General features: G+C 35.7%; 1 protein-coding gene across 4 annotated transcripts; it reads right to left on the bottom strand.

Annotated features, from left to right (window-relative positions):
- Nucleotides 1-19,171: 19,171 nt before the first annotated feature.
- LOC131048632 (uncharacterized) lies at nt 19,172-45,780 on the bottom strand. 4 transcript variants are annotated; one of them, XM_059207530.1, is made up of 2 exons: nt 44,036-45,780; nt 19,172-19,727 (listed from the first exon to the last, which is right to left on the bottom strand). In XM_059207530.1, exon 1 carries the CDS (start codon nt 45,465-45,467, stop codon nt 44,241-44,243), a length of 1,227 nt encoding a protein of 408 aa, XP_059063513.1. In that variant the 5' UTR covers nt 45,468-45,780; the 3' UTR covers nt 19,172-19,727; nt 44,036-44,240. The 4 variants fall into 4 exon arrangements, with proteins under 4 accessions (XP_059063513.1, XP_057838654.2, XP_057838651.2 ...); XM_057982671.2 differs by lacking the exon at nt 19,172-19,727 and adding an exon at nt 28,714-28,940; XM_057982668.2 differs by lacking the exon at nt 19,172-19,727 and adding an exon at nt 41,035-41,470 and having other exon boundaries at nt 41,828-45,780.
- Between the last annotated feature and the right edge of the window lie 26,309 nt (nt 45,781-72,089).

The raw sequence follows: 72,089 nt of genomic DNA, 5'->3' as shown, positions 1-72,089 counted from the left end.
AGGTTGATCATGACTAAATGATATAGATTTGATGATTGACAAAGAACTGATATTGATTGACTGATAAAGATCAATGACAAATTGATCAAAATTGATAAAAGGAATCAAATTGACAGATGAAAAATGATAAAGGATCAACGAATAATCGATCCAAAATTGAGAAGAAATGATGATTGATTGAGATCGATAACAAATCGATCAAAGATTGATAAAAAGTTGACATGATACTGAGATTGACAAAGACCGATGATAAATCGATCACAATTGACAAGGTTGACTGATAATTGACAATTGAAAGAGGATCCAAAAGTGATCTAAATTGATTGACAATTGATCAAAGATGATTGAAGCTTGATTGAAAATAATTGAGATCAAGGACAAAACCCTAATTCAACACAAAATAGGATTGATGATGTTCGATTGATATGACAAGATAATCACGACCAAAGATTGCAATTTGAAAAAGATATTCACAAGACCTAATTACAAATGCGAAAAACGCAATCAAAGGGGAAAGAATTGCAGAAGAATGACAAGATGTTGAAAAATTATAAAGATCAAGTCTGTGACATACAAGAAATGTTAATAAGATGTGAAAATCCTAAAATAAGGTCACACGGACATGTTAAAGTATGACACCACAAGCGATGACCATTTTTAAATGCCTACATTTTTCCCCTCTTTGAGACAATGAGATTATGAGCGTGGTTTCAAAGAACAATCAATAGATATGCCCCAGACAACAATTAGGATATATGTGTGCCCCCTCGAGGAATTGGCCAAAAAAAATCTAGAAAAGAGGCTAATTAATTAACAATGACGACAAGAAACCAACGGTTCGAACAGACTAAAAATCAAAGATCAGATGCACAAGATACAAGTGTTACAAGGCACAAAAGACCGTAACCAAGGCATTATGAGAAAAGTGCACGTCCATATAGAATCTTGAAAAGGCTATAAAAGGAGATGAAAGAGGTGTAAATGGGTCATTTTCACTCTACACTAGGAAAATTTGAACTCTAGACAAAGGAGATTATAGAAGGATACAAGCATGATAGAACCAAGGACAAAAAGAGTTGTAGCCTCAAGACATGAAAGAGATCAGGAGGATAGAGGGATCTCATTGTGACAGGAAGGCACACACTCATTATGTTTGAGACATATTTTTCTATTATGTACTTAGCCTGCGGGCCATACTTGGGACAAACAGTCTGATTTTGTACTCAGACACTTTTGATATATAAATGATATGATATGCAGCTATGCCATGATATACACTTTTTCTGTTGATATGATGCCATGTATGGATGTTTTATGTACACGTCATGTAATGCAATGAATGAAATATGTGTTGATGATTTTGGATACCTCTTTATGAGATGCAATGGATAATGATGTCATGCAAATACTTTTTTTTTTCATGCAAATTAATGAATGATAATGATGTACACATGATGTGTTTGTTTTTGTAATGCAATAAATGATTATGATGTACAAATGTACTAACCAACAAATGCAGGATGCAAATTGTTTTTTGGCGTATCGGAGTACTAGACCGAACTGACTGCAAGGATACACAGAAGAAATGTTAATAAGAGAAAATTAGATGAAGAAGATATAGTTGTGAAGAAAAACTTGCTTTCTCAAATGCACAATAGTAGGTGAAAACCTTTATTTGATATGGCAAAATGGATGTTGCACACCATGGCAATGAAGGCCAGGGCGATAATGCAATCCCTTTGCGTAAAGCTGATATTTCATAGACAAGGAATGAATCAAGACATTCTAAGACATTAAGTGTGTCAAAGGTCGAGGTATGTGTGGTATTCACAAAGTGAACGTACTTATCACAGACACCCAAGACATACTTGCCCCAGAATGCTACGAAACACTCCACAAACAGAAGACAAAATAAAAAATGACCATGAACTATCCCAACTACTCTAAATCACTGAGTGACATCATCGAGCGACATAGGAACATGATTGAAGATAAATCAATGAAAGATAAGACTCACAAATTCAAACAAGTCAAACAAACATTTTGATCTTCGCTATCAAAAGTGATAATGTTGTGATGATAGGACGATCATGCAGTTTGGTTTCAAGGAATGCACTACCCCGTCTAAGACAAGACACAGTCTGATTTGAGTATACCACACCCTGTATAAGACCCATGATAGTGTTGACAAGGACCAATAATGTTTGTGTTGCTTGGTTGATAAGACAAGTTGACCAGTTTGAATGCTTGATTGGTTGAACATTTCATCTATTAATGCATGGTTTCGTTAAGCGCAATGTTTTACCATGTGTCTTGTTTGATGTCTGCTAAAATGTTTGTCTATGTACAAAGGGCGACAATTTATTAGTGAAATGAAACAAAAGCATTTGTTTTTGTATTTTTTATGTTTTCTAATTTTTAGATTTTTTGAAATTTTTGATTTTTTTTTTGTGCTTTTTTCATGACATTTTACGATTTTTTGAATTATTTCAGGACAATTTTAAAAATAAAAATTATTTTATTTCAGGTCATTTTTTATTTTTTGAATTATTTCAGGACTTTATTTGATTTTTAGTTGTTTTTTCAAGGTCATATTCAATTTTTAGTGATTTTTTTAGGACTTTATGTGATTTTTTGCCCCAAGTGTCTAGCAAGGCAAGGAATATGACAAATGGATAAATAAGCTTGCTGAAATGTTGATGGATATTGGGAAGACAAAGGCCATTTATTATGGAGACAAAGGATTCAATTCCCAAGGGTGATCGCATGATGGGATGAGAGATTAGATATGACAATGTAAAGCAATGGCATGAGGGACATGTCAAGAGGCTTTTGAAACCATGTTTTTCATTTTACGGCCTTATATCATATAAAGATGAAGGTACTGCAAAGAGTGTATGGACGATGATAGGATATGGATAGGACAAGCAAGACCAAGAGTGGATAAGGGGCATGAATAGGATAAGGTATAGTGAAGAAAGGTTGCAATGAGCCAAAGAATATGGATGAAAGGTTGTAATAAGCCAATGGATAAAAACCAAAAGGTACGATAGACTGAAAGTTGTGAACATGATACATGACGCTCATGAAGATCCTTAGTCTTGTCAAGAGCAAAGGTGGGAAAGGGAATATGGATATAAGGGATGATAGGATAATGAAACGTGCCCCCAAGTATGGTATGCAAGAAGTTCATGGATTACACATGACACCTATTTGCCAGGTTTTCACCATAGGATGAATGATTTTTCTTCACTTTTTTGTTTCTTTTTTCTTTTTTTTTTTCAATTTTTTTTTTGTATTTTTCAATTTTCGCCAAAAATGGACACATGATAGGGGATGGAAGGAGGACTCAAGAATCTTGTTGTTTGGATAGTAGCCTTGAAAAATGGACCATGACTATTAAAAGTATGCTCAAAGACATTGGCAGGATAATGACATGGAAATGAAATGGGACTAAGACCATAATTTATGCAAAAGATGGGATTAGAGGGACGAAAGGATGAAAAATATGCATTGGATAATGGGTAGGATATTGGAAGAATTGGGCTTGAGCAGATGAAAATTTTAGCAAGATTAGCATTGGCACACACCTTGAGGGGTGGTGGATTGATGGAGGAAAAGTGGATTTTGGATATTGAAATTTTGATGGAGGAAAGGATAGGGACTTTGGGACATAAGGACCCAAAATGAATGAAGGAGGTGATGGAGGAATACCAATTTTGGATGCCAATTTTGATGTTTCTTTTGACTGTTGTGCTTCAAGGAGCTGCTTGGGAATCGACATTGTTTTTTATTTTTCATGCTTTTGTGGTTCCTTGGAATGCATTGCTTGCATAAGGGATTTAGGAACCCATATAGATTTTGACTTTTGTTTTTGAGCAATGGGCCTTTGTGGCCTTTTGAATTTTTCTTTCTCTTTTTCGATTATATTTTTCTTTGCTTTGACATGTCAATTAGACTGGACATGTTTATCCTTAAATACATATGGATTTTTAGACTTATGACTTTTGTGCTTGGCATCCAAATTGCTTGGAGAAGGAAAGGAATGCATGGATGGATAGGAATTAAATGGAGGTCATTTGGATGGATGGAAGGTGCTCAAAGATGTGTGCCTTTGTGGTAGAGAACAGGGAAAGGGTTTGAATGTGGTAGAAGAGTATTTTGGAGGTTTGCATAATATTTCATGGTCAGTGGTGGTCATCCATTAAGAGAACCAAACCAGTTTGTGAAAGGAATTAAGTCAAAGAGGTCTAAAAGCCCTATGAAGGCATGAGCCAGGAGCAAGATGCTTTTCTATTAGTTAGAAGCAATGTCAATTTGTCATATTGTCAATTTGTTGTCATGACAATTTTTTGCACTTTTTGTAAATCGGGATTCTCCAACGGTTAGTTAGTTTGAAAAAAAATAGTTGGAGGAGGTTGTGATCATTTGGGAAACACCTTTAAAGGCCCCAAATATCGAATAATGTATGTTGGTTGAGTTTTGGTTGATTTGGGAAGAAATTGAAACATCAAGAACTGTTGGAAACTCGAAGAAACCATCTAATTTCTATTGATTGAACACTAAAGGTGGATTGGTAAGAATACTCATGGCTTAGACCTAGTAACTAGATTGTTTTACCCTTTTTTTTATTTCAGTGTGAAGTCTTGAAGTGACTGTTGCCCCATTCTACAAGCAAACCCTTATCGGGTAGCCTAAACCCTTAAACCTCTAGGGTTTGACTGCAATAATGGGTTTTGGCCTATCAATCCTTAAATGAACACTTTGTCGTTACAAGAGATGATAGGCCATTGTATCATATGTCAATACCAAAATCCATTAAGAGGATACAATAGGGTGAAGAGGTTGGAGAACAAATCCTAGGTCCGACATCTCTATGTGACATAGCGGTTTGTTGAGTGCAGTGCATGAGAATTGAGAGGTAGACAACTGGGAAAGGGTTTGAATGTGGTAGAAGAGTATTTTGGAGGTTTGCATAATATTTCATGGTCAGTGGTGGTCATCCATTAAGGGAACCAAACCAGTTTGTGAAAGGCATTAAGTCAAATAGGTCTAAAAGCCCTATGAAGGCATGAGCCAGGAGCAAGATGATTTTCTATTAGTTAGAAGCAATGTAATAAGACCTTATGGGTCATTTTTGTAATTCAGTGTCCTAGGAGTGTGACAAGTTTGTCCATGTTTGGGTCAAATTGTCATCTAGGGTTTGGTAGAGCAAATTGAGTCAATAAGGGTCACAATGGTCTAAATTGAGGGATCAAGTGATAACAAGTCTATTTGAGTCATTTTTTATTTTTTAAATCAAATGTAATCATTTTGGGGGACTAGGACAGTCTAGAGTCTAAGTTGGTCGAATTATGCAAAAGTTGTCATATTGTCAATTTGTTGCTATGACAATTTTTTGCACTTTTTGTAAATCAGGATTCTCCAACAGTCAGTCAATTTGAAAAAAAATAATTGGAGGAGGTTGTGGTCATTTTGGAAACACCTTTAAAGGCCCCAAATACCAAAGAATTTATGTTGGTTGAGTTTTGGGTGATTTGGGAAGAAATTGAAATGTCGCGAACTTTTGGAAACTCGAAGAAACCGTCTAATTTCTGTTGACTGCACACTGAAGGTGGATTGGTAAGAATACTCATGGATTAGATATAGTAAATAGATTGGTTTATCCTTTTTTTTTATTTCAATGTGAAGTCTTGAAGTGACTGTTGCCCCATTCTACAAGCAAACCCTTACCGGGTAGCCGAAATCCTTAAACCTCTGGGGTTTGATTGCAATAATGGGTTTTGGCCTATCAATCCTTAGTTGAACACTCTATCGTTACAAGAGATGATAGGCCACTATATCATATGTCAATATCAAAAGCCATTAAGAGGATACAATTGGGTGAAGAGGTTGGAGAACTAACCCTAGATCTGGCATCTCTATGTGACATAGCAGTTTGTTGAGTGCAGTGCATGAGAATTGAGAGGTAGAGAACTGGGAAAGGGTTTGAATGTAGTAGAAGAGTATTTTGGAGGTTTGCATAATATTTCATGGTTAGTGGTGGTCATTCATTAAGAGAACCAAACCAGTTTGTGAAAGGCGTTAAGTCAAATAGGTCTAAAAGCCCTATTAGGTCTGTCAGTGTAGTACTGGTTGGGATATCTGCAAGTTGATCCAGTACTAGAAAATGAGATATTGTTTATAACTCCCAAAAGGGTATCTAAATACATAATTTTTTTGTCTAGATCCTCAGGGTGTCAAAAGTTATCACCCGCTTCCTTCGAATGGAGGCCTAATAGCAACCGGTTCAAGTTTGTGGGCGAATGAGTCAAGATTGATGTTCTGGTAGACCTAAACCATGAAATATTGTTTCATTTGTGTTCAAGTGTTGTGAGAACACCCCTCCAAGGATTGTTGTATTGAATTGGTCAAGTGGGCCATTCAAACCCTTAAGCCTAGTAGTAGCCCACTCATTGTTTGCTAGGGTGTGTGTGTAGCCACACAAGAACTTGGGAAGTGTTAGTTGTCTATAAGTGGACATAGTGGAGCCTTGGGGTTTTCCAAGGTGTTGTTTGGTGTCATTGAACCATTGCGTGACCTGGTGTTGTGTAAGGATCTTTGAAATTAGAGATTACTGGTTGAGTCTGTGAGCCTTAGAAGTTGAATGGTTAAGGTTAACCCCCTTCCGGTCTATTCCCTCCTCATCACTTTGTTGATCCCACATAGGGGACGAAGGGATATAGGGACCTAAAATGGATGGAAGAGATGAAGGGCTAGGTGCATGTTTGCATGTAGGCTTCGCAGGGATACCAACGTCTTGAGGAATGTCATCAAGGCTGTAACCATTAAGATCTTCTTTGATATGGAGGGGTTATTTCTTGTGAAGGTCTATCTCTTTGCCTTTATGAATATTTTGACCCATAGGATACTCTATGCTTTGGGAAGAAGATACGAGTCTATTATGAGGTGGATACGATATTGAAGAAATGATAGGATCATGAAGTGAATCAGATTGGACCAAAGTGGAGGAACCCATTGTGCATGTTGGGGGTTCATGAACATCTTTCACCAACATGTTATGATCATGAGGTGGATCAAGATCATGAGAGGGATCAAGATCAATGGCAGGCTCTTCATGAAATGGAGTAGGAGTAATAATAGGATCATCAAAAGAAATAATATCTTGGAGTGTATATGGAGGGTTAGGACATGAAGATGGAGGAACAAGGGGATCTTGTGGAGGATTTAAAGGGATGATGGGGTCTTACGGTGGACATGCATATGAAAGGATACTTTGATCTTGACAAGGAGGAGTATCATTGGATTCCTCTTTAAAGGTGTTATGCTCGTGAATTTCAATGGGATCATCTGAAAGGATGGAGGGGATATCTTGACCTTGCTCAGGATGTGGAATTTTAATGGAATTTGAAAGGGTGTTGTGTTCTTGGATATAATGGACGAGAATAGGGGAATAATTGTGAGTGTCTAGGGAGATGGGATCCTAGTCAACAATTGGATGGGATGATAAGGTTTCAAGATCTTGATCTTGATTTGTTTCAGAACTCATTTGTTCGTGCTCTAAATCATCCTCTTGACATGGGGTTGAACTTTGGATATGCATGGGGGATTAAGGAAAGGAATCAATGATTTGACATGAAGGAGATGGACTTTGAATGGGATCCTCTGAAATGGGCATTGGGTTTGGCGTTTCTGAAACATGACAAATACTTGCATCATGGATTGGATTATCTTGGCGGTCAATTGTGGATAGCCCTTGGGGAATTTCATCCTTGGGTGTATCATTTGATGTGGATGATATGGATGGATCTTGCAAAGGGATTACACTATGAATTGGATTATCATAGAGATCTATTATGGACAACCCTTGGGGGATTTCATCCTTGGGTATATTGTTTGATGAGGATGATATGGAAGGTTCTTGCAAAGCTTCAGAAGGTGTAGGGATGGATGCCACTAGAGATTCAATTTGTTTATGAGGGGATGAGCCATTGCTAGACATAGGTGCACTTTTTTTTATCTTTCTTGGAAGAATCACCCTGGACAACCTTTAGGAAACCTTATAGAGAGCTATCTTTCTTTGGAGAATATTTTGAATCCTTGCAAAGTTTTGACATGATTGGGTTTTGATTTTGAACTTGTTTGAAGGTGATTTGGTTTTGATTTGGTGCTACATTTTGATTTTGGATTGGGTTTAATTGGTCTGACATGTTTGAAATTTGTCCTGGTGTGAGTTGCAACTTTTGTTTTAGAATATTTGGTTGTAGTTGTTGATATTGATTTGTTGACTGAGTTTGTTGTTGATACTTGACAATTGGTTGAACCAATTGTTGACATTGTATGGCTGGTTGGACATATTCTTGAAATTGCACCATTGATTGTGTTGGTTGGACATGTTGGACCATTGGTGTATGTTGAATCATTGGTTGTATATGTTGGATAATTGGTTGTTGTTGAATCATTGGTTTTTGTTGAATCATTGGTTGTTGTTGTATCATTGATTGTTGTTGAATCATTGGTTGTTGTTGAATGATTGGTTGTTGTTGGATCATTGGTTGTTGACTCAAAATTTGATCGAACGAGGTTTGAATTGGGATTTGATTGAATGAAGTTTGATTTGGAACTTGATTAAAATTTGTGCCCTTTGCTTGAAATTGTTTCATCATGTCTATTTGTGCAATGAGAGCTAGTATGTCTGATCGTTCAATGAGAGCTTTTACATCAATTGGCTCAAGTTTTGGATTTTGACCTTGAAATTTTTGAAACATTTTCATCATTTGGGATCTAGACTTTTCCATGTTTTTAAATTTTTGTTCAAAGATCTTTGTCTCTTGAGCTAGTTTGTTTTTAAATTTTTGTTCAAAGATCTCTGTCTCTTGAGCTAGTTTGTCTTCTAGTTTTCGTATTTGGATGCTTGTTTCATCATAAATTTTTTTATCAATATCGCCTTGTTGTTGAGTTGGATAGAATTGTGATTGCCTTGGATTAAAACTTGATTACATTGTGTTATTCATTGGACCAATCATCGGTTGATATGTCAAACTTTGTTGCATCATAGGAGCTTGAAATCTTGTTTCAATAAACATGTCACTATGCAATGCAATATTTTGGGGATTTTTGAATTTAAGGATGATGTATGAACTAATCCGACTTATATTGATTGACAATGCAACTAATGTTTTTGGTCTTTTTTTATTTTTGAAATGACGAGGGTATGCAACTAAATGCAACCTTAGCGGATGATAATGCAATCTAGGGTAAGAATGCAACCTATGGTTTTGGACTTTTCAAAGGTTTGGACAAACTCTTGGAATGCAAACCTAAAGATGCAACCTTGGGAAATTGAAATAAAGCCAATACCTTAAAAGGACAAGAGGACAAAGGAAAAAATGATGATAGGACAAATAACAATTTCGCACCTATATGCTTGGATACTAAGCTAGGTTTGACAAAATGATGTTGATAAGAGGATAAATTTTGGATAGGGTCAAGACTTCCTAACAACAACTTAGGGTTTAATCTAAAGATTTGAATTTTGAAGTTTGGAAAAATCAAAATTTGAGACTAAATGAAACAAGGCAATGATTATGACAAGGACCTAAGGATATGATATGAATATGATATGGTCTCAAGATATGATATGATCTAAGGATATGATATAAACTTAAGGGATGAATTGAAATGTTGACAAAAATTGGAATATGATATGTCCTAATAGTATGATATGAATGAAAGTTCTTGGAAATGTTAACCTAAGAGAAGACCCAAGGTTTTGGACTATGCAATGATATGATCTAATGCAAGAAAGGCATATGCAAGGCAATAATATGACCTAAGTGAAAACCTAGTTTTAGTATGATAATGACCTAGGGAAAATGACCTTAAACCTAAGTTCCAAATGAGGATGCTTGCAATGAAATGGACTAAATTGAAGGATAATCACAATATGTCGTAAGACCTAAATTTAAACCTTACAAAACCTAGCCCTAAGTGACATGAATTTTGAAACAAGGTTGTCCAATGTTTTGAAGAGCCATGTTTGTAAAATCTTTGCAAATTGTTGGATGAATATTTTGAAACTCTTTGGACCAATTTTGACTTTGTTTGGACAATTGTTTGGGTTTAATGACCAAAGTTGATTATGACTGGTTTTGAAAAATTGGTTTTTTGCCAATGTTTGTAAGGTTGATTATGTCCTTTGTTTATAATTCACTTTTAACAAGCACGAAAGACAAGATGTTTGTTTGACTTTGACAAAAGACACTCATGGACATTCAACGACAAAATCCTAAGGTCGGCAAGGACAATACTTGTTGAATCATACCTCATTCAACTGGATAGTTAGAAGCTTGGTAGCACTGGCTCCCCTCCACGACACTCACTTGTAAACACATACCGAGCTTCGAATTATTAGGTCATCACTTCCCAATAATTTACCATCTTGAATTGAGGGTACATGAGGGGTTTCTTTGGCATGTGCATATCACAACACTCGAGTCAACAAATAGAAGGTTTTTGGTCTCTAAGCACAATGGGTTTTAGTCAAGGCATCCATTCGGGTGGTCATAATCAACAACGTTTTCCACTTCGTTAAAGGAGGCCTCCTAACATGCAGAGGTTACGCTCTATAGGTTTTCACGTGCCATGCAGACACCGAGAGAGACATAACATCATTATGACATCATGTAACACCTGTCGATTGCAACTTTTGTCACAAACACATTTGTTTATAGTGGTTTGGAAGGGCTCGGCTTCAGCCTGCTACCACTTGGGTCGTTCCCTCTCACCTGGCCTTATAGGCTACTCGGGAGGAAGACCCTCTAAAGATTAAAGCATGCAAAACATCTAAGAAAACAATGCAAACACTTTTCATTAACCTTAAGAAATCGAAGTTTTCTATAAGCTACAAAATGCAAACAATTGTTTCAAGTATAAAGCTTTGACCGCATCCTGCACCAAATCAATTAGTAGTTTCAATAAAATCTTTTGCCCACGGATGTCAATATGCTGCACAAATCATCAATATACTATCCAATTTGTACCCCTACTTAAAAAACTAGATGAAGATTGTGGGGTTCATTTTAACACCTTATGAAATGAAATGAGAATTTGTTGTTCATTCAATCCCCTAATTAGACTATGTGATGATTCAATTTTGAAACCCTTAGTAGATTGTAATGAGAGATTGTTGTTGATTGACCTCCTAATTAAGCTATGTGAGGAATTTTTGTTGGTTCAAACCTCCTAATTAGGCTATGTAAAGAATTGTTGTTCATTAAAACCTCCTAATTAGGCTATGTGAAAAATTGTTGTTCATTAAAACCTCCTAATTAGGCTATGTGAAGAATTGGCATTCATTTGCATGTTAATAAATCCTACATAAATCATTATTTAGACTCCATAAATCCCACATGCAACAATAGATCCTCACATAAAACCTGCATGCAACAACAAATTAGTTCAAAAAACCTGCATGCAACAATGGATCAACACATAAAACCTGCATGCAAACATATATCAACATCTAAAACCTCCATGCAAATAGATTCATAAAATTGTTATATTTTTTCATGTTCACATTGTGTTCACCAAAAAATGTACGTAGGAAATTGAGTATAAGATTCATAACCCATGAGTTAGCCAACCACAAAAACTAACAAGTTATGAAAATAAATCCCAATACATTCAATAAAGGAAGAAAAGACAAGATTTCAAAATGAAATCGTAAACCACATGTAGAAACCTCCTTCCTTGGCCTCCATTGTTATTCTTTCTCCTCCAAATTATGTGGGTGTCACCTACAAATGCAAAATATTAGCAAGCAAGATGATTGCAAGTGGTGGATTTGAAAGCAATTACATGAGGGTACTCGAATTGTGGTTAGAAATTGATCGAAAAGAGAGGTCAATTAATTGGACAAAAACCTCCAAAATTCACAAGTATTCAAAAAGGGCAAGAAATTCAAAATTTAGCATGATTGAATCACATGATTATGAAAAATCGATTGAAAAGTTTCTATGCCAAAAGGATGACAAATTGAGAACAAATTATGCTCATCAGTTACAACATAATTATGCACAAATTTTTCTTCATGACTTATGACATGATTGAGGAAAAATAGCTTCCAAATTATTTGACAAATTAGCCACAAAAATAGCTTCACAAATCATGACAAAGGGAAGCTTAAAAAGAGGAGAAATTAGTGGGAAAAGTTTTTGACTAAAGCAAAAATAGGTTTTGAAGGGACCCAAACCCTTTACAGAAAAAGATCAGTTTGGACTTAACAATACATTAAGCCAAAACAAATCACTACAACTAAACAGCCCCATAGAAAACATATTCAATATTACATCAATGGGGTAGAGACAAAACTAATCGTCAAACAAATAGTTGTCATAAAGAAGGAACATGAAATAACTAGACAACCATGGATTTGAAACTCTCAAAACCAAAAACATGGGTTTTTTTAAAAGTAGGCTCCCACAACCTAAAACAACACCAAAGAAAGACCATAAAAACTCCAGCCAAGGCTCTCCCTACCTAAAACCATCAATATTTACACTTAGCACTACTCTTGTGGGAACAAAGAATCATTTCAAAAGAGGGTAAAGAAAGCTTAGCTTTCTTACCCTTAACAGTAATCTAGCCCTCTTCCACCTACGTTGCCTTACTGTGCCAAGCTAGTGAAAATCCACCTTCATTATGAGAATGAGTGCTAGCAGAAAGAGCATCCACAATTTCATCATCAGTATTCCTCCTTACAGACATAACAATGTCAGAAGAGTCACCAGATTTGATAGCCAACACGTTATCACAAGAGTTTGTAGCTTGAGGCCCATTCCCACTCTCATTAGGGGAATCAACATGAACAACTAGCACAACATTAGCGTTCCCTCCATTTTTGACATCCAGAGAGGATGCCACATCAATGTTCCCACTATTTGTGGCATCCGGAGGGGAAGCTGCAAAACCCTATGATTCCATCGCAACCACCTGAGAAAAACTCCTCTGTAGCTCAGATTTTTTCTCAACCGTATAAGGTTGTTCAAAAGCCCCTTTCCACCAGGAAGATGACCTTCTCTTTTTCTCTAATCCACATTGTGTAGCTACATGATTCATTTTAAAACATCTTCTGCATCGAAAAGGTATAGTGGGATTTTGAAATTAGAAAATTAGAAAATTAGGTGGAAAATAGGAATTAGAAAATTAGGAAAATAAAAATGAGGAAAAAGGTGAAATTAATTAATAAATTCTCATTTACTAATTAATTCACAAAGGGGACACAATTAGTCAATTAAATGAAACATTTAATTGTGACAAGGGGGACTTAGGATAAATAAATAAATTTATTTAACCTAGAGGGAAAGGTTAATAGGATTAAATGATTAAATCATAAAACCCTAGAAGAAAAATTAGAAGTGAAAGGATGTCAATTAGGTCATGACAAGATTGAAATTGATATAAGGTTGATCATGACTAAATGGTATAGATTTGATGATTGACAAAGAACCAATATTGATTGACAGATGAAGATTTAATAACAAATTGATCAAAATTGACAAAAAGAATCAAATTGACAGATGACAAATGATAAAGGATCAATGACTAATCGATCCAAAATTTACAAGAAATGATGATTGATTGAGATCGATGACAAATTGATCAAAGATTGATAAATGGTAGACTTGATGAAGGTTAACATGATACTGAGATTGACAAAGACTGATGACAAATCGATCGCAATTGACAAGGTTGACAGATAATTGACAATTGAAAGAGGATCCAAAAGTGATCTAAATTGATTGACAATTGATCAAACAAAGATGATTGAAGCTAATTGAGATCAAGGACAAAACCCTAATTCAACACAAAATAGGATTTGACGATGTCCGATTGATATGACAAGATGATCACGACCAAAGATTCCAATTCAAAAATGATATTGACAAGAACTAATTGCAAATGCGGAAAACACAATCGAATGGGAAAGAATTGCAGTAGAATGACAAGATATCAACAAATGATAAAGATCAAGTGCACAACATAGAAGAAATGTTAATAAGGTGCGAAAACCCTAAAATAAGTTCACACAGACATATTAAAGTATGACGCTGCAAGCATTGACCATTTTTAGATGCCTACATTCATAATCAAGACCCCTGCAAGAGGCACTACCCTTGACCCCAAACCTCCACCCACCATTCTTATTGTTTATGAAATCATATCCATGTTTTTAACTTTTTTAATTATTAGTTTAAAACTTTAAACTTCACTTAGTATGCCAAAGTTTCATTTGCAATTCTTAATTCTTATTCTTGGTTTTCACTTTGCTCCCAAAGTTCCAAAACTCTGCCCACCATAGTTAATGACCAATTTTCAATGTAATCATTAAATCATGTTTTTCTGTTTATTAATGTAAACTTTACATAGTGTGGCAAAGTTTCATTTATAATTATTTTTCAAGTATTGTATGTATTTGTGCCACACGCCCCTTGTTGACCCTTGCCACCATCCCCTTGTAGTCCCCAAACTTATGCCCTTGGTCCCCCTGTACCTCGTCAGAAAACTCCATGAAACATTGGTTATTTCTCATAGGTACATTCTTCACAAGCATTCGGTTTACTATTAATGATGGCAATGCTTCAATAAGCAAAATCAAGCCACCAAATTTAAGATGCTTGTACCATTGGTGCCATAAGTGACTATCACGAATTTTAGTAGTGCATGGTGTCTTATTGTTGAGAGGAAAAAAAAAGAAGAAACATTCTATCACTTGCCATTTGGGCTTGTGCAACGAATGCATACCTTTTGACATGTCTTTAATTATTCATTCATTCTTATAAAAAATGACTTGGTAATTATGTTGTAACATTTGGCCAACTGATAATAAATTTGTTTTTAGATCAAGAACCAATAAAGTGTCAAAGATATGATTTTATTTACCATGTTCATTGGTGACTGATATAGTGCCTTTTCCTTTAGTCCCATGTGACTGATTATCCCCCAATATAATAGTGTTGCTCATTTTGAAATCTAGATCAACAAACAAATCCTCATTGGAGGTCATGCGTGATGAACGTCCAAATTCAATATACCATAAATAATTTTCATTGGCATTTGTATTAGAACAAGACATGAATATATTTTGTTTATCTACTACAATACTATATGCATATTGTTTATGCCAACATTCTAATTCGTAATGGTCAAAATTATTACAATGAAAACATGGAATCTTTTTTTTCTCTACTTATCCTTGATTCTGCCTTGGTCTCTACCTTTGAAGTTGTTACTTTCACCTAAAAATATTAACCTTTTCCTCAATAGGTATGAGCAAACTCCTCTCTATGGTCATTTTTAGGATGAGTCATTTCCTTATCAATTTATAAATTTCCACTTTCTACACTATTTTTCATTCTTTCTTTAGCATTTAATAAAATACCACTTAATTTATCAATTTCCATGGTTGTGAGATCCTTTGTGATTTCAATGAACAAAATAAAATTATCAAAATTGAAAATGAAATTCCTTAATATTTTTTCGATAACACATTGATTATTCATATTAACCTCTAAAAAAATTATTTGACTAACCAAATCTTCCACCTTTATCAAATATTCATTTAGTTTGTAGTTTTGTTGTGTGAGCGCCTAGATGTAATTTACAAGTATATTCCATGCAGGTCTAGAATTTGACAGGCTAAATGGCCGTTTTTTACTTTTGAATCGTATTTGATAGCTTAAAAAATTAGTAGAACGTATGCATTGACATACTATTTTTTCTAAAACTGTATAGATGACACTTCAAATTATAAATAAACCGTAAAAAAATATAGTAGGTAATATATATCATAGAATATTATAATTTATAATATTGATATATATTAGTTTAGAATGTTTATTATAAAAATACAAATTTATTTAGAATATTTTGAAATGGAAGGATGTAGTTGTTTCTAATTTTATAATATTTTAATATAATTTTTAGAATAGTACTATTTTTTCATATGAATTTAGAAACTTGTCATAATTGAAATGATAGAATATAATTGATAAAATATTTTAATATGAGTTTTTACAATATATTCTATTTTTTAATATATGAATTTAGAAACTTAGTCAATTTAAATTTTTAAATATATTTAATAAGATTGTTATAGAAACTTGTCATAATATATATAATTTTAAAATTTTAATGTTTATTATTACTAAATTAGTAATTATTAATTGATTATCATTTAATGTTAATATATAATATATATTAGTGTATTAATTTAGAAACTTATTTAGTAAATTTAAGATTTTTGCATATATTACTAATTTATCATTATTTTCTCATTAAGACAATGATTTTCATTTCTTCCCAAGAAAAATGTACATTGGATTTTGGTGCACTTGACAGTTAATATTTTTCTTAAAACGTCAAATGAAAGGCATTAAAATGACTAAACCGTCATAAAAAAATCATATGACAGGTAAGGGTAACCATCAAATTTCAGGCCTGATTCCATGCTTGTTTCGAATGTATAACACCACTAATCGTGGGGAAAATTGTTTTGACTAATGGCACCTTGAATAAAAAATAATGTTTCATTATTTTTGGTTCATTCACCTTACGTTCCCTTTTTGTGGGGGGGAATAATCTTTGGCTATTGGAGTACATGAATGCAAACATTGTTAAAATCAAAGGATTTATGGGATGTTGTTTATAGAGGGTATGAAAAAACGACCAGCAAAGTTTTTTTCCTTACTTCAACAGATGTTCATTCCTCTTGAAACTTCCTCTATGATTTAACAGATTTATGACTAAATTCTTCTATATGCTATGATGTCTCTCCCAATTGCCCAATTGCATCCTCAACAAATAAATGTCATTTCATTCAACATAACCTTATTTTCACTTGCCTTGGAAAAAATTGATGAAATAAGTGGAATGGATGAAGGTTTATGCCCACACAGTTTGAATCTGGGCCATGAAGGTCTCTGCTTAACAACTTTGTTATGGACAAAACTAATACGAAGGCAACCAGTCAATTGATGGTATTTATAAATAAACAAATAAAATAATGATGGATTTGCATATTAGCCAACTATGATAATGCAAAATAAATGTTATGGAAGGCTCTCCAAATCTCTGTCTTTTCATTTGAGGTAGGGAATGCACATTTATACAACAAAATCACTACTGAATCAAATCTAATTTCCTATCAACTGTCTTCTAACACTTAACCATTTGTAAACTAACAATGTTCACTACTCTAATTTCTTTTAATACGGTTAAGAACACGGTATATGTTTATCGTATGTAATTACTAACAATGTTTACTACTCTAATTTCTTTCAATACTGTTAAGAACACGGTTGATGTTTATCGTATGGAATTTTTTTGAATGGCTTAAATCTCACACACTGAACTTAATTTGACTTCTAATTGTCTAGCATCTTATAGAGGGATGGTTGTCTCACTAGCCTCAGATATAGCTGTCTAGGATGCTTTTCTAAGAAATGAGAAGGTTCAAGAATTTGGCCAATCACTCGTAAAAGGTTACTACCATCTTGATTTTGAGACATTCTTGACAACTTTATATATTCATTCTTGACTAAAAGGAATGATTCTGCATAGCTCTTCTTAGGCTCTGATACCAATTGATGGTATTTATAAATAACCAAATAAAATAATGATCGATTTACAGATCATTGCAAAATAAATGTTATGGAAGGTTCTCCAAATCTCTGTCTTTTCATTTGAGGTAGGGAATGTACATTTATACAACAAAATCACAACTAAATCAAATCTAATTTTCTATCAACTGTCTTCTAACACTTGACGACTTGTAAACTGACAATGTTCACTACTATAGTATCTTCAATACTGTTAGGAGTGATTGATGTTTTTCGTATGGAATTTTTTCGGATTACTGAAATCACATACATTAAGCTTTGATTTTTAAGCTTAAAAGTGTTAAACATTCAGAGTTGACTGAAATTCTCTAGACTTAATATGTTGTTGTGTGTGAGATTTAAAACTGACCAAATTTTCTTATGCAGAAGATGGTTGTCTCACTAACCTTAGATAAAATTGTTTGGGATGCTTGGGCAATCACTCCATCTTGATTGTGTGACATTTTTAACGTCTTTATACATTCATTCATTACAAGAATCTCCACTAAAAGGAATGATTCTGCATAGCAGGCGATTCTCCATATATTGAAGCTATGGAGAATATGAAGTTGAAGGTGATTCAGTACATGGAGAAAACAAAAGAACTCTGTAACCAGCTTTTTAGATTAATTGACAAAAAGTTTTTGGAGGAGGAGGCAGATTTTGTGGAAAAGGCTTTAGAGGCCTCCTTGATGCTTTGCTTTACTATTCTCTTGATGGTCCTAGTCAAACAGGCCTAAGTTGTGTAAATATTGCCATGTAGATTAATTTGATAACATAAAGACAATAATAGACAATGCAATAATTGTAAAATCGTAAAGCCTTTTATTCTGAACAAGTTTCCTTTTATGTAGAAGATTAGTATATCATGACTATTAGAACAGTGCCCCATATAAGCATACATGTACTTCAGTTGTTCCTCTGTATATAATTATCAATATAAGTAAGTCTGGATTACAATGTATAAAATTCTGTTTGAACCATTATGAATTCAATTCTTTTGAATTGTTCAAACCCAATGCATTATGGAATCATACTTTACCAAAATGGAAGTAATGTGTATATAGCTTGCATGGGACTATCTCTGATCATTTTTAGTTTAATTAACCTTAGAGCTTACATATGAAATAGCATGGTGGCGAGGCTTGTATGCCTGGACATGTGAACAACTTTTTTCCTTATGGATGAGTACATCTTGGTTTGATTGGGCTTGCAAGACATATTTCTTATTATGTTATCAACAACAATCAAGAATGAAACTGTTGGAAACCAATAACACTGAGAGGGGGATGAGTCAATGTTATACTGGAATAGTAAATTTTAGCCAAATTAAAACATTCATACACCAACCGGTAAAACGGTACAAACAAAATTGAAAGAAGTAAAGCAACCAATAAGCCAAACACATAAATGAGAATCATAACACACAGATTTATACGTGGAAAACCTCAAAGAGAAAAAACCATGGTGGAATTTGTGACCCACAATATCAATCCACTGGCCATATGAAGAGATATTACAAAATATGAGGGGCTTGCACTTGCAGGAAGACTTACAACCTAGAGCACACTGCTCAATCACAATAGGAGTCTCATTGACTACATAAAATTTCAGACTACAATCTGGAGAAATGTGAACTGCTAAAATAGCATAATCTATGTCAGAATACAGTTCTAATTTAAGCTTTGTCTGTTTCGGTTTGAAACCCTAAACCCCTTACCGGAATAACCCTTACAATAATTTCCTCACATACATAATCTCTTTGAATAATTTCGTATCATATTACATTCACATATCCATCACCATATCTATTGACCTATATACTTTGCACAATTTGTATGCTTTATGTCGGCTTACAAAGATATATACAATATCAAATTACATGTTGGCCAGATAACATAAATGTATGAACATTAAAACAAATTGTTGATGTTGGATCCAAGATATGTCGGCCTCAAATACTGATAACCTTTACTATACCATGTCGACATGCATTGTTGGTGACCAAAGAAATCTTTCTGACCTACCAGTGGTAGTGTCGGTGCCGGTGTAGAATCTGTGAAGTGCCTGTCAATACACCATAGAATCAAAACATGAAGCCGGAACACAAAATCATGTTGCCATCAATGACAACATAGTGAAACCAACCAATAGAGTATCAATTGCCAACAAAAACACCAAGGGCACACAAAAGTCAGGATATGCCCTCAAAAAGAATGAATGGAGTTGAACTACGACACAATTCTTCTTCTCATTGCATAAGTTTAAGAAACCTCGTAATCTCCATAGATCGTGCATAAGGTTTCAAGCTGCATTACATCAACTTATTCAATGTAATTTATTTTGTAGATAAATTTCTTGTTATAATTACACAAAGGCCTTCTTTTGTGACTAGGAATTTCTATGCTTTTCTTAATTAAAATGGCATGATTTTGTAGGTTAGAAGATTTTACAATTGCCTCCATTCACAGTAATGATGTGCATTATTGATGTTTAAATTTGATTTTTAACTAATGTATTTATCTAATTAGATTCATATTGTCTTTCACGTTTAGTTGGTAAATTCATTTTGTGGGAAGACCTTCAACTTAGATGTCATGATTGAGGGGTATCTCAAATTCACCTTGGACTACCATCTAATGTCATTTGTTGGGTATGTACCATTAGAATTGGACGTTGTAATTAACATGATCAACATAATAAATAAAATTAACTTATTCAGCTTGGATGTTATTTTACAAATTAAAATATTAGTCCCCACAATGAAATCACAAAGTTTTAATCAATTGAACTCAATCCCTTTGACTAGTCTTTTTAATTACAAAATGCTTGTGATGTAACCATCCAAAGACATTTTGATAGGGACTTCTACCTATTTAAGTGCCATATTTATGTGTCAGAAGGAATGTTATGATTAAATCGCCAAATATTTATGAAAAGGTGGATATTGCAAATGGTGGCATGCGACAGAAAGATCATATTTAAATGCTCGTGGGAGGAGTAAAATAAAAATATGCGACTAACTTTTTTTTATAGATTTAAAGGATATAATTTAATGATTGAACTATAAATTAATTTACTTGAGTTGAGGTTGAGTATTATAAATTAAGATAGGTTAAATAAGTTAAGATAAAAATATGTGTAAAATGATTGATATGGATCGGGGTTTATTTAAGAATTGGTATGATATTGACTTTTGATTTTTGGATGGCAAAGATGTGGTGGAGATCTAGAAAATAAAATTTGGTATTGAATTAGTGAATTGGGAATTTTGACAAATGAATCTAGTGCTTTCTAGATGTTAAGACATTATCACACTTATAATCAGATTTAATTAGTATAATTACAACCAATACACATAATTCTAGACCTTGAACACTAGTGTATCTCTAAAATTAGTTAAACACATCATACTTGTAATTTCCTAAAAATGGATATTCATACTTGGTAGTTCTATAGTAATTCAACAAGAGTTGCAAAGCAACGAAGTTCCTGCCAAAGAATGCAGGGACGAAGTTTGCAAAAAATATGTCTAAATCTTAGTGAATTGCAAAAGAATTGAAGGTTGAGCGTAGACAAAGATTTCATGGGACAAACGAATATGGTGCATATAAAGGTGAAAGTATAATGAAAGAAACTCAGTGATAAAAGAAAGAGTGAATAAGCAATGAAATTCAATGCAAAGGGAGGATAAAGTTATGATGCAAATGTGCCAAGCTTGGAGATAATAGGCAAGAAAATTGTAACATACATTGCATTTTGTATAAAATATTGGGCTTTGATCATTCAAACTAAACTGAGTATGAATATAACGTCTTGCTAATCTAAAATATAAACAACACCTTCCAATTGGCTAAAATAGAAATTAGTTATTCAAAGCAAACAAAATTTTGAAATGAATAACAACTACAACAACACATGATTTCAAAGAGTAAATAGGTAGTTTACACAAAGATACAACCTAGATGAAAAAGATTACATCAAAAGCTTGACAGATAGTATGTACATTCAGTCTAATCCATGAAATTCCAAACACAAGTTCCATAATAGCTTTGGCAACATAAACATTGCATCAACCCTTATTGAGAGTTTACTCGATGCATATATTTATACGTTACAAATGCCCAATCTTTGAGATTTTAGAATAATCTTATTTTGATCCCCAAAAAGGAGCTCTAAAGCGAACTCTTAAAGTGAACTCTTAAAGGCTATTAGAAAGTTGGAAAGAAAGAAACTTAAAGCAAATCTAATCTAAAAAGCTCATAAGATAAAAATTAATTGAAAGGGATCTAAACATAGCTCTCATCCTTGGGCAAAAATATAACATTGAAAATAACAATCGACAAAAATAGCTACTGCTAAAATTAGCAATTGCCATGTGAGTGGCCTCCATGATCATGAAATACTTTGCTCACTAAAACTTGATGAACCTTTTGGTAAACACCAAAACCTTAACTATTTGTGTCGATCCCGATTTTGAGTGTTTTATGAGCTGAAAATGGTTTGATAATTATAGCGAGATTTGTATTGCAGTTTTTATTTATTCAAGTGTTGTGGCTTTGTGTATAATTCTTTATATTGAATTCATAAAAACTTGTTTGTTTTAAGTCATTTCAATCAAGTCATTTCAATCTTTGTGTTGTACTCACGTTTTTTGATCTTGTTTTTAGCTAGAAAAAGAAAGAATTTGTTAGCTCCCATAGGTTGTTCGATTCAAGTCAATAGACTATAATAAAATCTCTTATATTGCACAGAAATACTGATTTGCATTGTGTGCATAGACAAAAACAAAAAGATAGGTGTTTACCATAAGTTTTTTTTGTATTGTAAACTAAAGCTAAAGATTGTTCCCAAAAGTTATAAGGTATTTTATTTACAAGGGAGTTTCCCCTTCCAATTTCAAAAAAAATTAATCCTCACAATTGTGTTGTCCTAAAAGAGAGAAAATTAAAACACTAACACACAACTACATGTACAAGTAAATCCATTGTAGGAAAGTTGGCACTCAATGGCATTGATCTATCATTAACTATAGGTTTTTATTGTTGAAAAAGAGATTGGTTACATTGTTGTTTATATTGTATGTTGATTTGTCAAGCATTTTTGCTAGACACATTGGATTTGTTAAGAAGGGTTTAGAAACTTCTAAGCAAATGCAATTGGCAGGTGTCAATGTAGACTGCACAACCTATGTCAGTATACTTTCTACTTTTGCAAAATGGGAGCTTTGGAATAGGAGATTGACATCAACTAAAGAAAGTCTTAAATAAATTTAAATTTTGGTGGTAGTGTGTCCGAGTAAGAATCTTTGTAGATGCGCATTAATAATTTTTGCAACAAACCAAGATGAGAAGATGCTTGAACAGATCTTTTCTTGCAGACTCGTCTACTCAAGCTACCCTTCCAAAATATTTCAAGAGTTAGAGCCAAATCAAGAGATTTTGTCGAAAAGAAAAGTCTCGTTGAAAATAAACTTATCGAGGAGACATGTTTTTAGTCTTCCGAAGTATCAATTTCAATGACAACAAAAAACTACCATGGCCAAAGGGAGTCTTGTCGAAGGATTATGTCTTGCCAAAAGCAATGAATGTCGAACAAAAGAAAGAAGGGCCCCACTTAATAGGTTACTTCCCGGGTGGATCAATGAATGGTCGCCTCGTGGGCACTTGCGAACACATGGGCGAAGTGGGCCCGGTATGCTAGTAATGTTCACCGCTCTAAACCAAGAGCCATTTTTATCAATTTAACAACTTGGATTAATGTGTGACTGCGCGACTAGTTGAACCTGCTTGCAGAGGCTAACTCTACAATGAATGTGGCATATGTGTCTCACAGGAGATGACGATAGACACATGAACTAATAAGAGCATGAACACATAGATGGTTGAGCCACGTAACAAGGATGTGGGTCCGATGCCACGTCTCCTAAATGAGATAAACAAAGATGTCTTGGCGAAAGATCAACGGTTATGATTCTGACGTGACTATGCAATTAAACAAGGATGCACGACCAAGTTGATTCTGAAGCACCGTAGTGTCGATGAGACATTTCTAAGTCTTGGCAAAGACCTGTTTCAGAGTGACTTCGGGTTCCGATGAGACTTTCCAAGTAAATAACCAAAGTCACATTCCCAACCGATGAGCCATTTTCGGTGTAGCTTTTTATCGTCTTGGCGATGAGCAAGGGAGTTCGATGTAACATCAAAGTTCGACAAGATGATTCTAGGGGAGTGTCGAAGGCCTAGCTCTTGCCGACAAGCCATGACAAGAAGTGGGGACCATGGCTAAACCATGTTGACCTACTAAGTTGAAGGTTGGTGATTGGTCCATGTTGGAGGTTGCATGGCACATGGGCCCCAAAGTTTAAATATGAAATACAATGGCTATCTCCTGTCATCCCGCATGCTCTTCGATGCACACCATAAATAGTCGCGGGGTAAGTTAGAACAAAGGGATGTTAGTATTTCCTGCCACCCCACAGGCCATAAAGGAGCATAGTCGCAAGTCTGAGAAAGAAAATGAATGTGCGAGGAAATCAAATCTAGGGCATAGAAAGTGTAGAAAAGACAAAGTCAGTTGTTGCAAGCATAAAGAGAAAAATCGTAACAGTAGGATAATAAAATATTGAAATTGGATATTTTGCAGATAAGATCAAACATAAGAAAAGGGACAACTATCAACTGCAGAAGGAACATATATTGAGAATTAGAATTTCAGCAGGTTGAAGGAGCCAAGTGTCAACAGAGTACCAAAATTAGGACTTCTATATCTATCTTTTTTCTTTCTATTCTAGAGGTTTGCAAGATTAACACACTTTTCAATCTAACAAGGGAGCTCGAGCAAGCAAAAGGAGGATCAAATCATCTCCAATATCTACCACCTACAGAGCAACGAAGAGGAATGTCTATCTGTGTCAAGAAGCCCATAAAGTTGTTTGTCTTTTCCTGTCAGACGGTTACCTAAATTTTGATATTGTAAAAAGGCTGAAGCTTGTTGTATCCTCATTTTCTATAAGAGGATAATCAAGGCCTTATTATGAAGCTTCTTCCTCCTCGAGACAAAAATAGATAATACATTTAGTTCTCAGAGAAGCCTTTATGGTTATCTTTCACCAAGGGTGAGTAGTATGCAATAGTGTTCAGAAGTTTTGCAATGCAGTGTTGTGATTCAATTATATGTCCTACTTGCAGTAAATTTTGCAAAGGATAATGTGCCCATATTTTGCAAATATAAAACATCTTGAAATCCAATCTAATGATTTCTAAGTTGTTTCTCTTTACTTGTTATCCAGAATCTTATATGAATCAATAAAATCAAGGATTTTTTGGTTCATATGTCTTCACTGTGTTGTTGAGTATGAATAAATTTCAGCTTCTTGTAAAGTAGAGGATCAAATCTGCAAATCTTTATTTAGAGGGGTTCTATGTAGAGAGCAAGTACTGAGTTGCAGTTATGAAATTCATTTTATGTTGTGACTGATATAAGGTATCAATTATACTAGGCAAAGGATGGTGCAGAATATGCATATTTTATATTGTAATAATGGTTTGTCTAGCATCTAGCCTAATGGACAAGACACTGATCATAATATTGTGTTGCTAACTATGGCAAGGAGAAAGTTTTATCAAATACTACAATGACCATTTTATTTTTTTCATTTGATATTTTCAAGTACATAGGATAGTTAGTTCTCATTGTGCTTAGAATTGCATAAGGATGAAGGCCGCATCCTATGAGATTTAAAGTTCACTGACTCACATAATAATCTAAGAACACATTTGTTGTAGCATCACATAAGCCTGAAAATATTCAAAGATGTTGTAAGGGATACCCACCTTGGTTTTAACAGAGCCTAAAGTGTAGAAAGTGTGACTAGTTCCTTATCCCTAGTCATTACTATGTCAGTTGGACCATTGATCCAAGGCCTTGAAGATTGAGATTGGCCTCTCATAGAGGAACTATGGAGTAATCAGTTGGAAGCACCAACAAATCCAATTACTATGTGTCATATAAGAATGATTGATCATCTAGTCTTCCAAACCTAAGTTGTCTAATTTCTATCATTCTTCAATACATTTCAAGCATGTCTAAATATATAAATTATGTTGGATGAGTCTTGTCTAAGATTGGTTCCTCCATATATTCACTACTACAGACTTAATGATTGATGAAGATTGCATCAATAGGTGGATTAAGTAATATGATATGGAAGGAATAAGCACAACAACCAAAAAGCTAAATGCATTAAAACTTTTACAAGCATTAATGAAAGGGGAGAAATATTTTCTCTTATACCAAATCCACACTAGAATGTAAACATTTTGGTGCACTAATGAACAGCTATAGATCTTTATGCTACCATCATGTTCTAAAACCGAAGAATTTGTCAAGCAATAGCAATATTCATCACTGCCACTTATATGGTGTTTTACTTCTTGGTCAGATAAGTATTAAGAAAGTAATAACATGGAAAGCATTAACTTTAAAAGTATTTTTGAAACATATGGCACCATTGAAATATTCTTAAAAAACAATACCATTAACATATGAAAGAAAAGGGATCACAAGGATAGAATTGACGGCAAGCAAGGGCAGAACAGAGGAGGGCGAAACAACAGAGGTGAAGGTAGAAGAGCAGATGATCAGTATTTTGTTCAGCCAAGTAAGCCAACTATCCTTCAATGGAGCTTTAATAACTCATCGAAGTCTAAGACTTGGGTTTGAAACAAATATTTGCATTTGTTGCTGGAAGAGGGTGTTGTCATGTAGATTTACTGAGCGTGCAAAAAAACCTCTTTAACACTTTTCCTCCTATTCTAATGGAGATGCTTCTTTCTATGGATAAGTTCCATAAAACCCAGTAGGTACCAACATTGGTGAGGTTAGTGTGAAGGCTATTGTGAGAGGGAATCAAAAGTAGAGGAGACATGAAGAAGTGATGTCTAGGAGTCTACTACTGAGGCACCGGGGAATTTGTTACTCTCTAGAGATTAGAAATAGTTGGAATCAATTTTCCTCTCCTTATGAGACATATCGATAAATCTAGCTGATGATATACTGGATCTGATCCTTTCTGATGTTTGTGTTGACTAGCTTTCAAAGAATCTGTAAGTAGATCTCTAGTCAGCAGGTTTATGGGTATAAGATCAAAGTTTGCAAAGATTATTATTTGGATGGAGATCTGGAGCAACATCAGGTGGTCCTCTCCATTTTTTTTGTGTAGAAGCTTATTCCATGTATTTTTTAAGTTTGCAAAGCATCAAGATTTTGTCTGGAAAAATGGCTCATGATTTTGTGCAACGGTTGGTGTGCTGGTATGCCTAAAGGTCGGTGAAGCCCTTTTGTTGATCTAAAGGTTGAAACTATCAGTAGGTTAAAACTTTGGATTTGTTGTATTGATTCGCTATGGTCATGTGAAATTGAGAAATGACCAACTTGTTGGCAAAGAAGGTTGGAAATTTTGTGTGAAGATTGATATGGAGTAGGAGGGTTTTAAAAACAATTTTGCAAGGTTTTGTAACTGTGTTATTGTAGACATTTCAAAACCTATTTTACATTCCATTCACATTGTATTTGTGCATGGAATGTACATTCAAGTTTTGAATTGGTAGTCCACTACCAATTAGATGCTTCTGGTGCAATGAGTTGGGTAGAAGATTTTTTAATTCCATGCTCCTAAGTTTCTAGGGTCCAGTTTAGTTCATTGAGAAAAGGGGATCTCCAAAGGTGGAAAGCTAGATGAGGATTTTGAGAAAAGGGGATCTCCTAAGGTGGAAAGCTAGACGAGGATTTTGTGGTGCAGAACTACAGTTGTTTCCACATAGGTTCAATCTAAAAGGACTCTAACTATTTCAAATCCATTGGTAGAGGGGTTAGGAATCTTGCTTCTAAGGTTCTGCAGGAGTAGGGTCGAGAGATGGAAGTTGACTTAGAGCTTGTTTGATGAAGTTGATCATGACTTTCGAAGCACAATAATTTGGTAGTGATGAAACTTCTACCTACCTCAAGGATTTCAGATTGTTTGTAGGTTTTTGTTAATGTGTTGTTTTGAGTGGATAAACCTAAGAAGCACAAAGGGCTGAAATTTGAAGTGGAGAGACTGGAAAGAAGCATCACAATGAACTATGAAAGATCTCTTAACCTGCAAGCGAAGGAGCCAAATTACAAATAAAGATTTTGTTTTTGAGGGAAAATGCAAAATATTCACCCAAAACAGAGGAGATCTGATATATACTACATTTTGTATCATGGAAGAGAAATTACACGAGCTGAAACAACAAAGTGGGGCTTCGAGCACTTTTATTTCATCCACGAATCTAAAATTTTATGGTTTGTTTAAGCTAAAACAAATCAACAGTGAATGGCAGTAAAAGATTTTTTTCGGAACTTTCGTATTTTTGTTCTGTTAGAAGTTGTTTTGTATCATCAGCTAAAACACTGCTGCAACTTATTGAAGACAACACAAAACAAAAATAAACATAAAAATGAAATATGTACAAGAGAGGAGGAAAAGTTGCAACACTAAACATCACCATTGATGGGGTTAACAAAATATGAGCCCTTTTTAGATAATTGGGGGTTATATGAGGGCAAATTTTGTCAGGTCATGAGCAATAATGATATGATTTTGATTGCTTCAACACTAAAGATTCATGGTATATGTGGGAAAATGAGTATGGATTCGCACAATTTTTCATGAATAACTGTAACATCAACAACGTTTGTATCCAGCAAAGGGTTTGGTAAAAATATTATGGGTCTGGTAAATAAATTATTTCTCACAAATATGGTTGGAATGTCAACAACTTTGGTCATACCTTCGGTATTTATCTTGGTTCTATGAGGACTTCACATAAAACAAAATTCACAAGTATTTATATTTTTGATGTGAGACATGCAGTCACCTCATTTTTAAAATTGTGTTACTGAGAACTTGCATGGACAAAGTCAGTCATAGCTGCACAGAAAACTCTAACCTTCCCAGCTAAATTACACTTGTGACTAGATGCCAAGTCATTATAATAAGTAGTGAAAATGTAGGTCATTTTCTGGTCAAACAAGTTCCAGAGATGTATCAAAAAGTGTTGTTACAGAGTCTGCAACTTATAACTGAAATTCAAACAATGTATGATTTGTACTTTAGGAAGAATAGACAAACTTACCAAAACAAATAAATTTATTCTTTGTAGGTTAGAGCTTAATATACAGAGCATACATTTATTCTGTGTCCAAAACTTTAATGAGAAAATGGATTGGTGTATAGAACCCTGCTGCCCAATCCTGCAAGAGGGAGATGAGAGTAGAGGCACTAGGTAGTCAAAAGATTAGAGCTTGATAAAACAGAATTAAGAAATAAATATATGTTGGCGTCACATTAGGAATACTTTCTATCCCTAATTTCTGCACCCTTGAGTATTAGAAGGTTAGACAAGGCACATAATGTATTTTATAGAATGCCACATTGCACAACATTCCACGAGCCAGACTAGAAAATTTGTAACGAATTTTAACAGAAATAACATGCTGTTTTTCACATTATTAAAGATTTCAAGCAGCTGTAAAATATTTACCATCATGGAAGCATGAATGAGTCTCTTGGAGTAGGAAGGGTCTGTTTTATGAAACACTAGGAATGTAGCTGCAAGTGTTGCATCTATTTCGGCAACAACATCTGAGCCCGGGTTTTGGCTATCAATTTTACAAGTAGTTATGGTGCTGTCATATCTTCTGGCCTCTTCCATAGGACAACTTGCATAATTTTAATCAAGCCTCAATAATGTATAAACCCAAGAGACAGATACATCATCATGACACAAAGCATTCACATTTTATACTTGAACATATATGGTGAGCACTAGCCTGGAGAAGATAATCTGTGGCCCAACATGTGGCAGACTTTGCATTGGAGAGCTTACTACCCATGAGTCTACCAAACTCTAAAACACTTCAAGACAACATTGTGATTGTGAAGGCTTTGTTGTGCTGATTTATATGGTCTTTGGAGAAGGCTTGAAAATTTATTGTGCCCAATCATAACCCTAACACGCAATTGCCAATATCTCAAGTAAATCTTCAGCATACTTTTGATGTGCATAGCTAAAATTTCTGTGATTTCAATTTTTTTCCTTCTAGCGTTCTTGGACTTTTAACCCAATGAATAGGCATTTGTCCTACGAGTTATGATCTACCATACACTTCATGACAACATTATAACAAGGGAAAAGATCTTCAACAATCCATGAAAATTATCATCCTAGAGAGTCATTTCATACACACCAACATCCTTCTATCATGTAATGATGTGCTTATCAACTTAATAAAGATTATAGTAGTAGGTTGGTCTTTGACCTAGTCACAACTTTTGGGGTTAGACATGCATCAGGTTCTACTGCACAATTTATATATTGTCTAAATTCAAAGTACCACAAAGTAAACCAAAGCCTTTGGGTCTAGCTAAGCTTGAAAGTGAAGGTCTTAACCATCTTAGTAAAGAGGTCTATAATTGTCCTACATGATCACGAGTTAGAGGCTTGTTACTCTAGTTTGACACCCCTGGTGCTTAGAGAAAAACCTAGCTTTAGGAATTTAGGACCTACAACTCTTTGGATTCCAACCCTAAGCTTCAACCTAGGGTTTGATTGTTGAGGTTACTGTTAATGGTTTGTTTTTTGGGGTTTACCGTTGCAACAACATATCCTTTCAAGAAGAGGAGGCATCCAAATTTGTTGTCACTATTGCATATGTGGACTCGAATACAAAGTGGACGTGTGAAAATGAATGCATTCAACGTGTTTGATCTAGACAAGGATGATTCTATTAAAATAGATGAGTTGTACCAAGCTTTATGGGTTATAGAAGAGCCTTCCACTAGTGAGGAGCTTAGGAACATTATTTAGAGTATTGATAGGAATGACAAAGTGCTTATTAAATTTCTTGTGTTTAAGACCATGATGTTAGTTGTCTCCTATGCAATGGGAGCCATACTAAGAATTCCTCGAAATGTCTGCCATGTAATCTTTTGAAGTAATTGAATGCGGGTGCGTCTTTAGAAGCAATGAGGTTTGGTTCTTGGGCGAATTCTAGAATTGTTACGGAACATGTCTGTTCCATCTGGGGATAATTACTTTGGGCTAAAATTACTGAAAAATCTTAAGGAAACTACCATAAATTACATGCTTAAAAAGCCATTTTTAATTTTTGCATCGTTTCCCAGTAAATTTGATCTAATTTTGACATTAGTGTTTTTATTTTTAGTAGTGAATATGATTTTTTTTAAATTAGCTTGTTCTATTTATTCTGGAGAGAAATGCTTGTTTTGTGTTTGGGAACAATGTTTTAACAAAGTTTGTTGTGAATGGTTGCATTGGATTTAACAATAATATCACTGTATTTGGTTTTAAAACATTACCTTGAGCAGACGTCAACATAAATTCTTGTAAGATTTATTAAGAAAAGTAATTTAAATCTTTCATAAACTTGTTGAAATGGTTTTTGGAGATTTCTTCCATCTTTGCAATCCTTGGGATTGTTTTGCATGAGAAATATCAGGTAGCTTAATATACAGTTACCTACCACTTTCTTTCATTTTTTGCCATTTCCTACTTCCCTATGGATGTTATTGTTTAATGATTGATATGTCTGAAAATTAAATTAGGTATGTTATCCAAAGTTAGCACTGCTACATTGAGTTTCCTGTTGAACTTTTATTTATTCTTCCATCTTATGATTTATATTTGAGACACTATTATTAATCCTAAAGAACTCATAAAATTATCACAATTTGTGTTTGAAGTTTTTACAGCAACACTAGAATAGCTGAGTCATTGAAAGTTTGTTTTTTGCGTGTGACGGACAAACCTGAAGCTTATTTGGCAGGCTCTTCTCATAAAAGCATCCTGACCGTTAGATGTTCTAGGCAGGTCAAACATACAACTGGACGGAAGCACCATAATTTTAAACAGCAGAAGACATTTCAATAAAATTGTATGATAGTAGGAACTTCTACAGTGAAGACTATCAAGAACAGGAAAACGTTAGGATTTTTGTAGGGCTTCTTTCGGTATTAATGCAATTATCAGATCGCCCACTATATCAGCCAAAAGAGAAAATTGAAGCACATCAATCAGATGTACTTGTGATGAAACAAATGCCTCTTATATGTGTCAATGAGTGCCAAATATTCAGACGATGAAGATGAATGAAATTATAAAACACATAAATTGCTACAGAAATAAACACAACATTTTCTTCTATTAATTCAATGGGTTACAGGATTTGATCATCTGATCAGAGATCAGAGACCAAGAATGAATTACATATTACCTCTCTATATAGAGGCTTTGCAACACAAAACTTAATCTAGAAACTTATCATACATACTACACGCAAATTAAAAACTCTAAGAATTATCATATGCAAATTCCATTTTTAGAGAAGCTATTTTTATCTCATGCAAAGCTGCACAAGACTGCAGTTATTTTCATGCTTTGTGGGAGGACTTGCAACTTTTTCCGACATTTTCCCCCTTAGTTTTGATCACTAATTATTTCAACACAACAACAATTATTTCTTGTCTCGTTCTGACTTGTTGTGACGTTTTCAACACATAGCCCCATTGCAAATGGGGACCCCCTTCTTTTTAGGCCCTGCCGGTCTTTTGGCTTTGTTTTTTGGGTCTTTTCGCAACAGTCTCTGCAATCTCTCTGCTTTGCAAGTGTTTGGGGGTCATATTGATCAAGTTTGCTCTTCATTTGGGCTAGTTTTATGAAGTCTAGGGCCTGTTTTGTCCCTTTTTAGGGTTTCTGCCTTCTGTCCTAGACTTTAGCGGTTTTTGTTAGGGTCTTGGGAAAACTAAACATACAACTGGAATCAGGACCCTTCAAGGAACCTCCCATTAAAATCTGAGCCAAAATGGAGCGACTTTCTATTTTTATAAAGTTCCTATTTTTTAGGGATTTTTCTAAGTCCCGAAATGTCGTCATTTTGCCAAAAATCAAAATTACTATTTTTAGTAATTTCTATTTTTAGTAAGTCATTCTGCGTCCTGTTTTGGTCTCTAACTCTGACACTTTGGAAAGTTTCTATTTTGGAAAAGTCTATTTGTGGCAGGATCAGGCTAGCAGACAACAAAGAATCAACATGCACAATCACTTCTAAATCTGGAGAGTTGAAAGTAGACAAGCAGGGGTCTAAAATGGCTGAGTGTGAGAATCATCCCTGAAGTGGAAGGCACAAAATTGTTCTAAGTCTGAAAAATCCACCTTGAAAGTCCCAAAGTGGCATCTCAGCACAGACAGTGGTCAAAATTTGGCTAAGTATGGGAATCTGTTCAGGAATGGAAAGCTTGAAAAATCATCTAAAGTCTGGAAATTCACATCAATCCACCAATGTCATCTGGATCTGAAAATGGCCTGAAATTTCACTAAGTCTGAAAATGTGAAAGATCTTCCAAAATCCAGAATTTGCATTATGATTCCTATGGACCTGAAACCACTCTCAAACATCCTAACAATATATATGAAATATAACTTAAAGTATAAATGTTATATTTCATATATATATCCTGACGAAGAGCCTGAAACTTGTGAAAAAATCCCATGAGTCCATGGCATAAGCAAAATTGCGCCCAAGGATGCAGTTGGGCGACAAAATGGGATTCCCATGGAGAGAAGAAAAATTTCATGAATCCATGGCATAAGCAAAATTCCGCCAAAGGATGCAGTTGGGTGCCAAAATGAAGGAGGCATGGAGGATTCACAAATTTCATTGAATCCTCCACCAAGTCAAAATTCCGCCCAAGATGAAGGATAGTGCCAAAACCAAGGAGGCATGGAGGATTCACAAAATTCATTTAATCCTCCACCAAGTCAAAATTGCGCCCAAGAAGATGAAATTCCAAGAAAGTGAAAAAAATAGCTGTGTCGGAAATTCCTTCCTTCAAGACAGAATTCTAGGAAAGGTAAAAAATTGACTAAGAGTTTGAAATTTCTTCCTTCAAGACATAATTCTTGGAAATCATGAAAATTGGCTAAGGTATGAAGAATTTCCTTCCCCACGGTAAGGAACAAATTCCTTTCCAAAGGAGAATTCCTCCACAACAAGAAATCACACCCAAGGATGAATTGAAGATAAAATTTCTGAGGCAAGGAAGGAATCAGGGATAAACTGAACAAGAAATTTCCCCCCAAGGAAAAATTTGAAAAATCCATTTTCAAGGCTCAAATGACCTCCAAATTTAGAAATTTTCAAAGATATGGATACGTGAGATAATTCTCTCTCTCCTGGACCAAAACCCTAAAATTGTGGAAATTCCTAAAAAATAGGAGATGGTGGAGAATTGTTGAAAATCTCCTTCAGAGCATGGAGAGTTCGATAAACTTCAAGAAAAGTTCTTCATGGATCAAATTCTTCTCTCCTGAAGTTTTCTCTCTCCAAGGTTTTCTCACCAAGTGGCAACCGAGTCAACGGACGTTGAATTAATGAAGCATCTCTTTGCATGCATTCGTCACATTTATGGCATTATGGCAGAATCCTTCTGCATGCGGTCGTCACGTTCAGGAGATGATGGTGCATTTATGGCATTATGGGCAATTTTTGCATGAGGGCACATTCATTGCATAGTCGACACTTTTTGAATGTAATGGGTTAATTAATGCTTTATGGGTGCCATTCCTGGCAGGATTGTAATTAATTGTATATGGGCATGATGGGTTATTAATTGGAGATTCCCACCTTGTTGCATCATGTGTGGACAATCTTTTGGGCAAACCCTAATTAGGGTTTTGCATGTAATCATGGCCTGAGGCCTATATAAGGGGGTGACCCCCCTCATTTGTAAAAGAGGGAGCCTTGTATGAAATTGTTGCGATAAGTTTTGAGATAATAATAGTGAAACATTGTTCTCTGATGATGTCCAATTAAATTATTTTTTCAAAGCTTGCATGGTTTCACCTTCCTCACTTAGAGTAGAAGTAGTATAGTGCTTTGATTTCAATGGAGAATGTAATGGTGTTTGATGAATTTCCATGGTTCATACTTTTTGCATCTTGCTGATTGTAAGTTGCAGTGTAAAGTTAGCATGAACCCCTTAAATTTGCGCTAAGTTCGATTGTGGATGGTCGTTTGGATTGCGTCGTTTTTGGGTATTCAAATGTACTTTCTCGATTTGAAAATCCTCTAGCATCCCCAAAAGATTGCACCGGTTCTTGCAGAGTTGTAGTTGATCTTGGCAAAGCAAAGCTTGGTTTATTTGGAATTTGTCCACCAGAGCACTATTCATTGTTATCTCTGCCCTTAGGAGTAGATTTAGATCCTTCTGAACCCTTTCCCTTTTCTTTCAGTTCATTTTAGTCCATTCGAAGCAGCAGCATCGTAGAATTTCCATATCCGATGATGGAGTTCCAGCCACAGCAAAGAAGTGAAAGAACGAGACAAACGTAAGGCCCCTTGGATTACCAGCAATCACATCAGCCAACTCAGTCACGTCCGTAGCATAAAGGAACCTTGGAGTCGATTGTTTGAACTTCTTGCAATCTTAGCATGCAATCGTACTTTGATCAAGAGAGAGTGAAGTGAACGTTAGGCAACTTTATTTTGTGTTCGACGCTGTCATAAAAAACACGTCAACATGACTTTCATGGGCTTCTCTCCTACCGCAGTGCCTTGTCTTCAGCTGATGTCATTTCTTCTAACAGCGGCTGAAGTAAGGCTTGGGCGATCCATTGAATAGCCTGATCTCTTTTCACAGATACTTCACTTTCTGCAATTTCACAGCTTGTCCCCAATCTTCTGCTCTGATTCTAAATGAAAGAAATTATAAAACACACATAAATTGATACAGCAATAAATAAAAAATAATTCTTCTATTAATTCAATGGGTTACAAGATTTGATCATCTGATCAGAGATCAGAGACCAAGAATGGATTACATTTCACCTCTCTATATAGAGGTTTTGCAGTACAAAACTTAATCTAGAAACTTGATGTGGAAGGGATTACTACTTATTCCAACAGTAAAACATAAAAATGACATACAAATTTATTCCACAACTCAAGTGCAAATGAGAGAAGAGGTGTCTGCTGAAAATGGAAGTGATAAGAGAATATTTTGTTCCTGTAACTATATTACTAATTCCGACAGCATTTATCAGCAGCAGCAGGTCTAAAATAGATGGATATGAATAAAATGTCTCTTCATGTTCTGGAGGAAAATGGTCAATTAGATCGTTGCTCCAAGGCTAATAATGATTATTATCCCAAAAAATGGTGTTTCCATCAATAATCCCAATAGCCCAGCTTGTGCATAAGATCTATGCAGAATTTCTCTAAGGGTATATCAAAACTCTGCAGTATGTAACTGTGCCCATAATTAGAGATGAATATATTTTACAGTTGCCAGTTTCTAATTTGCAAGACTTTGTTAGCTTGTTTCTAAGATCGTTGATACAGTAAGTTCATAACCTACTGGTGTGCCCAATGCATCAATAGATGCAATTGCTAGTCCCTATACAATCCGGATTTTCTCTTTAGCTTATAACTCCTAAATAATTAGCTGTAATAACTTACACTTTTATGTCAAGCCCTGTTTTGATTTCATAAATAATTTTAAAATGTGAAATGTATGAACTCAAAGGTTATTGGGAACTAAAGGCCAGCCTGCTGCCAATAGTCTAGGAATTTCCCACCCCATTGCATGAAACTGAATGCTGGAATAATCACGGAGGTATAGATTCCCAAGGTCTGCCACAAATAATTAGTCTACATCCCAATTGAAGCTTTAAAATTCAACTATTGAAAGGACACGTACTGTATTGAGTTAATTGCAGATGACAAAGTGCAAAATGTGTTAATTTTGGTTTTAAGGAGTTTGGGAATAACTCCATGTTAGTTGGGATCTATCCATGATTTTTAGGCAGATCCACAACCCAAATCTTACAATCTATGGAAGCCCTTTACATTGGCATTTAATTGAAGGGAATAAAAAAGTGTTTTAATTTCATAAACATATTTTAGGCGTTGTTGACATCCAAACATAAAATTGACCTAATCTCAATTTTTACATGCTTGAAAGTTCAAATATCACATAGCTTCATACTGTCGCTCCTAAAATCGAAGTTTGCATAAAGCTTAAAATCCTTGCTTCAACCTCTCCCACTCCGACATAAGCATATAATTATTCAACCGAAATATTATAAGTAGTTTCCCAGAATTGTACAGAAACTGATACCCATAGAATACAAGGCTGGGAAACACTGCTCAATGAAATTCCAGGACCTACTAGTTGCAGAGGGATATCTCAATGCGTAAGGAGGCTACTTGGTTTTGCCAACTGAGTTGATTTATTATAAGAATGCTTGCTATTAATCCTGTGAATGGTTCATATATGTTGAAGCACTCCATTTTGTTTTCCTATACGCAAGTTAATTTCTGCCATGCCAAGTTTTCAACTCAATCATTTTAATTTATCTCCAGGAGGTAGGGGTAAACATAACCCTTGAGAATAGCAGTTTAGTTTGTTGATTTTAAGTAATCAGATTAGCAATATAGAATGAAAAATCAGAATGCAAGATAAATCATACGCATAGCACACATGTACCCTGGGAAAACCTCCCTCTTGGAGGTGAAAAACCCAACAACAAGATCTCAGTTTATATTAGACAATATCAGTATACAACTTTGCTTCAACACTTGAAGCAACATATAAATAAGAACAGCAGAATGAGGATTCCAATCTAGGGCACAAGGAATAGCTTGATAAACTTATCTGCAATATCAAGATTTGCTATTTGCTGTCATGCAGAACATTTGCAGAGCATAGGAGTGAATTCGCTAACTGTGAATGTGATTTGCTGCTACTGAGACAATTCGTTGTTCCTAGGAATGAATCTCTGCCTCAAGAAGATAGTTCGCTGCTCTTGGAAGGATGATTCACATAAGGCTAACGGCGCTTGATGAAGATGATACATTGTGTAGAATGAATCTTGTTTATATACAAGATTCATGTTCAAGTCTTCCAAGTCGGCTTTAACCAAATTTCCTTTATTTTACATATTTTAATTTGCACTTTTGGCGCCCAATTTGGGGCCTACATAACTTTTAAGTTGTGACACGTTTCCTTTTTGGGCCCAGCCCTATTAGACATGAATTGCTTAATCACACGTTACATTTTGGCCCAGCCCTATTAGACATGAATTGCTTAATCACACGTTACATTTTGGCTCAGCCCTATTACAATAAGATAATATTTTAATTGCCACAAGGCAACATTAAAATATGATCCGAACTAGCTAACCATTTCAACACTCCCTCTTAGCTAGAGAGGATTCTATGAATAATCAAGTCCCAAAGTGGCTACCACCATGGCTACTCCCATGGATGAAACACATAATATGTTCACCATAGCTACTCCCATGGGGTTGAATGAACTCATCATGGAATTTCTTCCATGATACCCACCATACCTACTCACAGAGGGTGGGAGCACCATGCCTACTCGCAGAGGGTGGGTCCACCATACCTACTCGCAGAGGGTGGGTCCACCATACCTACTCGCAAAGGGTGGAACGAGGGCTTTCACCTCAAACTTCTCCCAAAGAAGAATGCATCACCACCATGCCTACTCACAGAGGGTGGATCCACCATACCTACTCGCAGAGGGTGGAACAAAAACTATTACACAAAAAGATGAGGCTTCCTCTGAAGCTGAAGGAAATTGGCTCCCTTTGAGCTTGACAAGCTCCCTCTGAAGCTAAAGATGTCAAGCTCCCTCTAACATTTCCTCCTTTTAGAAAAGGAAGTTTTCATTTGACTTTTGCTCCTCCTGAGCTGTCCCTATGCCAACTTCTGCAGAGGAAGCAAGAGGAGTGGACCTGAATTTGCAATCCCGAGCAAAATGACCATACTTGTCACACTTAAAGCACTGGATGTGAGATAAGTCCTTTTTTGACTTAGGGGCAGGATCTGAATCTCTGTCTCTATCCCACTTCCTTCCTTTGCCTTTAACCATATGCGAAGCAAGGACTTGATTGTCTACATCATAATGATCACGCTCAATTCCTCTTGTTATCAATCGTGACTCTTCTTGTATGCAATCTGCTCTCAAATGATCGAACTTAGGAAGATCTGGTCTTGCACTAATTCCTTGATAGTAAGACTCCCAAGATGTCGGAAGACCATTGAGAGCAAGCATGGTCAAGTCATTGTCATCAACAACCTTCCCAATGGATGAGAGCTGATCTCTCAAATCAGAAATCCTCATGAAGTATGTTATGACGGATTCACCTTTCATCATCTTGATGTGATGAAGCTGTTGCTTCAAGGCTAGGGCACGGCTGGTGTTGTTGATTTCGTAAATCTCTTCCAATGTCTTGAACATTTCGCTGGCAATCTTCAACTTAGAGATGATAGGTACAATATGATCCTTCACGGAGTCAACTAGCATTCTCTGAGCTTGAAAATCTTTCTTCCTCCATCAAGTCTTTTCCTCTTCTACCTCAGGTACAATGGAAGATCTCTCCACAAAGTCTGCAAGATCACTTCCGTTTAATGCAAGCATGATTCGAAATCTCCATGACATGAAGTTGGATGCACCATCCAGTCTATCTTTCAACCCTAAGACAGTTCAACATTTCGAATGAAGTAATAAGAGCAAATGGGAAAAGGAGGAACAACTACAATCAATCTAGTTACCCCTAATTCGAACTTGGCTCTGATACCATGTTGATTTTAAGTAATCAGATTAGCAATATAGAATGAAAAATCAGAATGCAAGATAAATCATACACATAGCACACATGTACCCTAGGAAAACCTCCCTCTTGGAGGTGAAAAACCCAGCAACAAGATCTCAGTTTATATTAGACAATATCAATATGCAACTTTGCTTCAACACTTGAAGCAACATATAAATAAGAACAGCAGAACGAAGATTCCAAACTAGGGCACAAGGAATAGCTTGATAAACTTATCTGCAATATCAAGATTTGCTATTTGCTGTCATGTAGATCATTTGCAGAGCATAGGAGTGAATTCACTGACTGTGAATGTGATTTGTTGCTACTGAGACAATTCGTTGTTCCTAGGAATGAATCGCTGCCTCAAGAAGATAGTTCGCTGCTCTTGGAAGGATGATTCACATAAGGCTAACGTCGCTTGATGAAGATGATACATTGTGTAGAATGAATCTTGTTTATATACAAGATTCTTGATCAAGTCTTCCAAGTCGGCTTTAACCAAATTTCCTTTATTTTACATATTTTAATTTGCACTTTTGGCACCCAATTTGGGGCCTACATAACTTGTAAGTTGTGACACGTTTCCTTTTTGGGCCCAGGCCTATTAGACATGAATTGCTTAACCACACGTTACATTTGGGCCCAGCCCTACTAGACATAAATCGCTTAACCTTATTACAATAAGATAATATTTTAATTGCCACAAGGCAACAATAAAATATGATCCGAACTAGCTAACCATTTCAACATATTTGAATAAATGACGTCCATAGATCTGTCTTAAGAGACATCAAATATATTGAATACTGCTATAATTATCTATATATGACATCTAAACATTTTATATGTTAAAACTCGTGAAATTTCAAAGCCATTATCAAGTGGCTGACTTAACAGCATGAACTGTACTACTAGTATACTTATATTCTTAAAAAAATATATGTAAAATAATGCCGAGAGATGTCACATAATTGTCTTGCATGTTTATTAGTTGTCAAGAAGGACATGGAGCTGAATAATGCTGTACTCTTTCACTCTCATTAATGATGTAACAGTTTCATATACTTAAAGACAAGTGGCAATGATTCCATTTTATTCAGAGTAATAAAATAATACTTATAGAGAAACTGAAACATGCATGCATTTACCTGTCATCTACACGTCAAATTTATTCCAAATCAATTTTTTGTTTAAGGATATTTGTATGTCATTGTAGATGCCTCTCGGCATAATAATTATTATCTATATATAGAATATTGCTACTATTATCTATTTATGACTATAGAATACTGCTATAATTATCTATATATGACATCTATAGATTTTATTTGTTAAAATTGGTGAAATTTCAAAACCATTATCAAGTGACTGGCTTAACAGCATGAACATATTTAGCAGAACTTCAAAATGGTAAAGAAACATTTAAATGTCTTGATTCTCATTTGTAAAATAAAAAATTAAATTCATTCAAGATGTTTTAAATTTAAAATTTCTAGAAAAAGTCTTTTTGCTCAAGAGTCAATACATTCAATACATTTCAACATAAAGATACTTGAAATACATTTACATAGATGTTTTTTTGCTGTAATCGTTTACTGAAAATATTTTAACAATGTTAACATCTATTGAAAAATTGCTTTTAGACTACAAGCAAGTGTTGCACGAAGTGCCAACTAAATTGATTCACTTACAAATTTCTCTAAATAAGAACTTGCATTCTCTACATGTGTAATCACTCAATTGCATGTGTTTTGTATTTTTACTACTTAAGGATAACTGAGATTCAAATATTGCAAGTGAAGAAGATACCTGCAAGAAAGACATGTTTCTCAAACTGTAAACATATTTTAACTGATCGCTATGTGCAATAAAGAATTGCATTCTTGTGTACGGAACGAATTTGCCCTGACAGAATCCCAAGTAATGTTTACTTGTAAACAAAAAAGAAGAATATATCCCTAGTATATTACTAGAAAATGTATATATGAAGACTCTGCATCATGACCAAAGAACCATTAAGTATGGCTTGGCTGTGACACAGTATCATCTTCATGAGGATGTTGGACTCTTGGCAAACCTCTGTTCCACAAGTAAGAAATAGTCAATCTAGTGTCAAATTTTTCAAAAAATAACTTAGATTCACAAACTAAGATTACTGTTGTTAAAGAGGACTAATTCAAATCCAAATTTATAATTTTCACAGAACTTCTAGGGCTGGTAAAACCTGTGCATAATTTTTTGTCGAATTACCAATTCCTTATTCACCTATAAATACAAGTCCAAGTGAAATGATACATATTTTACAAAATGTTTCCGTTACGACACAATTTCAACACAATTTCAAGTTACTGAAAATTGTACATTTATCGGACGCCAATTTTAGTAATGAAAGCAATAGAAATCTCGCTTTACAAATCTAACAATTGGCAAGCATACCTTGCTTGAAGAGGATTTCACCCAGCGCAGCACATTTTTCCCAAAATTTGCATTAAGAAAGTGGTTTTGTGAGGGAAACACATCCAGGTGAATCCATGTCATCTCAAATGTTCGCAGCCAGGTCAAGGGCTCTTATTGTGCAATCATAAGAAATAGTGAATTACTACACTAGCCTTCACTTGTCACATATCAAATCTGTATGAGTAAATGCTCAAAAGGAACATCTCCTTAAGATCATTGTGCCAGCGCTGCTACTCGAAGCATCAGCAAGCCGCTTTTCATAAATAGCAAATAATGTGGCGGCTTGAGGATGCCCATTCAAAATCTTGGTAATAAACCCTGCCTCCCGCATATTCAACATTGTGCAAAGCGACTTGATTTCAAAATTCTCAAGCCCATTCATGGATGCCATTTTTTTCCAAACAAAAAACCTAGGCTTTATAACTTTATCTAAATTAATATACAGTATCGTCCGATACTTTATCACGAAGTTTGGAGGAAGCTCCATGTTCTTAACCACAAAGTCCATCTTTGCTCGAATATTTGCTTCAGTTAAGCCAAAAACATTAGGGGAAAGCCTAAATAATTCCATAGTTTCCTCATACGAGAGGCCACACAATTGAAAATTACGAATTTTGGCTTCGAGTGTTGCCATGGGAGAAGTAGCCAAAAGGATGAGAACATCCTTGTACGATTTTAAAAGATTCTCTCTTTTACGATACCTATTTTCTGAATGAGATACAGTTGTGCAGTCGTGAAATAAATGCAACGCAGAATGCTCGGCCTTAAGACCAAAATTCTGGTAAGCTCCCGTCTGCGAAAGCCACAGCCCTCCCAAAATGCAATGGAGAGTTTTAACGTATTCTCCACGCTGAATCAGAATTGACCTATTTTTTAATATAGATTTGAGAAACAAATCCTGAGACTGATATAGATTTAGGGAGAATGTCACCGCGAGAATAGGCCTCTGTTCGAGGCTGAGCGTCAATATCAATGGCCTACCCGTCAATAGTTTCACCAATGTTCCCCACGAATGCTAGAATCTTTCAGCAGTTGAAGCTTATTCCTCATTTCCTTACAACTCGCAGCCAGATACATCGGTATGTTCCTCCTTGCAATTAAATCTTACTTGAAGCCATTTTCTTCTAAGACGCCAACAAATCCCTCAACCTTATCGAGCGTTTGGAGCCTCTGCAACGTCGGGGCCCATTTGAACATCCGAGCGAGCTCCACAGATGAGATGTTAACTGCGCAAAGGGGGATTCTAAATGCTGGATGACACTGCCATTCTTCTCTACCAGCGTTGACAATGCAAAGCCTGAATGACAAGGTAAGATGGATAGAGATCCAAAGGCAAAGTTGAGACTGCACAGTGCAAAAGAGTAGTTTCGCCTCTTCATTACCGCTCCTGCCATTGCCATCGCCATCGCTGCTACTCTGCTAGGGTTTCAATCGACTAGGGTTAACTCGGATTTACTGTTTGTACCATTTTTTAAGGATCTAAAACCATTAAGTTGATCATGCCAATTTTGCAATCTGCTGTTGGGTGCACAATATTGTCCTAGATTTCATGCGTACGAAGTATAAGTGCATATATATAACATTTGAATTCAACATTATTTAGGCATCTATAATATGAATCTTGTGATTAGATTAAGTATCCTGAAGCGTTCATATGCATTTTCTATATTCATTCTCTTTGCTCTTTGTTGAGCATGTTTTGTTTGATAGTGAAGTTGAAAGGCTTTTAATGAGTCTTGCTGAGTGAAAGCTCTTGATATGATGTAGTGATTGTGCACCTTTCACAGAATTAAGACTCCTGATCTTATATTGGATAATTAAATACAACTTTGTTGATGAAAAATCCTTCATAAAAAATAAGACTAGTTTTCAAATGCTCTTAAGAATAGATTAAATGGTCACTCTTAAATGATGGTTGTATGTTTAATTATCTTAGATTATGGATGGAAGGCATCTCATGTGGACAAAAAGTATAGACGTGCATAAACTTTTTTTTTTTTTTTAGTCAAATTACCAATTCCTTATTCGCCTATAACTACGAGTCCACGTAAAATGATACATATTTTGCAAAGTGTTCCAGTTATTAAAAATTTCAAGTTACTGAAATTGTACATTTATCCTACGCCAATTTTAGTAATGAAAGTTATAGAAATCTCGCTTTACAAATCTAACAATTGGCAAGCATACCTTGTTTGAAGAGGATTTCAAGGAGCGCAGCACATTTTTCCCAAAATTTGCATTGAGAAACTGGTGTTTTGAGGGAAATACATCCAGGCGAATCCATGCCATCTCAAATGTTCGCAGCCAGGTCAAGGGCTCTTAATTCATAAGAAATAATGAATTAGTACACTAGCCTTCACTTGTCACATATCAAATTTATATGGGCAAATGCTCAAAACCAACATCTCCTTAAGATCTGTGTGCCAGAGCTGCTACTCGAAGCATCAGCAAGCCCCTTTTCATAAATAGCAAGTAATGTGGCAGCTTCAGGATGTCCCTTCAAAATCTTGGTAAGAAAGTCTGCCTCCCGCATATTCAACATTGTGAGAAGCGACTTGATTTTAAAATGCTCAAACCCATTCATGGATGCCATTTTTTTCCAAACAAAAAACCTAGGCTTTAGGACTTTATCTAAATTAACATACAGTATCTTCCGATACTTTATTATGGAATTTGGAGGAAGCTCCATGTTGTTAACCATAAAATCCATCTTTGCTCGAATATTTTTTTCAGTTAAGCCAAAGACATGAGGGGAAAGACTAAGTAATTCCATAGTTTCCTCATACGAGAGTCCACACAGATGAAAATTACGAATTTTGGCTTCGAGTGTTGTCATGCGAGTACTGGCCAAAAAGATGAGAACATGCTTGTACATTTTACTCTCTTTTACGACACCTATTTTCTGAATGAGATCCAGTTGTGCAGTCGTGAAAGAAATGCAACGCAGAATGTTCGGCCTTAAGACCAAAAGTTTGGTAAGCTCCCCTCCGCGAAAGCCGTAGTTCTCCCAAAATGCAATGGAGGGTTTCAACGAATTCTCCACGCTGAGTGTCAGAATTGACATATATCTGAATACAGATTTGAGAAACAAATCTTGAGACTGATATAGATTGAGGAGGTATGTCACCGTGGGAATAAGCCTCTGCTCGAGGCTGAACGACAATATCAATGGCCTACCCGTCAATAGTTTCACCAAATGTTCCCCACAAATGCCGGAATCTTTCAGCAGTTGAACCTTATTCCTCGTTTCCTTACAACTCGAAACCAGATACTGCGGTATGCTCCTCATGATCCTTGCAATTTGCTCTTGCTTGAAGCCGTTTTCTTCTAAGACGCCAACAAATTCCTCAACCTTATCGAGCGTTTGGAGCCTCTGCAACGTCGGGGCCCATTTGAACATCCGAGCGAGCTCCACAGAAGAGATGTTAAATTTAGTGGAAGCGAACTGCGCAAAGGGGTTCTCTAAATGGTGGATGACACTGCCATTCTTCTCTGCAAGTGTTGACAATGCAAAGCGTGAATGAGAAGGTAAGATGGATAGAGATCCAAAGGCAAAGTTGAGACTGCGCAGTGCAAAAGAGTAGTTTCGTCTCTTCATTACGGCTCCTGCCATTGCCATCGCTGCTACTCTGCTAGGGTTTCAGTCAATTAGGGTTAACTCGGATTTACTGTTTGAACCATTTTTGAAGGATCTAAAATCATTAGGGGAAAGGACCCACTAGTTGTGCACCCTAACTTCGCGCTTCTCAAAATCTTACTTGGAAATTTCAAATCACTCTGATTTTTTTACAGCAGCTTCCTTGGCAAGTCCCCTGCTTATAACTAAGGTTTTAGGGCCACATCATCAAATATGATGCCACATCAGCATGCTTTTTGCCAAGGTGTCCAAAACAGCCCCCCAAAAAAGTGAGACCAATAGGCATGCAAAAGAGACCCCAATAGTTGTGCAGCTGACATAGCATCACCTAATTGGTTACTTTTTACAATATTAATACATTTCTTAACAACTATTGGTACATTTCCTAACAACTGTTCGGACATTTCCTAACAAAAATTGATATGTTTTGTTTCAAACAATAGGTTCTATTTGTTCAATATTTGGAACAAAAGGTATCAACAACCCTCACAACAATTGGTACATGCTCAACTACTGGGTCCTTTCCCCTAAGTAGATCATGCCAATTTTGCAATCTACGGTTGGGAGCACAATATTGTCCCCTATGTATGTATATAAGATTTGAATTCGGCATTATTAGGTGTCTATAATATGGATGTTGTCATTATATTAAGTGCTTTTAAATAAGAAAGTATTCATATGTATTCTCCTAAATTGATATCTATATTCATTTCCTTAAATTTGTTGAGCATGTTAATAAACCACATTTTAAAAGTTGGTGGGTTTTGTACTCATTAAGAGTAGTTTTCATCAATGGGCCTTTGGTTTGATAGTGAAGTTGAAAGATTTTTAATAAGTCTTGCTGAGTGCAGTGACATCATAAGAGATGATGTTGTTATCATGCAAGTTTAGCTTAACTAAGGCTAGTGCTCTCATATTGGGTAGCTAAATAGGACTTTGTTGATGAAAAATCCTCTATAAAAAAATAGGACTAGTTTTCAAGAATAGATTAAATGGTCACACTCTTAAATGATGGTTGTTTGCTTAATTCTCTTAGATTTACTCTTGCATGGATGGAGGATAGCTCATGTGGACACATATTATAGTGGTGCATGTTAGGAGTTTGCTTTACATGTATCACCTAGGACCACTTGACTTTGCCCTTTGTCCTTAAATGCAATAAAAAAGATACTTAGTTTATGCCTCATGCAAGGGGGTTTCTTAATAAATTTAGCAATGCTACTTAGAAAAATTAGTGGCTTCCTAATAAAATTAGCAATGCTATTAATGGCTTCCTAATAAATTTAGATGTTGAGCTAGAAGTAGGACCTATTACAATTCATTGTAACAATCAAGGTATCGTATGTTTTGAAAAGAACCCAAATTTGTCATGTGAGGACAAAGCATATTGATGTCTAGTACCATTTTTTTTAGATATGGTAGAAGATGAGAGGGTTAAGCTGGAAAAAGTTGACACTTTGGAGAATAATGTGGATGTATTGAAAGAGCCAATGAGCACATAAAAGTTCACATGTTGTTACAAGTCTATTGATCTCTCGACCCTAGCAATTAGATAAATTGTGTTGATACTCCATTTGCTATTGCAAGGTGTTTAAAAAGTTGGAGAATCTCGAGAAACGTGTGTCAACATTGCTCCTAAAGATATGATTTTCAAATATAAAATGAAAAAGCTTAATTTTTTGGCTAAGCTTAGTTTTTGGCCAATTTAAAAAACTCTTGATTGCTCAACAATGCCCTAAAAAATGCTTCTTGTATAGATCTCTTCAAGTACTTCAATTTAAAAAATGATCTCAATTGACCCGCCAAATCAAAAGTTATGATCCTCAAACTTGTGTAAGAAATGTAAAATGTTGTTGGACCATAAAAGAGTTGTAATATTCCTTGGTATCCTTCATCCCTAACTTTTGACATTTCCTTCTAGATATTTTTTATTGGAGTCATATATGTGGGTATACTTCTAATGTGGTACAAGGTGTGAAGTATCCTCACTTTTCATTATATTACCTTACTGGGATTACCATTACGAATTTAGGCTTCCCCCCATTTGCATACCTTAAGGATGAATTCCTTAATACCTTTGATTTTCAACTCACAATAACTTTCTTCATGTCCTTTCAAAGTTGAAGATGTGGAGATACCTTAATCTACTTTCCTTGAGCATGAAGTATGCCATATTCTCAATCCCTAATTTCCAACAATGGTAAGAGTTGAGTTATCGATGACCCTCAATCCTTGAAACTTCAAAACTCTTGTGTTTTACACTATCCACCTCCATATACCTCCCTAGACGATCCAAGTTACCATTAATTAATTGATAAGACCTAGCAACTACCCAATTAGTGTGTTTCCACCTAGAAAGCTATTAATCTCATGGCTACACTTTTTGCATGGATGGTTTTCACATAAGGTTGCTAACCACAATTTTAATAGATTTCATAGGATATAAGCTTGTGTTGCATTCCTCATCCATTGACCCTCAATGCCTGAAGTGATTGGGCAACCAACAAAGCACCATCTATGCCACTTTCTTTTCCATAAAGAAGCTTGGTCATTCATTATTTCTGCATGATTCCAAGTCAAAGGAGTTTCTAAGGTTTCAACTCTTGCAAATCCAACTGCCATTAGAGTAGCAAATGTTTGTAAATCTTAAGGAGGTTAATATTGTACATGATACTTGGAGTTGAATGTCTCCATGAGTTCATTTTTAGATTTTTTGTAAAGTTTTAGTTTAGAGTTTCTTGTTGACAATTCACTGGTATGAATGTAATAGAAGATTAGATGAATTAGACATCATTGTAAGTTATTACAAGCTTTGCAGTAGTCTTTTCTTCACTTAAATCGACTTTTTTGTAATTTGGGGCTCGATTTCTTATATCACCATTTATGGTCTATGCATATTCATAGGTAAAATTTCTTTGCGATTTCATTTTTTTCCTTGTAGTGTTCTTGGACTTTGTAACCCAATGAATAGGCATTGGTCCTACGAGTTATGATCTACCAATCACTTAAACTAAAAGAATCATTCACTAATAGAGTAGGAGTAGAAATATATGAGTATATATTTCATGACTTGACATTATAACAAGGGAAAATATCTTTAGCAATCCATGACAATTATTATCTTAGAGAGTCATTTTATACACACCAACATCCTTTATCGGGTTCTATTGCACAATTTGTATATTTGTCTAACTTCAATTGTGTTTAATCTTATTGAGAGTACCTCTAAGTAAACCCCTCTGGGTATAGCTAAGCTTGAAATTCAAGGAGGTCTTACCGATTTTAGTAAAGTTGTCTAGTGTTGTCCTAAATGATAACGAGTTAGAGGTTTCTTACTCTAGTTTGACACCCCTAGTGCTTAGAGAACAACCTAGCTTTAGGAATTTAGGACCTACAACTCTAAGCACCACTACATAAAATCTCCACCGCCACAAACATCATGGTAATCATTGCCATGATGATGACCTTTTCATAAGTTTGTAGAATGCACCTCTCCCCCAATTTCATCCAACTCGTTTATAATGGAGTCATTTGAGTACACCAAAAGTGTTCCCTTTGTGAGAAACTATGAGTAAGATTTTCATATTAATAGTTGAGAATTTATGATAAAGGTGCAAGACCATATACTCAATCTTGTTCCTAAGATTTCAATAAATTAATAACTTTCATATAATTTACAATTTTTTTAAAATAAATTTATATGCATAAAGGGATTCAGGAATTTCCTTTGTATAACAAAACTGAAAGAAATGGAAGAAGAGACACAGCTATAGCCACAAATTTCTAATTAATGGAATAAATAGTTTTATATTTTTCATTTGCAGTGATCAAATATATCTCATTGTGTATTCAGGGCAGTTTTATATTTCAACATGTGATTTGCTAAACTTGAGGATACTTAGTGTTAGGTTTTATTGGGGAGTTGAATGAGGGTTTGGAGTTGATTGGGAGTACAATTGGTATTCTCATGATCGGCATACTTTAGGTTTGTGATCTCTTTACCATAATTTCAAAGACATTTAATCCATAAGGGAGTACACAGATTTCTTCTAACTTCAATTCTAAAATAGCCATCTTCGGATTCTAAACATAAGTTTCATCCCAGGGTGTGATTGTTGAGGTTACTGTTAAAGTTGATTTTTTGGGGTTAGCCATCTTCGGATTCTAAACATAAGTTTCATCCCAGGGTGTGATTGTGGAGGTTACTGTTAAAGTTGATTTTTTTGGGGTTTACTGTTACAACAACATATCCTTTCAAGAAATGAGGCGTCCAAATTTGCTGTCACCATTGCAATTGTGGTCTCGACTCTCGGATACAAAGGGTACGTATGTGAAGGCTCAATGAGTGCATTAAACATGTTTGATATGAACGAAAATGATTCTATTAAAAAAAAATGAATTGCACAAAGCTCTATGGGTTATAGTACAGAGCTCTATGGGTTGTAGTACAGCCCTCCACGAGGGAGGAGAGTAGGAACATTATTTAGAGTATTAATAGGAATGACCAATAATGAATTGTTCCAAGCTCTATGGGTTATGGTAGAGCCCTCCACGAGGGAGGAGAGTAAGAACGTTATTTAGAGTATTGATAGGAATGACAATGGGCTTACCAATTTTCTTGTGTTTAAGATCATGACCGGAATGGAAGCCATATTAAGAATTCCTTGAAATTACATATTACGTCTCTATATATTCAAGAATTCAATTAGTTACAGGATTTGTTCACCTGATCAGAGATCAGAAACCAAGAATGAATTACATATTACTTTTCTATATAGAGGCTTTGCAATACACTTCTTAGTCTAGAAACTTATCATACATACTACATGCAGATTATAAACTCTAAGAATTTTCATGCAAATTCCATTTTTAGAGAAGCTATTTTCAGAGAAGCTATTTTTAATTTCACGCAAAACTGCAGTTACTTTCATCCTTTGTGGGAGGAATTACAACTTATTCCAGCATTCTCCCCTTAACTTTGACCACTAATTGTTTCAACACAAAACTAATTATTCTTCTTCCAATTTCAGTGGGCTTCTCTCGTTCCGATTTTAATGGGCTTCTCTCCTACCGCAGTGCCTTGTCTTCAGTGATTCTGTGATCTTTTTTTCACAGGTTCTTCACTTTCTGCAACTTCATAGCTTGTCCTCGATCTTCTGCTCTGATACTAAATGAAAGAAATTATTAAAAACATAAATTGCTACATTTTACAAGATTTGATCTTCTGCTCTGATACTACATGAAAGAAATTATTAAAAACATAAATTGCTACATTTTACAAGATTTGATCATCTGATTAGAGATCAGAGACCAAGAATGAATTACATCACCTCTCTATATAGAGGCTTTGCAATACGATATTTAATCTAGAAACTTGATATGGGAGGAATTACAATTTATTCCAAAAGTAGAGCATAAAAATGGCAGACAAATTCATTCTACAACTCAAGCGCAAATGAGAGAAGAGGTGGTGTCTCCAGAAAATGGAAGCGATAAGAAAACATTTTGTTGCTGCAACTATATTACTAATTCCAGCAGCATTTATCAGCAGTAGCAGGTCTAAAATAGATGGATATGAATAAAATGTCTTTCATGTTCTGGAGGAAAATAGTCATTTAGATCGTTACTCCAAGGCTAATAATAATGATGATTATACCAAAAAATGGTTTTTGCATCAATAATCCTAATAGCCCCGCAAGTGGATAAGATCTATGCGGGACTTTGTTAGCTTGTTTCTAAGATCGTTGATACAGTAAGTTCATAATCTATTGGTTGTCCAATGCATCAATAGATGCAATTGCTAATCTCTAGAGTCTATACAACCAGGATCTTCTCTTTAGCTTAAAACTCCTAAATAATTAGCTGTAATAAATTAAACTTTTGTGTCAAGCCCTGATTTGATTTCATCGGTGATTTCAAAATGTGAAATGTATGAACTCAAAGGTTATTGGGAACTAAAGGCCAGGCTGCTGCCAATGGTCTAGGAATTTCCTTTACCATTGCACGAAACTCAATGCTGGAATAATCACGAAGGTATAGATTCCCGAGGTCTGCCACAAACAATTAGTCTAAATCCCAATTGCAGCTTTAAAATTCATCTATCGAAAGGGCACATAACTTTATTGAGTTAATTTTAGATGAGAATGTGCAAAATGTGTTAGGAGTTTGGGAATAACTCCATGTTAGATGGCACCTATCCATGATTTTTAGGCAGATCCACAACGCAAATCTTACAATCTAAGGGAGCCTTTATATTTGCATTTAACTGATGAAGGGAGTTAAAAACTGTTTTAATTTCATAAATATATTTTAGGAGTTGTTGACATCCAAGCATAAAATCGAATATAACCTAATCTCAATTTTAACATGCTTGAAAGTTCAAATATCACATGGATTCATACTGCTGCTGCTAAAATCGAAGTTTGCATAAAGCTTTAAATCCTTGCTTCAACCTCTCCCACTCTGACATGCATAAAATTATTCAACTGAAATATATTAAGTAGTTTCCCAGAATTGTACAAAAACCGATACCCATAGAATACAAGGCTGGGGAACACTGCTCAATGAATTCCAGGTCATATTATTTGCAGAGGGATATCTAAATGTGTGAGGAAGCTACCTGGTTTTGTAAGCTGAGTTGATTTCTTATAAGAATGCTTGCTATTTAATCCTGTGAATGGTTCATATATAAGGCACTCCATTTTGCTTTCCCATACGCGAGTTAATTTCTGCAATGCCAAGTTTTCAACTCAATCTTTTAATTTATTTGAATAATCCTTGACAAGCAGTTTATTTGAATAAATTACGTCCATATATCTGTCTTAAGAGGGATCGTATATATATAGAATACTGCTATAATTATCTATATATGACATCTAAAGATTTTATTTATTAAAATTAGTGAGATTTCAAAACCATTATCAAGTGTAGAATACAACTATTATTATCTATATATGACTATAGAATACTGCTATAATTATCTATATATGACATCTAGAGATTTTATTTGTTAAAATTAATGAAATTTCAAAACCATTATCAAGTGGCAGGGTTAACATCATGAACTGTACTATTTAGCATAACTTCAAAATGGTAAAGGAACTTTCAAATGTCTTGATTCTCATTTCTAAAATAAAAAATTAAATTCATTCAAGATGTTTTAAATTTAAAATTTCTAGAAAAGTTCTTTTCGCTCAAAACATTTCAACATAAAGATACTCGAAATACATTTACATAGATGTTTGTTTCCTTAAATCGTTTACTGAAAACATTTTAACAATGTTAACATCTATTGAAAAGTTTTAGACTACAAGCAGGTGTGGCATGAGTTGCCAAATAAATTGATTCACTTACAAATTTCTCTTCTAAATAAAAACTTGCATCATCTACATGTGGAATCACTCAGTTGGATTTGTTTTGTATTTTTACTGAGATTCAAATATTGAAGGTGAAGAAGATAAACCTGCAAGAAAGACATGTTTCTCAGATTGTAAATATATTTTTTTCACTTTGTGCAATAAAGCATTTCATTCTTGTGTACGAAACGAATTTGACATGATAGAATCACAAGTAATGTGTACTTGTAAACAAAAAAGAAGACTATGTCACTAGTATATTACCAGAAAATGTAGGGGAAAGGACCCAGTAGTTGTGCACCCTAACTTCACGCTTCTCAAAATCTTACTTGGAAATTTCAAATCACTCTGATTTTTATACAACAGCTTACTTGGCAAGTCCCCTTCTTATAACTAAGGTTTCAGAACCACATCATCAAATATGATGCCACATCAGCATGCTTTTTGCCAAGGTGTCCAAAATAGCCCCCCAAAAAAGTGAGACCAATAGGCATGCAAAAGAGACCCCAATAGTTGTGCAGCTGACATGGCATCACCTGATTGGTTACTTTTTACAATATTAGTACATTTCTTAACAACTATTGGTACATTTCCTAACAACTGTTGGTACATTTCCTAACAAAAATTGATATTTTTTGTTTCAAACAATAGGTTTTATTTGTTCAATTTTTAGAACAAAAGGTATCAACAACCCTCACAACAATTGGTACATGCTCAATTACTTGGTCCTTTCCCCTATATATGAAGACTGCACATCATGACCAAAGAACCAGTATGTATGACTTGTTTGTGACACAGTATCTACTTCATGAGAATGTTAGATTCTTGGCAAACCTCTGCTCCACAAGTAAGAAATAGTCAATCTAGTGTCAATTTTTTCCAAAAATAACTGAGATTCACAAACTAAGGTTACTGTTGTTAAAGAGGCCCAATTCAAATCCACATTTACAATTTTCACAGAACCTCTAGGGCTAGTAAAACCTGTGCATAATTTTTTGTCGAAATACCAATTTCCTTATTTGCTTATAACTACGAGTCCAAGTTAAATGATACATATTTTGCGAAGTGTTTCAGTTACGACACGATTTCAAGTTACTAAAATTGTACATTTGTCCGACGCCAATTTTAGTAATGAAAGTAATAGAAATCTCGCTTTACAAATCTAACAATTGGCAAGCATACCTTGCTTGAAGAGGATTTTAACTAGCGCAACACATTTTTCCCAAAATTTGCACTGAGAAACTGGTATTGTGAGGGAAACACATCCAGGTGAATCCATACCATCTCAAATGTTCGCAGCCAGGTCAAGGGCTCTTATTGTGCAATCATAAGAAATAATGAATTACTACACTAGCCTTCACTTGTCACATATCAAATTTATATGGGCAAATGTTCAAAACCAACATCTTCTTAAGATCTGTGTGCCAGCGCTGCTACTCGAAGCATCAACAAGCCCCTTTTCATAAATAGTGATGTGCTGCAAAAAGGATGTTAGGAACACACAAGACGCATCATTCATTAGTGTTAGTAGTATCAATTATAAATGAAATATAAAAGAAGCTACAATCCTAAGCATGCATATCAAGAGAGATATCAAACATATTATGAAAAGCATAAAAAAATGGAGAAAAGACACAAAACACTCTCAAATACTTGCCAACATGCCCATAGCTGCTCCTCCCTTGTTCCTCTCCTCTCTAAGTTCCACATGAGTGTAGCCCTCAACTTTTTTTGCACTGCTATGGAAGTCTTTGGAAATTCAAGATTTATGAAAAATGAAGATAAAAGACTATGCAAATGCAAGCAAACTAGATATGAGAAAATACCTAATTAATCTATATTGATTTTAACCAAAATAACAACTTAGATATGATTTGCTCCTAAAATGCTCTCTCGATTCTACTATAGATTAGATGCACACAAGATTTCTGGATCTGGATATGAAGGAAATGGGCTCTATTTATAGAAAAAATAGAGAAATGGATGGTTGAGATTGAGTAATCTCAACAAGGGTCAGGATTGATGGGTTTGTGATCCATGTGATGGCTTTCAACCCAATCCCAGGATAACAAATGTCAACATGAGATGGCTTGAGAGGAGAGGGAAGAAGCATTAAATCTTGAGATGGCATGAAGGTTACCTTGGGAGGTAAGTTTAGGCTTGAGTTGAATGAATAAAGCCTTTATCCAAGGGTAATGCCTTTATCTAATGGAGGGGATAACCATGGTCAAAGCAATGAATGCTTGAAGAGACACATGAGTTAAATTTAGGTTGAGTTAGAAGAAAAGTCTCTAACCATGTGGGTGAGTTGAGTTAACCATTAATGGTTATGTAAGAGCCATACGTGGTTTGGAAGACTTTAGGGGTTAACTTGTTGAAGACATAAAGCCTTTAATGCATTTCAAAGACTTTGAGACTTTGAGAAGTGACTTCAAGTTGCTTAGGAATGTGACAATATTTAGGAGATGGATTAGGCTAATTAGAAGGGGTTAGAAGAGTCTAGAAGGTGGTTAGAAGAGTCTAGAAGGGGATTAGAATGCAAGTGGGTTTGGTGGGTGAGAGAAAATGGGATTTTAATTAAAATAAAATTCATTTATTTCAATCAAATAGGTGCAACTTGCATTTGTAGGAGAATGCAAGTGGCGGAGGGGGGGGGTAGTTTAGGAATTTAAATAAATATTTATTTATTTATTTAAAGGAGGAAAGAGGGTTAAATTAAATAAATTTATTCATTTAATTGATTGTGAATTTGGTTTAATGAATTAATTTAAATAAATTGAATAATTTATTTAATTAATAGAAGAAGAGGTTGAGGATGAATTAATTAAATATTCAATTTAATTAACTGGTTATTTATGGTTTATTAATCAAATAAATAGTAAATATTTATTTAATTGTGGACAGATTTATGTGATTACATTTTCCCCTCTTTGAGATGGTGCAGTTTATCACATCATTTCAAAGAAAGAAATATAGGTGTGAAGAAATATGCCCCATAAATGTTAATTTAGTGGGTGGTATGCCCCCTCGAGAGATGGGCCGATTTTTTTTGAAAAATCGGGCGATCTTTCGAAAAAGAGAAAGAAGTGGAAGGGAGGTAGAATAGAATAAATTTAGAAATAATGGTGAAAGAATGGAAGAAGATGGAGTGAATACAGAGAAATGGGAAGTCAGTGAATACCCTTAGGTCATGCAAGAGATACAGTGCAAAGGTAGTGTGTGCTTTGGATTGACGCTATACAATTGATCAAAATTGGTTGGACAATCTAGTGCAATCGGTTAAATTGCCCCGGTTAAGTCAAAGCATGACAATTGATGTCAGTTGTTCGCTTAGACAGGATAATGTCTGAGGAAGTGAATCAAAGTGACCTTAGGAGACTTAGACAATTGATGTAATTTCCCGATGAAGTCAAGGTATCTAAAGCAAAATACTTGTTGAGACTTAGACAATTGATGTAATTGTCCATTGTGATTGTGTTTGATTGGTTGATCAATTGATAGTGTTTGCATTAAGGTTGGTTGTGGTGAATCATAGCAGCCCCAGTGAGATTAAGGTAATTGTGATAAATGTTTGTTGTAGTCTAAGATTACCATGATCGAGTACTTGTTGAGACCCGAAGATACTTGATCAAAGTATCAGTTGATAGTCTAGGTGTGTGTGTGGTTGATGTACCTGTGTAGATAAAGTAACTTGCTTGGCTTATAGGATGACTTAGGATGGTAAGCGCAATCCCTCTTGTTAGAGATGGACGGTGATGAACATGACTTGATTGGGTTGATGGGGCATGATGTAGGGTATGTGATGTTGATGATCGAGATGGGGAGGGTGAGGGGGTGATTCAATGTTAGATAGAAGGTATGGAGGACTTAGGACCCATTCCTATGGAAAAGGATCAACATAAGAGAGTATGCATTGTCCTTACTATGTATGAATGATATGCAGCTGTATGAATGTATGGATGGATGGAATGCAACGGAATGCAATACATACAAATGAGATGAAGTGACGATCCATAGATTATTCACAGTGTTGTATTTTCATCATCGAACATGGTAGTATCGTTCTTGGTTGAGGTAGCAGGAACCAAGTTTGAGCATTTCACCTGTAGGCAAGCATCACAAGCAAGGAAAGTTACCCTCCATTCTAGTTCATGTGCAAATGGTGGAGGTATATGTTATAGTCAGCAAGTCATAGTGATTCATGATTGTATGTTGCATAGGATCATGTAGCTTAGTGAACTTCCCACGTAGACACCATCAGTACATGCCCTAGAGCTTCATTGGAACAATCCATAGACAGCAAACAAAGAAAAAGATATCAGGAGTCATCCCGACTACTCTAATCACTTATGGATATCCTCGAGTAGCGTAGGAACCTGATATGAATAAAATAAAGACATAACAAATCAATCAAGTACTTAGCAGCTTAAACATAATTTTCTTGTCAAAGAAAATGTTACCATGTCTTTGTTTTGTAAGGAAGGATGTATTCTTGTGAAGACAGTTTGTGTGTAAATGTTTTGATTGGTTGATTTGTTAGGTGATCATCATTTGAGTAGCTCAAAATGTTTGTTTTAGTGTCTGTTGTGATGTGTATGTACAAAGAATATTATATGCTGCAATATTTTTGATTGATTTTTTATGTTTATCATGTTTTTTTATTTTTATGAATGTTTTTGTATGTTTTTGGTATTTTTTGAGTTTTTACGAATGTTTTTGGGTATTTATTTTAAGATATTTTTTAATAAGGAACTCAATGAATCACACACAATGTAGAATCCACTTCCATCAGTAGGTTTAAGAGTATTGTCCCTAGTTAGATGTCGCTATGAAAGCAAGATGTAGGACACATGAAGTAATAACACTAATTGAACATCAATAACAAGCCATGGTTTGAATGATAAGTAAATAGATGTAATGTATACAATAGATGTGATCACAACGAGCTTGAAAGACAATGGAGTCATAGCCTTTTATGAATGGCACCTTTTTGCCAGGTTTTCACCACCGTACTTACCCAAGGTGCCACTAGAGTGGTTTTTTCACTATTTGGATGTATGATTTTTCTGTACTATTTTGATTTTCTTTTTTGTATTTTCTTCAAGACATTTTTCTAAATGTTTTTGGTGTTTTTTTGGTATTATGGTGGATCCTGATGCGTTGTACAACTTATGTATGAAACCGTTTAAGGTGTATGTTGTTGATCAGATCTACTAGCGGTTCCCCTTCGGAAGTTGCCAACTGATATGCCCCAGACCCGAAGACAACAATGATGACATACGGACCCAACCAATTTGATTCAAACTTCCTCTGATATTCTTTGTTTGGTTGGTTATGAGGATTCTCTCTGAGAACAAGATCACCTACCTCAAATGTACGAGGTTTAACCTGATGATTATAGCTTCTGCTTATGAGCTACTGATAGGCTTTTAGGTGGTTGTATGCAACTTGTCGCCTTTCATCAAGTAGTTCCAAGTCTTGAAGACGTGAGACTTGGTATGCTTCATCATCTATCATATTATGCAAGAAAACCCATAAAGATGGTATCTCAACCTCAATAGGCAGGATGGCTTCTACTCCATAGACCAGTGAGTAGGGAGTTGCGCCTATAGGGGTTAGAATGCTAGTTCGATACGCCCATAGTGTTGGATTTAAGTGAATGTGCCAATCACGACCAACATCATTGACTGTCTTTGTAAGGATCCTTAATATGTTCTTGTTTGATTCTTCGGCCTGACCATTGCCTTGTGGGTAATAGGGGGTGGAAAAGCAGTGTTGGATATGAAATTTCTCACAGAGCTCACAGACATCCTAATTTTTGAAAGGAAGGTCGTTATCTATGATGATGGACATGGGTACACCATACCGGTGGATGATGTAATTAAGGATAAATGAGGTGATCTGCTTGTCGATGACTTGGGTAAGTGGAACGACTTCGATTCACTTTGTGAAGTATTCAATGGCGGTAATGATAAATTTGTGGTCGTTGGATGAAGATGGATGGATTTTACCCACAAGGTCAAGTATCCATTGACAAAAGGGCCATGGTGTTGTGATTGGTTGCAATTATTATGATGGTGCATGTATCAGGTCTCTATGAACTTGACACTTCTTGCATTTTCTGACAAAATAGTAGGAGTCTTTTTCCATGGTGGGCCAATAGTATCTGGCTCGCTTGATTTTATTTGCTAGCGAAGGCCCACTTGAGTGAGCCCCACAAATTCCTTCATGTACCTCTTCCAAGGCCTTTGTTATCTCATCTTGTTCCAAACATCGAATGAGAGTACCATCAAGGCTTCACCAGTATAGGGTTTCAGCAATGATGATGTATCGAGTGGTTTGGCGGATGAAGGTTTTGTGTTGGTTATTGGATTGGTTGGGAGGAAGTGTGTGATCGCAGAGGTAAGTGAAGAACTCACCGTACCATGGGGATTTTGAACCGACGAGGCGATATATCATTTCCGTTCGGGGATATCATAAGCGGGGATCCAAAGTTGTTCTACCAAGAACTCATAGCGTATTGAATTTTGTAGAAGATCCAGAAGAGATGCAATTGTAGCCATTGTGTCGGCAGCTCAATTCTAATCTCTAGGTACTTGCTCAAATGTGATAGTTGCAAATGATTCTTTGTAACTATCCACCATCCTTTTATATGGCAAATGATTCTTTGTAACTATCAACCAATTGTGCAATGAATCTCCGAATTGATTGTGGTTGCCCTTGTAGTGTCCTTAACTGACTGATGTTCTTTGGAGGTGGCATGTCCATGATTGCTTTAACTTTTGTCGGATCTACTTCAATGCCTTTGCTTGAGACAATGTATCCTAGGAGCTTCCCGAAGGTTACTCCAAAGATATTTCTTTGGATTTAGACGGACATGATATTGCTCTAATCTATCAAAGATTTGACCTAGTATTTCTAGATGATCTTCTCTTGTTAAGGATTTAGCTAGTAAATCATCAACATAATCTTCTATTATGGTATGCATCATATCATGAAAGATGGTAGTCATAGCTCTTTGATAGGTTGCCCCCGCATTCTTCAGACCAAAAGGCGTCACATTCCAATAGTATGTTCCCCACGAGCACGTGAAAGCAGTTTTGTGTTGAGCCTCTGGAGAAATCTTGATCTGGTTGTACCCTGAAAAGCCATCCATAAGGGAAAGCATTGCATGACCCATCGTTAGATCGACAATCATGTCGATGTTGGGTAAGGGGAAATCATCTTTAGGGCATGCTTTGTTCAAATCTTTGAAGTTTGTACATATACAGATGCCCCCATTAGGTTTGCTGATAGGTACAATATTGGAGATCCAATCTGCATAATCGATTGGTTTGATGAAACCAACATCCAAGAGCTTTTTGAGTTCTGCCTTGACAAGAACAGGAATTTGTGGGTGCATCTTTCTGAGCTTTTGTTTAATAGGTTTAGCTCCTTCTGCCATAGTTAGGTGATGCACGACCAAATCAGGATCTAAGCCAGGCATGTTTGCATAAGACCATGCAAAGTTGATTTGACACTTCTGGAAGAATTCCACTAATTTTGGTTGTTCCTCTTGAGTTAATAGAGATGCCAAATGTACTTGGTGAGGAGTCTCAGGGGTCCCCACATTGAATTTTTTTGTTTCTTCGATTAGGATTGTTGATCTCTCCTGATTTCTACTAGAGGGGAGGATGTCAAACCTTTCATCCGTAGGTGCCTCAGAGAGGTTTTCACAATTGGATACACTCTTTATTTTTACTTTTTTGGGATCAACAAGTGCCACTATGTGGTTTTCACTAGAAGATCCATGTTTTATTGTGATGTTTTTATAGCTGAAAGGTTTGGTATTTTCCCCAAAGTACATTGTGCTATTAAGTTTGATGGCAAATCTAACTTTATGATCGTCGCTTGGTATATGATCTCACATTTCTAAAAAGTCTATGAGCACCTCATCGTTTTGGAAGTGATCAAGACATTGGGGATTTGGTTGGTTCCAGTCGATGAGTTCAGGGTGGAGGATAGGCATGACCTCATCGATTAAGTTTAGTTTAGAGGAGGCGTTGATGAGGGTTAATATAGATGAGTGAAGTTTGTCGATGGTACTCTCCTTGTCAGATTTGGGTGTGGGATTCGATGTAGAGCCCGTGGAAGTGTCTTCTAGCTTGGGTTTCCAAATAGTTTTTATCCATGCTTCTCCATACATGGGTATATCTTTACAAGGTGGTGGAGGTGATGTGTCTTCCTCGTCTGAAGTATTTAGATTCACTGCATCAAATTCCCACTCATGTGAGTCCATCTCAGAGTCACTCTCTAACATCCGATTAGTGTAACATGGTGGGATGTCTTTTGTATTGAAGAGTGCATTGGTCACGGGTTTGTGCACTTTTACATGTGGGATAGTTGGTGCTTCTGGCAAGTTTATTGGTGTTGTTGATGTTGTTGCTGGGAGTATCGGTGCAGTTGGTGCTACTGACACTACTAATGGGATTATTGGTGTTGTTGATGTTGTTGATAGCTTTGATGCTATTGATGGGATTATCATTTTTGTGGGTGCGATTGGTGCTACTCATGCTATTGATGGGATTATTGGTGTTGGTGGTGCAGTTGGTGCTACTAATGCTACTGATGGGATTATTGGTGTTGTTAATGTTGCTGATAGTTTTGATGTTATTGATGGGATTATTAGTTTTGTGGGTGCGGTTGGTGCTACTAATGCTACTGATGGGATTATTGGTGTTGTTGATGTTGCAGAGATAATCAAGGAGGGCCTCTTTGGAGTAAATGGCTAATACATGGGTTTGTTGGGTTTGCCTTTGAATATGAGTTTAGGAAGAGATTCCTTTTGAAAACCCAATCCAGTTTTATCTTTGGGTTTTAACTCAAGTTGTAAGGGCTCATGTCATCCTTGTTTGCAATGTCCCAAAGCACTCTGGCCATCATAGCCCATTCTTTGCATGATAGCAAGGCCTTTGTCATATTTATCATTGGGAAGCTTATCCCTTAGGCTTTCTTTGTTGATAGGATCTTTGTAGATCCATTCTGCCAGGTTCCCATCTCTTGTTTCTTCCTCCTGACTTTTACCAGGGACAAATTGCACCAAAGTGCAAGTTCTTTTGGCCAGTGGTGTTTGAAGCAACTTTTGTGGTTTGTCATGAGTTCTAGGGGATGTGGATAACTGCCCAACACAAAAGAGTTGGCTAAGATTATATTCCCCAGGACCTTCCTCAGCCATTTTCATCTTCAATTTCTCTTGCTCTGGCATAGCGGTTATGGAGTTGGAAAGAGAGGCTTGATTGACATATGATGAGGAAGGGATAGCTTCTCTGTTGTTAGGTATGGTGATCTTTGGTTGATGATAAATATTATTACAATATGCAAATGGATTTACATCGCCAAGGATTGTGATTTCTACACCGTTATGTGGGAACTTGATACATTGATGATAGGTCGATGGAATGACTTGCATGGCATGTATCAAGGTCTTCCTAACAAGAGATTATATGGCAAAGGAAGGTCTAGAACTTGGCAGACTATGTGCTTCACCACTGGCCCCACTCTGATAGGTAATACAATAGCTCCTCTGGAAGAACGCTCTACATCATCATAGGCTTTAATGGTTATCTTTTTGCTGGCATCCACTAATTCTACTGCATAGCCCAATGCTATGACCAACTGCAAGGTGCATATGTTTAAGCATGCTCCATTGTCAATCAAGACTCGATTGATTCTATGTTGGTTTATAAATCCTTCAATATGCAGGGATGCATTATGAGGTTGTTGGAACGATGCATTGTCACTTTTGGTGAAAGTGAGACATGGTGACAACTTCAGACTACCAACCATGGCTTGAAATTGATCTAAGTTGAGGTTGGCAAGGACTGACGCTTCTTGGAGAGCTTGATCCGAGATTGTTTTATGTGAGGGAGATAACCGAAAAATCTCTAATATGGATATGAGGGTGGGTGTTTTATCCAATTGCTCCACAATATTATATTGCTTGGGGAGGGGTGTTGTTCCTTGTGGTGTTGCTCTAATGGTAATCTTTCTATGATGCGTAACAACGTTGCATGTAGGATTTGGATTTTTGTTAGTAAGAGTTGCAACTTGTTCATCGACATCGTAAAGGTGATTCATAGTATAATTATATGCAGCTTGGGTATAATTAGTTGTAGTATCTATGTTTCACCCTGAGGTAGAAGGACCCCTTTGATCATGTGATGGAAGTGGATTCTTGAACATTAAATGATCATCATTGGATGTTTTAGGGTCATGTCCTTCTATTTTAATTTCTCCTATGTCAATAAGATCTTGAACAAGATCTTTCAGTCGATGGAAATGACTTGTTTTGTGCCCTCTTCCCTGGTGAAATTCACAATGTTCATTATCTCTCCACCATGGAGGTTTGACATGAGGTTCATAGTTAGATGTTTTAAGTAAGGTCACAAGATTAGAAGAGACCAGTTGACGCAATATTGTTTCGATGGGTTCCCCTAAGGGTGTGTACATGCGTTTTGGTTTGTAGCTTTGTTGCCTTTGTTTTGTTTCTTCTTGTGGCGCATTGCGACCTTGATTTTGTGGATGAGTGATGGTGTTTTTTTTAGGAGAGGGATTTTTTCCTGCAAATCTGGTCACAGGTTGTACAATTTTTACTGTTTGTGCATCCACTATCCCATCATTGACAACGTTTTTGTTCTTGTTCCAAAAATTTGGTTTATCACTATTATAACGTGGACGAGGGCCATCTTTGGGTTCATTGTAGATTTTGATAAGTCCCTTTTTGATAAGGACTCTTTCACATTTTAATCCTTGAGTGATCATCTCCTCAAAAGATTTTGTACCCTTCATGTCTAAATGGAATTCCATCTCATCATTCAAGTTGGAAACGAATATTTCCACTAGCTCTTGTTTAGGCAAATAAAGAGAACGTCTACTAGACAATTGCCTCCACCATTGTAGGAAAGCTAAGAACAACTCCCCTGGTTTTTGTTTGGTATTGCATAGATTTGCCATGGTAACATCTCATTCTATATTATGTGAATAATTAGCGATGAACTTTTGGACTAGTTCCTCAAATGTTTTAATGCCACCTAGTAATCAGTAAAACCATTGCGTGGTTGTGCCTCCCAAACTCTAAGGGAAGAGGCACATTAGATAGGTGTCCTCATAGGCCACCTCTAAACAAGCTAAGTGAAATTCTCTTACATGATCTCTAGGGTCTCCTTTGCCCCTGTACTTTTCAAACTTGTTGGGTGAATATTTTGTCACTAGTGTACCAATGACAAAATATATGATTCACACAAAGCTATGTTGATAAATTAATCTCTCCTCTCATCAAGGGGAGGTTCCCTTTGAAATTTCTCCTCTAATTAACAAGAAACTAAAATTTGTGGGTAAGTTTCGGTCATATAACTCTCTTTTTTTAGAGTCTATGTATTCTCCCACCACTTTGTTACAATTCTCTATCACTTTTGATACTTAAAGAAATGAACAAATTAATCCAACAAACTATACCAAAACTTACAATCAAGAAGCACAAAGTCTTTCTTGAATGTAACACTAACTAGGCTAAAGATTACAAATGATAAGAAATTTAATTTGCAGCCCAAAGTCTTCAAGTATAAATTCTCAATTCCTTAAACTACAAGTAACAACAACAATACAAAGCCTACTACTAATTACTTAACATCATAAAAATTCCCAAATATGTAAACAACACAAAGTCTATTTGCACAATTGGAAAGCTCTTTCATAAACTTTAATAGTGTCACTAAAAGATTCAAGATCACCAAAGAACGATTATGAGAACTAAACATAAGAATGATTCTAATCACAATCACAATCTTGAGTCCAACGCAAAGTTTGGAAACTAGTGGGTTGCTATCTTTATTTCCTTGAATCCACTTTTTTACATCAAAAGCACAAAGTCTTAATTGAGATAAAAATTTGGCAGAGTTTTGCTAAGCATATTAAAAGATAACTATGTACAAATGAGGGTCCTCCTTATATATGAAAAGAGTGGAGAAAAATGTGGGCACAGTTGACTAATTCAACTGCACAAACCCACTTGACTACAACTACAATAGAAAGAAAATATGCAGCTACGAGAAAACTTGCAACATCTAACAATGCAACTACATGAAAAGAAAGTGTCAAAAAGGGGAGACTTTATTCATCTTTCTCCTCCTCATTGGATTTGTGAAATTCTTCAAACTTGGTCAGGATGGCCTCGATCTCAGCTTTGTCTAGCATTGGGGTAGAATCAGTGACAATACGAACACGGGAAATTGCATCTTCAGTCTTTACATATTTATTTTTTCCATCTTTCAACATGGATGCAAGGACCTCAAAACTGACTTGAATCTCCAACAACTTATCAAATGCACTTAGAGAGAAATCTTTTTCCGTGCAATGATTCATTAGGGAAAGAAATTCATGTGTGATGGCGTCACTAGTAACAAGATTTTGATTGTCTTCATATAGATAACAAGGAATGTTAGCAATCTTGGCCGAAATGAGATCAATCTCATCATCCCCTTCCTTCCTTTCTTGATCTAGCTCTACAATCATTAACCTTATTGTCTCTTTCTTGTGAGACAACAATGATAAGATTTGGATATATTTTTCTCTTGTTGGAACTACTTTATTTTCCACGAGGATGTCTATTCTGAAGTCCTCTATCTTGTTCCACAGAGTTGCACTTTTCTCAATATCTTCAATTTCTTGAGATAAGGAAGTCTTAATACTTTGCATTTGACTTTGAATTACTTCAAAATCATCCAACAATTTAATTGTTGAACTTAGAAGATGAGACCCTTCTGATTTCAACCGTGCAATCCACTCGTTTGCTACTCGACCCTTGACTCCCACCTGTTCAACCTTCTTGAGACCCTCAGTATCTATTGAGGAACCTATAGGCTTGATTTCTTGGGAGGATTGTGTAACCTTGAGAACAACACCAGTTAATTATTCACACTTTTGTTTTAGCTCATTCTTCTCATCTCTTTCCTGGTCAAATCTCCGCAACAAAGAGTTGAAAGCAGTTTGAGAATCCAACTTAACGCTCTCATGCGTTTCCACTCCAAGATCTACAGTTTGCATGGTATAGTCTTGAGGTTGTATATTATTTTTACTCTTATCTGATGATGGTACCATGACCTCAGCATATTTCCTCTTAGTAGCTGGATCTAATAATACCCGAGAAACACTCTTTGATAGACTTGAACCTTGCCTCAAATAGTGTTCGGAGGGTTGCCCAATTTGTGATACAATTGTTCGAAAGATGATAGAACCAATCAGCAGTAGCTCCATGCAAATTTTCAATGAACAATCTCACTGAAACATCTTCATGCTCAACACCGAGAACCTTGCATGCAATATAGAAGACAATAATGTGTTCGTCGGGATGTTGAGAAGCATCTCCCAAAAACAGGCAAATTTTTTTGTGTGCCTTTGGGATGTTCATGTAAAGGTTCAATCAAGCTCAATGGACCAAAAGCGATACCCCAAGGGCCAACAACAACCATCCTTAATGGATTATATGGTGGTATTACAAAAATATTTGCAAGTGTAACAACTGAAACTTGCAAACTTGACACCTCACTTGGTATGGGAGATCGTCATGTAGAAGGAGGCAAACTTTGTGTCCGCTACAAAGGAGAATGCGTCCATGGAGGTGTCACAAAGGGAAAATTATGTTGTTGCAAAAACTCAAAAGTAGGATCAACAACTCCTGCTAATTGTTTCCCACATGTGTAACTTCAATCAGCCAGATTAGGATTTTTGAGAAAATCAGCAATATGGATATTACAACGAAAAGCGCACTGCAACCCAAAAAGAAAGTACCGGTTGCACGTCGCTCCCCAACAGAGTCGCCAAAAAACTATTGGGCTATTTCTAATTGTGTTATTTCCATATCTAACTCCTCATTATCAAATTCCTCATCTTCTTGATCTGAGTCAGATTCGATAGAATGGATAACCACCCCTAAATGGGTTGACACCTGTGAGGTGGCGGGAACATTACTCTTGTCATGATGTGTTGGTTCTTCAACATGTGCTTCCTCTTGATGAGGAATTTCACCTTCTTCTAGTTCTTTTTCTTTCTCAGTCTCCTTAGTAGACTATTGCTCTGGCTCTTTTGTGGTTGTCTCTTGCATTGCAAAAGATGACTCACCTTTTTTAGACCCTTTAATTATGAATTTGATTTTGGGTCCTTTTCCCTTAGATTGTGTTGCAGGAAATGAGGGTAGTGCTTGTTGATATGCTTTGCTTTTGGTCCTCATTTCAGTCATAGTTGTCTTACCAACTAGGCCATCACTATTATCATCATCACTGGAACTAGCATGAAGCTATTTCATTCTAAGCTTCTTCTTCAACAACCATGCATTGGTATTTGCTAAAATGGGGGAAATTCTTTGAGTAATAGATTTACTCTCCTTTTTTTACCACTGCACTGGTGGGAGTGGAGAATCAACAACCTTCCTTTCATAATATACTAGGTCTACTATGTCATCAGTATCCTCCATGGTCATTGGAATTTTTGCCAGATCCAAATTTTCAATCTTCTCTAAGGTAAGACAATTGAAATCCATGCTCCTTATGTCTTCTTCATCTTGACAATCTGTCCATACATCTTCATACCTAAAAACAGGGGTGTAGTTCCTTCTAAGCTTATTCTTCATGTCATGAAAATCAAAATTATTTCATGCTTTGAACCTCCTCAAGGTATTGCATTGCATTTCCTCTTCCATGTTCTTGGTCTTGGGATTAGTCAAAACTAAATACTGGCCAATAGATTTTGGGAACTTCAATCCAGTCTTATGAGCTTGTGATTATTTTTCATGCACATAAATCAGTTGCCAACATAAATCCATGAGTATAACTTTGTTAGACATATATCTTGGCAAAATGAAAGGTTCTCTTGAGAAACATCCTATCCGAATGTAAGTGAATGTAGGGAATTGAAGGAAAACACATCCAAAATGAGAAACCCTGTATATGCCACCTCTGACAGCCTTTTCTTCTGCAAGCCTTTATCAAACATACACTTCCATACAACAAAGAAAGCGTCATTGAATCTTCTGAAATGACTCCCTTGATTTTTTATTATGAGTTGATCATAATATTCCCAGACAGGTATTAACCTCCTATCACCTTTTGTAGATAAACCTGGATATTGCTTCATGGAAGCAGCTGCATATACCAGGTACGAGGTCATATAGAATTTCAATATTATCTTAACCTCCTTCAATTGTGTATAGAGTGCATCATTGATCTGCTCACCCCAATCAATCTCGGTAGCTCCTTTCTTGATTACATTCATATAATAACACATCCATCTTTGAAAATAATGAGAATATTTCAAACCTTTCACCCATGCCAACATGATGACCGTATCATTGTATTCCTCATTGAAGTCACTTCTATGGAAATACTTTGGCCATCTTGAAGTGGTGGAATTTCTAGCAGCAGAGAGAAAAACTATATTAATTACTTTCTTACATTTTACCTCATTTTTCTCAAAATATTCTTGAGCACTTTCTTGAGAAATGTTGGCCACTTCCTCGACTGGAGAACCCTTGAAGACGTTGTTAAAGAAAACACTGTCCAATGTCATAACCACATTTTGATCAGCATCCTTTACTTGTCTTGTATTTGGATCAAAATGATCCGCCACTGCAAGTACAAAATATGGATCATGAGCTGTGACTGGGAAGGAAGCATATTTGGGCAACTCTGATCTGATCAAGTTTGTCAAGCGCAAAGGAGATTTCTCAACTCGATCAATGAACTGTTGCATATTGACATGACCAATTTCCGTATCCTTGATCTCCTTGATGTTGGAATCTATTGAGCTTTCTAGGTACATATTCAAGTATTTATCATACTTGTACTTCATCTTCTTCGCTGATGGTTTGCTCGTTGAGGATTCCAATTGGCTTGAAGAAGGTTTTGATTTGTCTCGAGGAAGTTTTGACATTTGCAAAGTACTGCATTCAACACCGAGGATTAGCTTCTTTGACAGCCGTCATCATTAGAAAAACAAATTTTATCAGCTGGATAAAAAACTTGGAGTCAGAACGAGCTTGGGAACAAAACTATCAAAAATTGGCAAGTCGGGGGAAAAAAGTCCGATCTGCATCTTAGGAGTCAAAATTTGCACATCAGACTTTAAAGTCCGATGTGCAGGGTAAAACATCTTCCTTTCATATCAGACTTTAAAGTCCGATGTGCAAGTTGGGAAAAATCCATTGGCACATCAGACTTTAAAGTCCGATGTGCAAGGGAAAGACCGTTCAAAGGATAAGCACATCGAACTTTAAAGTCTGATGTGCCCGGGGAGGAACAGTGATTGACATGTCAGGTTTAAAAACCTGACATGTCAATCGGACAAACCTGACTTACATATCGGACTTTAAAGTTTGATATGTAAGATTTAACCCTCTTGCTAACACGTCGGGTTTTATAACCCGATTTGTTAGCAAGAAGGTATCTCTCGCATATCGGACTTTAAAGTCCAATATGTAGGAGACATCTTAGTCTATTAGCCTACATGTCGAGATTTGAAACCCGACATGCAGGTGAGGGATAAGATGGAAAAGAGATCAAAGGGAAATCAAACTTTAAAGTTAGATGTGCCCTCAACCTCGAAGAAAAGAGAAAAAATGAAAATGAAAAACAAAGGGAAAAAACCAATGAAAATTAAGAACAAAAGCTGCAAAACAAAAGGAAAAACCCGAAAAGAAAACCTACCTCAATCGAGGCGACTGATGAAAATCGATGAACCGACGAGATGATTAAGAATGAAAATGGAGGAAAAGAGCAGGAGGGCACGCAAGGAGGAAAGATTGCAAAATAAAATGAGGAATTAAAACCTAAATTTTAATAAATAAACCCCAAATTAACAATTAATGCCCTCATTAATTGTTAAGCATGCCATGCATGTCGGACTTTAAAGTCTGACATGCAAGATTAAACCTCTTGCAAGTTGGACTTTAAAGTCTGACATGCAAGCCACTGCAATCAACCTTCACATCGGACTTTAAAGTCTGATGTGCAATTCTTTTAAAAAGGGAAAACCTTGCAGGTTGGACTTTGAAGTCCGACCTGTAGGCAAAACTGCAAAAATAAAAGAATTTAAAAACAATAAAAACAAAAAGTGAAAAGCAAAAGGAGCTAATCGACGGAGTCGGTCAAGCTCTCCCTGAGGACATGAGGTATGAAACATACCAGTTTTGTAGGGTTGCCTCACGATTTTAGCCATGTTGAAATAGAGGACAACAAAACTTAGGTGTTTCAAACCCTTGTGGAAAAGGTGGCATATACATGTTCCTATCAAAGGGATAGGGACAAATATGGTTAAGTGAAAATCGGGTAGTCTTCACACCACTAGTGAGTTGTTGAGCGAGATTTTCTACTTGTTGTCTCAACATGTCTATTTCTGTAAGAGGAGGAGGCGGAGGATTCCCTTGATGATTAAGGTCATAGTGGAAGTAATCCCTACCTCTTCCACCATCATTACAACTATATTGTTCAGATGTCTTCTGTATCTATGCGGTATCAAAATCAGAGGGTAGTTTGGCACCCTCTTGAGCAAGTCTCAGAAAATGAGCATTTGCGTTGTTTCTAAGGATTTCGACAAAGAGTTTATTGAACTTTGGATTATGTTGTGCTCTTTCTATGTCTTCGAGAGTTGGAGCACTAGGATCTTCATCCTTCGTGCCTCCTCCAATGGCTTCTTGGAAATTGTTGAGGTTTTCTTCCTCCTCGTCTTTGATTTCTGGTTGTCGGTTTCTCATTGATCTTGTTTGAGCCATGTTGTTTGAAAGTTTTGAGGTTGGTGAAAGTGATATTGAGTTGGTGATGAGATGTTTGATGAGAGATAAGTGTTTTGTGAAATGTTTTAAAACATGGATCTCTAACACTGAATATTGGATGTTACCAAAGTTTCTTTGTGAATTGCTCTTTTGTTTTCAACAATTTTGATGTGATAAGGTATAGAAAGGTTTGAGATGTGTTACAAACTAAGCTACCTAGAAATGAGATGATACACTCATAAGCTAGTTTTCACCTTTGTAGAAATGCCTCTTAGGATGATTTGATCCTAGATGTAGAGTCACTCTAAAAGTTATTTGTTGGTTTGATTTAAGCAATATTTTAAAAGAACTCAGGACAAGACCTTTTTGTGTTTTTGAGAGTTGAATGGTTTTGTGATGTGTGAAGGTGAAAGTGGATAGAATATGGACCTCAATAAAAACTTTATGTCACAAAGGGGGTTTCTACTTCTTCCTCTCTCTCTGGGGTTAGTGGTTCTCCTTGAGCTTCATTGTATGTAATGCAGATTTTTGGAAAGAAAGCAAGATTGATCTTGCCCCCGTTGTTTTTGTGATAATCCAAGGCTCTATACTGAGTAAGAGATCTATTTTTCAAAGGCTCTTTATCAAATTCGTTGGATTTTCCTTGAAGATGCAAATGCATATGATGCAAGAAGGCTCTGTGTGAGAGAAAAAATTGTCTATTGATATAGAAAAACTTCCTTCTTTTGATAGTAGCCTTTGAAGTCAATGGTCTTTTCTTCAAATTGATATTTTGATGAAGATTTTGTTTTCTCAAGATATGAGTGATGGTCATATAATTTGATATCTTATTTCTCTTTGTTTGATGTTTGCTTTTGTTCGTCAATGTTGATGTAAAATTGTGTTGAATGAGTACTTGGTTTAAAATTTGTTTTGAATTTCTTTAACAAGAAAACATAGCAAGCACACAAGCACAATAATCTTGCCTCAAAAGGCACAATAGGTGTGGGTCTAAATTAACCCAATCATGAACTTTTTGACCCTTTTCAAATATTTTGTATGTTTTTCCAAAAGCCTGAAGTTGGCTCAAATTGTTACTGGTCTGACACAAGATGAAGACAATTCAAACACACTTTATCCCTAAGGTCAATGGCCAGTTGTGATATTTTCAGCCCACATCTTGATATTTCTTTGACTTTTGTACTACATACCTTATGAATCCCGTCGTGGTAGGTAAGGATCTGATATACTAAGTCTTGCGTGAGCATAACAAATAGATGATCCCTATGATGGGGGAGTCACCACTTTTATCAAGCTACAAGTAGCCTTTCAAAAAGCCTTGTTTCTACTCAAGGAAATATGTATTGTGAGTATCTTGGGAGAAAAAACATCTATGCTCTTGCACTGAACTTTTCATAAATATCCTCAATCAATAGAATGGGTGAGCTTTTATAATAAAAGGTGTTTAGTAAT

The sequence above is a fragment of the Cryptomeria japonica genome, chromosome 6 (assembly GCF_030272615.1).
Source record: "Cryptomeria japonica chromosome 6, Sugi_1.0, whole genome shotgun sequence".
NCBI classification, from domain to species: domain Eukaryota; kingdom Viridiplantae; phylum Streptophyta; class Pinopsida; order Cupressales; family Cupressaceae; genus Cryptomeria; species Cryptomeria japonica.
Note: the sequence above shows the minus strand (reverse complement) of the source record. Positions and strands in the feature narration are given on the sequence as shown.

Bases quoted from the DNA above. Each gene is read 5' to 3' on its own strand.
- LOC131048632 (XM_059207530.1), bottom strand. From the start codon at position 45,467: ATGGCAATGGCAGGAGCCGTAATGAAGAGACGAAACTACTCTTTTGCA.